This window comes from Musca autumnalis, unplaced genomic scaffold (genome assembly GCF_047663935.1).
Source record: "Musca autumnalis isolate F117 unplaced genomic scaffold, ASM4766393v1 scaffold_3, whole genome shotgun sequence".
Taxonomy (NCBI): domain Eukaryota; kingdom Metazoa; phylum Arthropoda; class Insecta; order Diptera; family Muscidae; genus Musca; species Musca autumnalis.
The window spans coordinates 94783798-94855886 of record NW_027411866.1 but is presented as its reverse complement, the minus strand read 5'-3'; the positions used below and the strand labels follow the sequence as shown (position 1 = coordinate 94855886).

The 72089-nt window shown below is 36.0% G+C and overlaps 1 protein-coding gene across 3 annotated transcripts; it reads left to right on the top strand.

Moving 5' to 3' along the window:
• The first annotated feature begins 17485 nt into the window (after positions 1–17485).
• On the top strand, positions 17486–58066 carry LOC141397017 (regucalcin-like). Of its 3 annotated transcripts, none has more exons than XM_073972803.1 (4): positions 17486–17626; positions 56868–57456; positions 57518–57656; positions 57719–58066. In XM_073972803.1, exons 2-4 carry the CDS (start codon positions 56868–56870, stop codon positions 57909–57911), a joined length of 921 nt encoding a protein of 306 aa, XP_073828904.1. In that variant the 5' UTR covers positions 17486–17626; the 3' UTR covers positions 57912–58066. The 3 variants fall into 3 exon arrangements, with proteins under 3 accessions (XP_073828904.1, XP_073828903.1, XP_073828902.1); XM_073972802.1 differs by lacking the exon at positions 17486–17626 and adding an exon at positions 43017–43243; XM_073972801.1 differs by lacking the exon at positions 17486–17626 and adding an exon at positions 46199–46736.
• The last annotated feature ends 14023 nt before the right edge of the window (positions 58067–72089 follow it).

The window sequence follows — 72089 nt, the reverse complement described above, 5'->3', positions numbered from 1 at the left end:
AAAGAACGAACGGATCCGTATCCAGCCCATTCTTTTATATCGTTCATTTAGATCCCCGATGGACGAGTCACTGCTGCTTACAAAATTAGCAGCATTGGTTTTGCAGTCAAACTCTAAACAAACGCTGCGTTAGCGCAAACAGCACAAATATCCACACAAAACAAACAATGATTCAGAGAGCTACTCTCGCTCAGTAACTCACCTCGTTCAGTAGCACATCTCGGTCATATCTTTCTTTTGCATCATTCGTTCATCTGGTTCTTTCATGTCAAAACCACCACCACTACGTTCAGAAACAAAACCACCCCCATTATCACACAATCCCAGCAAAAATACTCATTACAAATTGGCCTACTTTCTCATTATTTTAACACGGGCATGTCATAGGGTGTAAGTACTTATTTTTTGGCACTTAAAAGTAATTAAATAAGTATTTAAATAAGTAGTTACGACTTGATGTAACCAGGGAGTAACTACTTATTTATCTACTTTTTAGTGGCCAAAAAATAAGTACTTACTCCCTATGACATGCCCGTGTTAAAATAATGAGAAAGTAGGCCAATTTGTAATGAGTATTTTTGCTGGGATGTGTCATTCGTGAACGAACATTTTCAAAAGAACGATTCGGTGAAAAGAGACACAGTCATATGCAGCAGAGAACGAACGACATCAAAAGAAAATATTGTTGAACGAAAAAGAGCCAACGAACGAAGTAAACGACCCGGATCTTTTTGGTGAACGGAATGAAAAAGATCGATCCGCTCAATGAACGAGATTGCCCAACACTAGTCTTCAGGATTCGTACGACGAAACTCATCACGATCATTTGCTAGTCCCGGCGCCTTTTCAGGGAATTTTTTTCTGATTTCGGGTACTAGAACAACAGCAGTGATGATGTCCCGGAAAATTTTCCCAGCTACACGAGTCCCGTCGCCTACAGCAGGTTTGTAGTAAAATTCTCTCAGCTGTCCGAGAATATGAGGAAATTTACAGCTCTCTGAAGCGGTGATTGCATGGCACAATAATACAGGTACAGCGGCAAAAACAGCTGGTTATCACATTAGTTGTCAAAATTCATTTTTGTGAATAAAAACACATACAAAATGCAAACAAGAAATTCAGAATAATACATTATTGTGACCAAATTTGACGTTTGGTATGATTTCATGTAACACCTTCTTATTCCACCATGGGTGATTGGTAAATTCTCCGAACCCTTGCCAAGCATTTCCATTGTTCAGAAAAGTACGGTGGTCTGAGGTTATGAAATCGGATTTGAAATTTTCATAGTCTGGCGTAAGACTGAAAAGCGATTTACATCATTTTTGATAAAAGTTCAACCATGTTCGAATTTGGTTGGGAAGTTATGCTAGGTTTAAATTTACGAAATCCACTTGATTTCAACTGTCTATTAAATTGCTTAAACGTCAAATGGATTCCAATGGATTTCAGATGAGATTTAATTTAACGTATACACAAAGGAATTAACATTTGAAATCCACTCGATTTCAACTGTCAATTTCATTTCTTCAACATCAATAGAAATCCAATGGATTTCAGACGAGTTTTCATTTGACGTATACGCAAAGGAATTGACAGTTGAAATCGAGTGGATTTCGTAAATGTAAACCAAGCATTACTATTACTCAACTTTTTCATTTAAGTTGTCAATTCCATTGAATATCTGTCAAATAAAATGACGTATCTCTGGGATTCTGCATAACTTGATAGATGAAAATATTAAACTGTGTTTTATCGAGGAAAGTTGAAGATTTTAGCAATTAGAACCATCTTAATACATTTAGGGTACTATAATAAAACGGACACTAAAGAACAACAAAAACTTGATTTGATTAAATGGTCACATATAATGTCGACTAAAAGTCCGGTCGACTTCTTCGAGTCCTCTGTTGGGTAATTTAAAAACCGCTGTGATTTAAACCCGCCCATTTCTTCCTTGTACATAAATGTATGAATTGCGGTACATTTTTAAAATGTCCTGGTTCATTTACGTTATAAAACTAATATAATATTGTTGGAGGGTATAAATAATTCGGCTAACCCGAATATGCATAGCACTCTTAATTGTTTTTAGTAAAAATTACTAATAAAAGAAGAATAAATATAGAATCTAATTATATATAAATAAATATATATATTTAATTATAGAGAAATAACAAAAAACAACAACAAAATGTCCTAAAGTAACTGAAAACAAAAATAATGAACAAGAAAACAAAAAGAAAATGTAAAAGTCCTTCTAATCTGTGTTTGTATTCTATGTTAAATAAATTGTAATGATGATTATGAAATGAAAATAGAAATACAGCAGTAGCTGATCTGTAAAAAAACATAAGGCCCCATAGGCGATTTAACTCGGTTTTAATTAACAATCTATGCGGAGAAATAGACATTTTGTCAAACTCCTAGACCGAGTTGTTTGGTTGGCTTGTAAACGTATTGCAGAAAAGGATGCTGATAATAACAAAGAGAACAAACAGAGACATTTCGAATAGAAGTAAAATGGATGCCAAGTTGTGTATGAAATAAATAAATATTAAACATAATATAAAATATTTAACTTATGATTGGTTTACATTTACGAAATCCACTCGATTTCAACTGTCAATTCCTTTGCGCATACGTCAAATGAAAACTCATCTGAAATCCATTGGATTTCGTTTGACGTTTAATCAATGGAATTGACAGTTGAAATCGAGTGGATTTCGTAAATGTAAACTTACTATTATGCTTGGTTTCTGCTATACACTTAAACGCCGATTGCATTGGAGCTTTTTGAAAGATTAAATATCTTTATGAGGATTTATTTGACGTTTGACATTTGCAACCCAGTGGGTTTATTAAATCCGGTTAAGTGCAAACGAGGTATTATGCACTAATTAAGTACATTATCTCGAGGTATTTGACATATGTTGAATAAAAATGAATTTGCTAATAAAGCTTATTTTTTGAATAACCTCTCGTACTCTCCTGTGTTCCCGTTGTTGATGGTTTTCCTACGATTTTTTACTACAAAAATGAATTTGACAGTTTTGGTGAAATCAGCTGACCTTACTGTTCCACCTTCTATATTGCACCATGCTGGTACTCTTATCATGATGCTATAAATAAGGTAAACCAGTAACTACGACAACATGACGATTAGAATTGCAATAACTCCAAGCTGTCTAACTGTTGGTTTACGTTTTCATATGATCAATTTACAATTACAATGAATTTGAGAGTTTGTGCGGAATCAGAGAATCTTTGGCGTTTCATGATCCTTTTTTATGACTTTTGATAGCTTTTATATACAACTTGGTTCCATTTCACTTAGGTAAGACGTCTGTTGTAAAATAAAAAACAAAATAATTATAAAAATAGAATAATAAAAAAAATATAAATAAAAAATAAAAGACACACACAAAAACAAACATCTGTTATAAAACAAAAAGAGAGTAATTGTTTTTATTATTATTATTATTATGATTATTTTTTTCTAAAAAAAGATATAGTTACGTATTTACTTGAAAAATATCCTCTAAATAAACTCAATAAATTCTACTTTAGCCAAATTAGCTAAATACTGTTGATGTAACTTAAAAAACAAAAACAAAGAAAACTAAAAGAAAAAAACTAAAAAAAAACAAATCAAAATATTGTATTTATTTATTTTCATTTTTTTTTTTAATTTATATCTGTGGGGTAATCTAGTATGTTTTATTGTCATTTTGGGAATACCATAAAGGCCTCGGCACATAAGCGGCTGGCTTTCTTGCATAAGTTATTTCTGGTAAAAGAAAAGCCTTACTTACTTGATTTAGGTGCAAGTGTAATTAAGGTTTTAACGCCGTTCATTTATTTATTTTTCGCCATTATTTTTCGTACATGAAGTTTGTCGTTTCGTTTGTAACTACTCGAAATAATAATTTTAGACCCTATAAACTATATATATTCTTGATCAGCGTGCAATTCTATATCGATATAGCCATGTCCGTCGATCTGTGGAAATCACTCTAGAGTCCGAACGGATTGAAGTAGGTGGATAAAATTTTGGTTAAAATCTAGAACTTTTGGTATTGAAGGCGGGCAATTCAAGTTTTCGTATAGCCCCCATACAAAGTGACGCGTCATCGTTTTAAGGAATTTTTAAGATATTTGACCCATTTGACCACCTAATTGGATGTAATTTGGTATTTTGTGTCTCCAGAGGCTAAAGAACATTTCTACCAAAGTTTGTTTATATAAGTCCACGTTTTGGTATATCCCCTATATAACGCCCCATATATAGTACGCGTCACGGTAAGATATTTTGAATGTATTAGTCCCATTTGACCACAGAAACGGTTGTAATTTTGTTTCCAGATGCTAAGAAACATTTCAAAAAATGTTTATATATCGACACCTCCAAATAATAGTATGCTAAGTCTAAAAAGTAAGTTTTGCAGGAGAAGCTCTCAAAGTTTGGATATTTTTTTGAACATCAGTACTATGCTAAGTCAATATTTGTTTATAACTTCTGTTCGGATTGACCGATCATTACCAAAATTAGACAGAGTTTAAGTTAAAGGACGTTCGACACCTCCAACTAATAGTTTGCTAATTCTGAAAAGCGAGTTTTGCAGGACAAGCTCTAAAAGTTTGGAAATTTCTTTAACCTTCAGTACTATGCTAAGTAAATATTTGTTTATAACTTCTGTTCGGATTGTCCGATCATTACCAAAATTTGACAGAATTTAAGTTAAAGGACGTTAAATATAAAAATGCAAAGAACTTGAAAACATGCTAAGTCGACTTAGCATACTATTGTTTGGAGGCGTCGATATGTAGGTCCTCGTTTTGATATAGCCCCCATAGGACGATATCTCCCGATTTTCGGTATTTTGAAGGTTTTAGCTATATTATCGTACCAAAATGGCTGAAATTTGATATTTAGACCTCCTTTGGGAAACAAAACTTTTTCCCAGAAATTTATCGGTATCGGTCCATAGAACGGTGTATCCCAATTTTCGGTATATTGAAGGTTTTAGCCTCATTATAACACCGAAATGGCTGCAAGTTGGTACTTAGTCTTCGTTGAGGGTATAAAACATTCCAACCGAAATTTGCCGGTGTAGGTCGACGTCCTCAGATAGCCCCCATAGGACAGTACCTCCCGATTTTCGATATTTTGAAAGTTGTGGCCTCAATATACCACCGAAACGACTGAAATTTAGTATTTAAACTGCCATGAGTGTATAAAATTATCAGTATAAGTCCATGTCTTCAAACAGCCCCCATATAGGCGTACTCTCCGATTTTCGGTATTTTGAAGGTTATGCCATCAATATCCCACCAAAACGGATGAAATTTAATAATTAGTCTCCGTTGGTGGTACAAAATTTTCCACCTGAAATTTTCTGGTATTGTTCTATGTTTTTATATAGCCCCCCAGAAAGGTACCTTCCAATTTTCGGTATTTTGAAAGTTTTTTTTTGCATTTAGTCTTCGCTGGAGTTACGAAACGTTTCTCCAGAAATTTATCCGTACAGGTCAACGTTTTATACAGCCTCCATAAAACAGTGCTACCGATGTTGCTAACTATCCAAATCCAGTATACCAGGTGTAGGTCTAGTCGGTATTGCCCAATTCCCAAATTGCCCAAATTGTCGAAACATATGAATTGAAGGGAATATTATCAGTTGGGATATATGGGCATATTTGTAGAAATTTAAATTATGTTGAAGCGCATGTTTGGTGTATTGTAGCACTGTTGTACATCAACACAAACTCTGAACGTATATCGGTAAAATGAATTGTTTTAGCACGATTCACCGAGGGATTTTTTAAAATAATTATTTGTGTGGAAGCTGTGACCACATTAACGTAAAACAAGTAAGAACGGCGTTGTACCCTCCACCACAAGTTGTATTGCAGTAAAATGGAATAATCAGTTTCCTTTCGTGTATGAAGAAGACTTAATACTAAATTTTAGCAATATCGGTAAAACAATGTGAGGCACGGTTCTATGGGGGCTATTTCAAAACGTCGATCTATACCGACAAATTTCTGACGGAAAGTTTTTAGACACAAAGAAGACTAAATACCAAATTTCCTATATTTTGGTAAGAGAATGTGGCTAAAACTTAAAAAATACCGAAAATCTAGAAGTACGCTTCTATGGGGATATAGGAAGACGTGGTCCTAAACTTATAATACTCTTCTAGAATATTTTTTATATCTCTTGGAAGACTAAATAATGAATTTCAGCCATTTCGGTGGGATATTGACATCACAATCTTCAGTATTACGAAAATCGGGAGGTACCGCTCTAAGGGGGCTGTATCGAAACGTGGACCCATACCGACGAATTTTAGTCGGAAATTGGGCAATATGAAAGCGTGGACCTGTACAGACAAATTTCTGGCGAACAGTTTTATATCACATTGAAGACTAAATACAAAATTTCAGCCATTTTGGTGGAATATTGAAGTCACAACCTTCAAAATACGGAAAATCGGGAGGTACCTTCCATGGGGGCTATATGAAGGCTTGGACCTATACCGACAAATTTAAAGGGGAAGTTTGAGTACCCCCAACGAAGTCTAAATACCAAATTTCAGCCATTTCGGTGGAATATTGAGGCCACAACGTTCAAAATACCGAAAATCGGGAGGTACCGTTCTATGGGGGCTATATGAAGGCATGGTCCGATACCGACAAAGTTCTTGGGGAGACTTTTATACCACCAACGTAGACTAAGTACCAAATTTCAGCCATTTCGGTGTGATAATGAAGCTAAAACCTTAAAAATACCGAAAATCGGGAGATACCGTTCTATGGGGGCTATATCAAAACGTGGACCGATAAAAACATCTGTACCAAATATTGACTCTCTATCTTTAAAATTGCGAGCTGTGTCTTGATTTCAACAGACGGACATGGTTAAATCGGCATAGAATTTTATGCTGATCAATAATATACCCAGCAAAATGTTCGATGCCAAAGATGACATTCAATCATGGGTGCAAGTGATCTAGCATGTCATCTTTTTAGCATCTTCATCGATGAATTTTATATGAGCGTGGACCCCAAAAGATGACGTTCTTTTCTGGATCCTAAGCATGTCATTTTAACCAATGCGTTGACATGTCATTTCCACCAATGCTTTGGCATGTCATTTCCACCAATGATTTGACATGTCATTTTCACCAATGCTTTGACACGTCATTTTCACCCATGCTTTGACATGTCATTTTAACCAATGCTTTGGCATGTCATTTTCACCAACCCATTGGCATGAAATTTTCATGTCTTGTTTGGAAAATGGAAATGCTGTATTGAAATATGGTTTTCATGAAAAACAAAACTCTTTATTATTTCAAACGAATTCATGAAATAGCTACAATTAATTTATCAGTTTAGTTTTTCAAAAGTTTACATCCAAAATTGCAATGTAATCACCACCGCTGCAACGCAAAAGATTACTTCCTCCGTTCTCCGCAACTGATATTCTTTCATCTTACAAAAGGTTTTTTCAATTATCTTCCCATCACCAGTTCAGATTTCAACATGGACTCCAAATGCACTCCTTTAAGTATTTTTATTTCGTAAATTACTTTTATTTTATAATTTTGTTATTTTATAACAACATTTTGGTAATTTATACTCTTTTGTTTAGTGACGGAAATATGTAGGGATCTACAACCCGGCTTGCTTTAGGGATCTCTAAGAACAAAATGTAACGAACGGGGAGGAGAGACTTTTTATGGAAAATGCCATTTATGCTTAATTAATTTATTTTTAATTGTTTCTTTCCAAAAGTAGTTTCTTCTTTATTTTCAGATTCTTGTTCCTTTTCGTTTCGGACTTTTTTTTCAAATTCCAAGAAGCGAGATTTGATTGATTTCATTCTATGTCAGATTTAGAACAGACAAGGGAACTTTTAAAATAGCAATGTGTGCAGTCCGATTCTATTTTTAGCTCGATGGTTGGGACTTCATATAATACCAATTGTTTAGAAATTTTAGTTGTTTGATATGCAGGAAATGTAAGACAACATCACGACGACAGTTCTAACAACTTTGGTCTGTTCCAGAAACTGCAAGAATCTACTTATTTTTACTACGATAAAAATTTTTCCTTTATGTTATCGGAAAAAATAGTAAAAATTAGTAGATTTTTGCAATACTGGAACATACCAAAATGAAAATAAACAGGTGTGTAAATAAAAACACAAACATCATCTCTATTGGATCGATGGAATGGGTACAAATGCTTTCACGACTTCCTTTGAACCAATGCAAAAGATGACATGAAATCACGTCATCGCAAAGAACCCCTTCCGTCAAATTTTGCTGGGTGCAAGTGATCTGGCATGTCATCTTTTTGTCATTTTCACTCATGAATTTTATATGAGCGTGACCCCCAAAAGATGACGTTATTTTTTGGATCCTAAACATTTCATTTTAACCAATGCATTGACATGTCATTTTCACTAATGCTTTGGCATGTCATTTTAACCAATGCATTGAACGTCATTTTCACCCATTCTTTGACATGTCATTTTAACCAATGCTTTGACATGTCATTTTCACCAACCCCTTGGCATGACATTTTCATGTCTTGTTTGGAAAATAGAAATGCTCTATTGAAATATGGACAAACAAAACCCTTTATTAATTCAAACGAATTCACGAAATAACGACAATTAATTGATCAACAAAAAGTGTACATCCAAAATTGCAATGTAATCACCAAAATTGCAATGTAATCACCACTTAATTAATTTATTTTTAATTGTTTCTTTCCCAAAGTCGTTTCTTTATTTTTTCAGATTCAGATTCCTGTTCCTTTTCGTTTCGGACTTTTTTTAAAATTCCAAGAAGCGAGATTTGATTGATTTCTTCCTATGTATGTCAGATTTAGAACAGACAAGGGAACTTTAAAAAAAGCAATGTGTGCAGTCCGATTATATTTTTAGTTCGATGATTGGGACTTCATTTTTATTGCAGACATTTCGAGCTTCATACAATACCAACTGTTTAGAAGTTTTAGTTGTCTGATATGCAGGAAATGTAAGACAACAGCACGACGACAGTTCTAACAACTTTGGTCTGTTCCAGAATCTGCAAGAATCTACTAATTTTTACTACGATAACCATTTTTCCTTTATGTCATCGGAAAAAAATAGTAGAAATTAGTAGGTTTTTGCAGTACTGGAACATACCAAAATGAAAATAAACAGGTGTGTAAATAAAAACACAAACATCATCTCTATTGGAACGATGGAATGGGTACAAATGCTGCTGAAAAGATCGGATCTTTGACGACTTCCTTTGCATTGGTTCAAATCCTAATGAAAAGATCGGATCTTTCACGACTTCCTTTGAACCAATGCAAAAGATGACATGAAATCACGTCATCCCAAAGAACCCCTTCCTTAAAATTTTGCTGGGTATATACTTTATAGAGTCTCCGACGAATATTTCGTCGTTTCATTTACAAACGGAATGACAAATTTAATTCTACCCTCCATATGGTGGAGGGTATAAAAATAGAGAAAAATGTGTTGAAACAAACACGTTTTTGTTTGTTATTGTCCAATTATTAGCTTTAGAACACAATGCACAGCTTAATGCTCAAAGAGAAAGTTAAAGAATGCACTTCAAACATTAAGCCTACGTATCATTTTTTCGAATTTTCACTTTAACCGCGTCAAAAGGATGCTGACATTTTGAAGCAAAAAACGGGTGGTTTTGGTATTTTTGCTCTAATCCGGACGCGCAGCTTACTTACTACTTAGCTGGCCCATTACAGAACGTTTGTTCTATAGGCCGAACTAAGAAGAGATCTCCATTCCTCTCTATTTGTTGCTTCGCACTCTGGAATACAGCGCCTTTTCATATCATCATCCACTTGTTTGCGCCATCTATTCCTTGGTCTGCCAATTCTGCGTGCACCGCCAAGCGGTCCGTAATTATACGCCTTTTTAGCGGGTTCATCGTCGCTCATTCTTATGATATGGCCTAGCCAACGCAATCGCTGCATCTCGATACGTTTAACAATATTGATGTCGTTGTATAGCAGATACAGCTCGTGGTTCATGCGACGCCGATATTCACCGTCAACGCAGATTGGTCCGTAGATCTTTCGAAGAATTTTTCTCTCAAACACACCAAGCACTGCCATGTCTGTAGCGCAAGTACCCAGGCTTCGGAGCCATACATCAGCACGGGTAGTATCAGTGTTTTGTAGAGCGTTATTTTTGTTTGACGAGACGTGGCTTTGTTTTTAAACTGCTTACTTAAACCAAAGTAGCATCTGTTGGCCAATACTATTCTTCTTTTTATTTCACAACTGATGTCGTTTGTTGTGTTTACGGAGGTGCCGAGGTAGACGAAGTCTACAGTCGGTCCGAGCTCAATGGACGCATTGCGCGTCGACACCATCAACTTGATCTTCTCACCGTTTACCGCCAGACCCACTTTAGCAGATTCTCCTTCGACCTTTATAAAGGTATCAGATACTTCTTTTACTGATCGGCCCATGATGTCTATATCATCAGCATAAGCAAATAACATGTGACTATTGGTTTAGATTGTGCCACTTCTTTTGACGTTTGCCTTTCGTATAACCTTTTCTAGCAGGATGTTGAAGACGTCACACGAAAGGCTGTCTCCTTGTCTGAAACCTCTTTTGGTACAAAACTATTCGGAGAGGTTCATTCCTATTTTAGTCAGTTAAAGTCATTTTACAAAGCCGGATGAGCTTTGCGGGGATACCAAATTCAGACATGGCTTAGAATACCTTTGAACGCAGCGGGCTGTCGAAGGCTGCTTTATAATCGACAAAAAGGTGGTAGGTGTCGATCTGCATCTCTTGGGTCTTCTCCAGGATTTGCCGCAGGGTAAATATCTGGTCAATGGTGGAATTGCCAGGTCTAAAGCCGCATTGGTATGGTCCAATTATCTCGTTGACCATAGGCTTAAGTCGTTCGCACAATATCCCTGACACGATCTTGTAGGCAATAGGGAGTAGACTTATGCCCCTATAGTTAGAGCATACAGTCTTATCTCCCTTCTTGTGGACGGGGCACAGGATACTCAGGATCCAATCGTCGGGTACTCGTTCTTCCTGCCAGATGGTGCTAACTAGCTGATGAATACACCTTATCAGCGTGTCGCCTCCGGTTTTGAACAGCTCGGCTTGTAAGCCATCGGCCCCTGCTGCCTTATTATTCTTCAGCCGATTTATTGCTGTCTTTACCTCATCTTGGCTGGGCGGTATATATTCAATACCATCTTCTGGGATTGGGACTGTGGCATCTTCGTCGTCTTCGCTGCTATTGGATACCAACAGATTTGAAAAATGTTCTTTCCATATCCTGAGTACACTATCTGTATCAGTTACCAAATTACCTTGCTGGTCTCTACAGGAGGATGTGCCTGTACCAAAGCCATCAGCTTGATGTTTGACTCTTTGGTAGAATTTTCGGACTTCATTCTGGCTCCTGTACATCTCGATTTTTTCACACACCCGCTTTTCGATCTCTCTCTTTTTCCTACGGAAAAGACGTTTCTCCTCTCTCCTTTTCTCCCTGTATCTCTCTCGTGCGCTACGCGTTGCTACGGATTGTAAAGTAGCCCTATATGCCGCATTTTTCTCTTCGGTGGCAGCACGACACTCCTGATCATACCATGGATTCCTTGGTGCAGGTCTCTGGTATCCAAGTATGGATTTTGCGGTTGTTTGCATAGAGTGGGCAATGCTTTGCCATTGCGCTGATATGTTATCGGAATAAAGAGTGCTTTGATTAAGCAATTGGGCTAGTTGAGTGGAATATGCTGTGGCTATCTGTTGTGATTGCAGCTTACCGATGTCTAACTTTCGTGCTGTGTCTGTTCGTACTTTGTTTGCTACGTTTAAGCTGGTGCGTACCTTTGCTGCAACAAGGTAGTGGCCCGAATCAATGTTTGCGCCTCGGAACGATCGTACATCCAACACGCTCGATGAATGTCTTCCATCTATCACAACATGATCAATTTGGTTTCTTGTTTTCTGATCTGGAGACAGCCAGGTGCCCTTATGAATATCGAGATGATTAAATCTGGTACTGCTAACTACCATGTTTTTTGCAGCTGCAAAGTCTATCAGCCTCATACCATTGTCAGATGTTTCACTGTGGTGACTGAATTTCCCGACAGTTGGGCCAAAGATATTCTCCTTTCCAATTTTGACATTAAAATCGCCTAGAATGATTTTAATGTCATGGGCAGGGCAACGGTCATATGTTTCTTCTAAGCGCTCGTAAAATATATCTTTGGTCTGTTCGTCCTTTTCTTCAGTCGGAGCATGAGCGCAAATAAAGCTGATGTTGAAGAATTTAGCTTTTATTCGATTTGCTGCAAGTCTTTCATTCACTGGGTTGAAGCTGGATACCAGATGTTTTAGTCTCCGACTAACTACGAATCCACAACCAAACTCATGCTTTACGTCATGGCAGCTATAATACAGTGCGTCACCTTTAGGTGTTGTTGTGACGCCTTTCCCAATCCATCGTATTTTCTGTATGACAGTAATATCGGTCCTGTACTTTTCAAGTACGTCTGCCAATGCGAAGACTGCACCTTCTCTATAAAGAGTGCGAACATTCCAGGTGCAGATTCGCAGATCATGGTCCTTAAAACGTTTGCGGGGTTCGTCAACTTTAGACGGATTTGTTTTTCTTTTCTTTCGTTTTTTCATAGTAGACTGTTTTTTCTAGGGGAGGGTTACTAACCCGACGCCCAAACCCAAGTTTTTAACGTTCTTATGAATAAGCTATGGCGCGTACAAATCCATCCACTAGATCGGCGGATATGATACCTCTAAGATTTCGAAAATTTTCAAAAAATGTTTTTTAAAATATCGCGTATTTAAACGCGTTTTGGATAGGTCATTTTTGCTTAAATAAATAGAACTATGCGCCTGTTTAAAAGTGTGAAAACAGATAATTAAAAACTATCGGGAATACGGAGGTAAAATAGATTTTTTCTAAAAATTGAGTGAGATGTTACATCCACGGTTCTTGATGGATCGCACTACAATGGCATAGAATAATGTATTTTTTTAATGGTGATCATTTAAATCGGATGCGCATAAAATGTAAATGTACTTCGTGGAAATCATAGCCATTTTTCTGTTTTTTACACCCTAATATGCAACATATGCTACATCGTGGTCACAAAATAGAATTTCACAAAGTGTATATCAAATAAAAGGGATTGATTTGCTGTTTTCGAAAATCGGATGCTCATCATATCATTTCCACTACTACGCGGTTTCTATGCGCTTCAAAAGTTGAAATATTTACTTTAACTTTATTTTAATTTTGGTGCCACCGTGGTGCAATGGTATGCACACCCGCCTTGCACTCAGAAGGTCTGCGGTTCGATTCCCAGGCCAGGCAACATCAAATTTCCAACGGTGGCAAAATACCCCTCAGTAATGTTGGCGACATTTCCTGAGTATCAGCCATGTAAAACTTCTCTACAAGTGGTGTCGTAAGACACGCCGTTCGGACTCGGCGATAAACAGTAGGTCCCATATCATTGAGCTAATATGAATCGGGGTGCACTCATTGATATGAGAGAAGTCTTCTTTATCCCGCCTGGGATGTTTGTGGAACATTATTTATTTCTTACAATGTCTGGGTGCTGTTGTATTTTTTTTACATATTTTTTGTAAGCATAAGCGCTTGTATTTCAAAAATATACTTGCAAATAAGTACAATTTTGTAATAAATTTGATTTTTCGCGAATCCATTGAAACATTTTAGGTGTATTTTGACATCATCGTAATGGGTACAAACAGTAATAAGATATATGAGCGAGCTTATTATATCAATCCACGATTATTTTAGAATTTTTTCTAAATATTAGAAACAAAACGGTCATAACTTTTGCGCGCAACGGTCAAGGTTATTAACAAAAATATAAGGTCTGTTTGTTTACTCAATAATTTGTACAAGTCCAGTAACTTCTTGTAATCGACTAATGTCTTTTGTATGGTGCTGTAGAGTAAACGAACAACATCCAGTAACAATTTGTACAAATTGTAAGTAAACGAACACACATATATTTGGAATGACGATTTATTTCTTAATCTATGTACCAAAAATCATTGATGTAGCATCAACATTTTTTTTTTAATTTTTTTAAAAAGGAATACTCAATTTTACAAATTTTTGACCATATGTACTATTCCTGGAATAAAAGCAAGAGTTTAGTACTTTCATAAACAAAATTAATCTAATTCTTCCTATTCACTTCAATACAATTCGTGGTGGAGGGCCGGCCGAACTTATGGCTATATCACACCATTTGCTTTTTCACATGTATGACATCAGCTGGTCTGTATACCCAAACTGACAACATACATGCTAAAAAGCATATGGTGTGATATAGCCATTGACGCCGTTCTTACTTGTTTTAAAAATGTTAGATTTTATTGAATTGGCGGACCAAAAATTCAAAATTCCAATTTTTTGCCTAAAAAACTGACGTTTTCTGGTCAGAAACCGGGCAAAAAAATTTTACAAATAAAATTGATCGCTGAAGGACTAAATGTTGATATCCTTCATAACCCCACAAAATTGTAGAACAAGTGCGTTTTTAATTTCTATGCTACATACAAAACACAATAAATTTATCCCTTTCAACGCTCATATACATATATCTCCGGCAATATTGTTCCGATCGACTTGAAATTTTCACCACATATTCTATGCTATTTATACTTTAAAATAAACCATTAATTTTTTTTTCGATTTTCTGAAATTTACAAGTGAGGTCACCCCTTAAGGCAATTTAGTTCAATTTGTGTCGCAAATTGCTTAAGCCCATTTTACAACAGGTTTTATAAAATACTAGCCGACCAGGTCCGCGTTGCTGGACCTTGAAAATTTCAAGAAAAGCGTTTAAGCAGTTTTGGATATATAACATATTTAAAAAAGTGGGCGTGGTCAGGTCATCAGGCTCCAAATGAATACCTAGGGTCGGAGACACAACCACCATTGCCTCGCAAATAAATTTTCTCACCAATACGTTCGTCAGTTTTGCTAAAATAGGGTTCTTAAAAAATAGGACGTAGGGGAGATACCCGGCCCCCTCCGAAATTCCAAATTATATAACCTTTTTCACCACGGGACCTCCCTGTACATTCTCTGAAATTTTCAGGGAAATCGGTTAAGTAGTTTTGGATATATAACATATTTAAAAAGTGGGCGTGCTATAAAAGCGTTTTTAAAAATGGGAATATGGATGGAGTATAAAACCTTTTTCACCTCGGGACCTCCCTGTACATTCTCTGAAATTTTCAGGGAAATCGGTTAAGTAGTTTTGGAAATAATTATTGAACAAAACAAAAAAACATTATATTTTTGAAAATTATGAGAAATTCAGTTACAGTTTTTTTGAGGGGGGGTTTCAGACTTAAACCACTACAACTTAGCCATTTGTTAACCGATTTAAACAAATAATAACTTGTTCTAAAGATATTTTTCACTAGATCACTAGAAATCCGTTGTGAAAAAAAGAAGATATGTCCGTTTAAATTTGAAAATGTAAGAAACCCAGATTTTCACTACTTTTACCGTTATAAAAAAATAAAACGAAGTGACCCCAACGAATTAAAGGCATTGTCGTTATCCATGGATCCTAACACGATATAATTTTGCATCAGAACACTTGAATATTTTTCTGGTCAACTATTGTAGCACAGTGTCATTTATCGACATTTTTCGAAAAGTTTGCACATTCTCAAGGCCAAAACTGCCTGAAGGAGCATTCCAATGCTTTTGCGATGTATTAGAGAGTTTTTAATTACAGTCTTGGCTACAATTTTTGTCTGTGTGTTGGATCGAAAATCTCAATGGTTTGACTGTTATATGCCAAAATATCCAAAAAACATCAATAAAAAACTTAAAGTCAAAATCGGGAGGCTCGATTTTCGCGGTAGATATATGGTCCAGTGGACTTTTTTGCTCAGTTCAATCCCAGGAATCAGAAACGCGAAGGGCTCATTAAGGTTTTCAAATCGCCCCGGCCTAATATACATATCTCCGGCAACATTGTTCCGATCGACTTGAAAATTTCACCACATATTCTATGCTATTTATACTTTAAAATAAACCACCCCTTGAGGCAATTTAGTTCAATTTGTGTCGCTGATTGCTTAAGCCCATTTTACATCTAACAGGTTTTATAAAATACTAGCCGACCCGGTCCGCTTTGCTGGCCCTTGAAATTTTTATGAAAAGCGGTTAAGAAGTTTTGGATATATAACATATTTAAAAAATTGGTCGGAGACATAACCACAATTGCCTCGCAAATAAATTTTCTCACCAATACGTTCGACAGTTTTGCTAAAATAGCGTTCTTAAAAAATAGGACGTAGGGGAGATACCCCGCCCCCTCCGAAATTCCAAATTAAATAACCTCCCAGCAAAATGTTCGATGTCATTCAATCATGGGTGAAAGTGATCAGGCATGTCATCTTTTTAGCATCTTCATCGATGAATTTTATATGAGCGTGGACCCCAAAAGATGCTATTCATTTTTGGATCCAAAGCATGTCATTTACACCAATGCTTTGACATGTCATTTTTTACCAATATTTTGGCATGCCATTTCCACCAATGCTTTGGTATGTCATTTTCACCAACCCTTTGCAATGATATTATCATTACGACGAGAGTTTTAACAAAGTTGGTTGTGATGCCGAGTCTCCGACAACATCAAACCTATTGTAAATAATTAATCCTATATATTTAGAAAAATGTGTATAAATAAAAACACAAAATTCATCTCTATTGGGTCGATGGAATGGTTCAAATTCTGATGAAAAGATCGGATCTTTCACGACTTCCTTTGCTTGTGTTAAAATGCTGATGAAAAGATCGGATCTTTCACGACTTCCTTTGCATTTGTTCAAATGCTAATGAAAAGATCGGATCTTTCACGACTTCGTTTGAGCCAATGCAAAAGATGACATGAAATCAGGTCATCACATGGAACCCCTTCCTTCAAATTTTGCTGGGCTTTTTCACCACGGGACCTCCCTGTACATTCTCTGAAATTTTCAGGGAAATCTGTTAACTAGTTTTGGATATATAACATATTTAAAAAGTGGGCGTGCTATAATAGCGTTTTTAAAAATGGGAATAGGGATGGATTGTATAACCTTTTTCACCACCGGACCTCCCTGTACATTCTCTGAAATTTTCAGGAAATCGGTTTAGCCGTTTTTGAGTCTATACGAAACATACAAACATACTAAAATACACACATTGTCTTTTATATATAAGATGCTTCATTCAAGCTGTCAATTTCAATGAGTATTTGTCAAATAAATAACGTTTCTGACCCAAATACTTGTTTTAGGTGCAAGTGTAAATTGGGTTTTAGCGGCGTTCATTTATTCATGTTTTCACCAACGCAAGATAATAATTCCTAAATGGCTCTGGACTTTACTTAATTAGTAGGTGAGTGCAAGCAGATAAGATATAGGCGTACATACTGCATAATTATCGATATTTTTTGTTTAAGTTTCTTTCTATATTCCAATAATAAAAATAAAAGTTTCAGTATTTTATTAAGGATTTAAGGTAAGTACTTCATTAATTTTTTAAATAGAAACAAGCACCGTCAAGCATCGTCAATGGAATAAACGCAATAAAGCGCATTGCGGCATATTTCTATAAACATGTGCCACACTATGCGATTTTTCTTTCATTCAAGCGATTTTATACCAATGATTTTAGAGGCAAAATATACGTTACATGGTGCAATAAGCAAGCAGTTTCAACAGATGACATGTCTATTTGGCATTTACTCTTTGTACTGTGAGTAGAGCTGGCAAATAATCAATGGTACTATCGATTATTTTTTAAAAATTCAATATTGATAAATAGTTTTTTCTATCGATATTATCGGATTAAAAGCCCCTAATCTAAAATCTATTGAAATTAATAGAAATTACGCGACTTTTCGGTTTTGCGGATGCGAAAAAGTAAGTCCGTAGTGACACGTACACATTTTTCGGAAAAGTAAATCATATTTTTGTGTATTTTTTAAATAAAAGCCATTGTTTGTCTCCTTTATATTTTCGTTAAGTACTTGTGCAAAATGTCAACAAAAGCATAGACATTTCTGTCATTTTTATTTCCAAATTAGTCCATATTTATATTAGACGATTTTCCTTGCGGCAATTGTCAGTTTGATGGAGAGAGGGGTGAGGCATATGGTAACCCTTCGCCTCTCAGCACCCTCTCTCATCTACAAGGTGAATAAAAATCGCCTAATGTAAATATGGACTTAACGATGATGACAAATTAACGATATTATCGATAGCTATCGATTTTTTAAATGAAATATCGAAAATATCTAATGTTGGGAATATCGATAGTTTGCCAGCTCTAAAGCTGGGTACACATTGTCAGTTTTGAATGACAGCTTTGATGCTGCTTGCTAGTGTGGCCGTTCATTTTTGTCATTCATCATGCAACCACAAAATGTTTTGTGGTTGCTGGACGGTTTGACAGTTATCGATAATTGCGAAATATCGACATTCAAAACTGACAATGTGTACTCAGCTTAACCGTGAGTCAATCATATGGTCGTGCTAGAACCTGTAGTGCGATTCTCTAAAAAATTTTTTGAGTTACCGACAAAAATCGGTAAAATGAAAGTGATTATAATTTCGGTAAATAACAATATTATTCGGTAAGTTAGCGACGAATAAAAAGTAGTAAAGTTCTACTGATAGCAACAGTGTTGTCAACTTTTATTTTAACTTTTCATTCATAATTTTGCGTTTTAATGTTACCGATTTTTGTCGGTAACTCAAAAAATGAGTTAGAGAATCGCACTACTGTTCATTGAACCATCATGGTAACGATATTAGGCGGATAGAACTCCAAATGGGAGTTATGTCTTTTTCTCAATATACAGGATTTTAAATGCTTAAAAACAATACAATTTTATTTAGTAGAAAACTTTTGCTAATTTAAAAATTTGTTCCTTAATAAAAATACTTATTTCTAGTGACCGGTCTTCCGCCGTTTATCAAGACCTTAAACATTGGACAGATATAAAAATGGATACTCGTACATAATCCTACTTTTTACAAAATTTATAACAAAATACAATTTTCTGTGCATCTGCGATCTTTCAACAGATACAGACGGCCCTCCCACTTTTGAACCTATTACAAATACAACGTTTTGGTAGATGTCTGGCCTTCCGCCAGTGTTTAAACTTTTAACCCCTGGACACACCAAACCTGTAGAAATTTTTTGAAATTCCTGTCCGCTGTTTTTGAGGCCCAACTCTAGTTCAATTGAACGATCTAGTTCACTATGTAGTTCTAAAGGTCCACATCATTTGTATGAAAAAACTGCGTATACGTAATATAATGCATTAGTTTGTATAATGTTACCCATACTCTTTGAAACTACCAAAAATTCAGTTAAATCAGCACTGTAAATGATAATGAACTTCTTCTCTTTTTTAAATGCACTCATGTGGTCTGTTCCAGTACTGCAAGAATCTACTAATTTTTACTATTTTTTTCGATAACATAAAGGAACAAATGTTATCGTAGTAAAAAGTTGTAGCTTCTTGCAGGTTCTGGAACACGATGATGATTTCTACAAGTATATGAGTGTTATGTTAGGGTGTAATTCGATACGAGTAAATACATGTATGTAAGTGGGTGAATATTGTGAAGAGACTTGACTTGGTGGTCGAAAACGGCAAAGTGCCAAAATGGGTTTAAATAAATATTTTTCGGCTGATACTATTTTATAAGACAATTTTATGCATAAATTAGCAACGGGCCATGTGTATTTAAGGATTTTTTTCAACCCACGGGAATGACATAGACCCACGAAAATGATATTTAAATAATACATTTTGTAAGATTCATTTGTCCTTTCATTTTTTAATTAACTACAGCCCTAACTTTGAAATCGGTCTATTTGGATATAGCTCCCAAATACAATTTAACATATTCACAGTGGTGTAGGGTATTATATACTCGGGCCCGGTCGACATGTTCCTTTCCTTATTGACTATTTATTTTTCCTCTGCATTTCTACTTTTTCTTTATGGTTCCATGTTGTATTTGATGGAATCTTAAAAATCCTATGATAAATTTGTTTAATAACACTGTCCTACAAAAGGTGACAAAATTTGGTTGCAGGGGTTCTGATGCATATATTCAGTTTTGTGGGAGTCCATGGAAGACGAAAATACCTTCGGTTTCTTTGGGTCACTTCGTTTTTTGATTTTATAACGGTAAATGTAGTGAGAAGCGGGGTTTCTTGGATTTTCAACTTAAAACGGACATAACTTCTTTTTTCCACAACGGACTTTTACAGCTTATTCCTTATTTAAAAGGTGAAAATCATGTCTTTGGAACAAGCCATAATCTTCAAAAATCGGGTAGCAAATGGTTAAGTTATAGTGATTTAAGTGTGACAAAAACGCATTAAAAAACAGGAAAATGCTTTGTCCCAATTTACATTAGGCGAGTTTACTTGCGGCAATTGTCAGTTTGTAGGTGGGAGAGGGGGCTGAGAAGCAAAGGGTTACCATATGCCTCACCTCTCTCTCCATCAAACTGACAATTGCCGCAAGTAAACTCGCCTAATGTAAATTGGGACTTTTTTGTGCTCTAGGCTGCGTAGAAGACACCAAACTGCGTAATTATTTACTTTTGTCAAGAAGGAAATTTAGTTAGCATTACAAAATGGGGAAAACCAATGAAATCGGTTGAAAAATAGATGAGTTATGACAATATTCCGTCAAAATATTCAAAGGCTTTTTGCGATTTATAACAAATGCGAACTAAAATAAGAATTATCTACTACTTGGGGTGACAATAAAAGAATGGCAAAAATTACCAAATCTATGGTTTATTGGAGAATTATCAAAGTAATGTTCCTCAATAAGTTGTTTATCCACCTTGGAAATTCATTGGGGGCTTTAATGAGCTTAGTTAACCCAAAATTAAGGCTCGGCATGTTCCACTCTCCCCAATTTTTAGTAAATCATAATCCTTCGTTGGAGGATCTTTTCGAGTTTTTTTCTTAAAGTGGACCCAAAAATTTTGTAAGGGTTGATATCCGGATTTTGGCCCGAGGTATTTATTAGTTTAGTGTTTTTATATTACATCAGTAATTTACACAAATAAGATTAATATGTCATGATCTGGCCTTTGGAATGGTGGTATTCTGGATCCAATTTACCAACTTTAAGAATGATGACCATTAAATATTTCCTAATTATGTCAGTGGGGAAGTCTTCCCAATCATTATTATGTCCGGGAACCCGATTTTGCATACTTCTTTGCTTTGTATATAGAATATACTACCCAAAAATTCGGTATTACAGCTTTTCCAGAACGGGTTTAATTTCCATATTTGATGGGTCCTATTGTATTTGGCACACTTTTTGCGATTTTTTATGATAGCAGAGGGTAATATCTATATATTTAGTAAAAATGAAGTCATTCCAATACTATTAAGAGAGGAAATAGAGCTTTGTTGTAGGTCGTTTCAACATACTGCTCTGAAGGTCTATTTTCTCCCTATAATTTCCGGAGGTATTTTGATGTTTTCAACGCCAAAATCAGACCGTTTTGCATTGGTCCATCATCCGACAAGACATACTGAGTCAAATATTCTTTCTTTGCATACTTGTCTGTGGCCGATTCGTCATTGTTTATTTTTAATATGGTCTCAAGCTTTTTTACCTGAATGATGACACTATATGACGGGTTTTTTTATCACTGAACTTTGTCACATTCAATACTGATAGTCCATTATTAGCCGCAAAAGTCATAAAAATGCATAATGACTACAAAATTTTGCAAAAATTATTAAGGCCTCGCTACATAAGCTGCTTTGCCTGATTGCCTTGCTTACCTGCTTCATTTCTGACGTAATAAAAATAATAGAATAAAGACGAAATTTCGAACTGGGTTGCCATCAGTTGGAAATTGGGTCGGCCTTCTTTGTTCTTTTATTTTTTATTGAAGCAGCAAAGCAAGGCAATCAGGCAGAGCAGCTTATGTACGCAGGCCTTTAGTTTTATAGTGCTGCTTTTCCCTTTACAATACATTTATTGTCACCTAAAAGTAGTAGGCAAATCTTATTTTAGTTCGTATTTGTTATAAATTGCAAATACATTTTGTATATTTTGATGGAATATTGTTTAAAGGAACAGTAGCAAGAGACTTGCACCAAAAACCGTATAGTTGCTACGTAATTTGTTGCCCTAAACGAACAATTATACAATTTTTTAACAATTTTGGCCTTTGCCATACATTTGTTGTCTGACTGTATCCGTTTTATGAACATAAATGTGACTTCGCTCGACTCAGTTTTTTTTTTGGTGGAATTTCATTGTCGGCGTTTTTGCAACTACTTGTAAGATAATTTGGCGTGTTTTTTTTTTATAAAATGTGGTGTCACTGGCGTTATCAGCTGATTACGGTTTCGTATGTGAAAACAGGGCAATTCACAAAAATATAAGTAAATGTCCGTTGTATTTGAAGTTAACATCGTAAGTTACGATTACAAAATAATTGGCTAAGTTACGCATTTGAATTAAATATAAATGTGGATCTGTGATAGCAATATTTTACAATGAGGTTCTTAAACTGCCATTGTCCATTTAACTTAAACTCATGTTTTAATGGTATAGGGTAAAAGCAACTATTAGCCAAAACTCAAACAAGTAATAATTATATTAAACAAAATGGGAAAATAAAATAACTGACTGTCTATGACACTACATGACACTACTGTCATTTATATTTGTGTAAAATTTCATTGAGATATAATGGGTACCAAATATGCCTTGATGGGTACTTTACACGATAATATTTTTTACATATGGGTTGTCACTTTTTATATACAAAATGTATGTGCAAAGTGACAATACATATGCCCAGCAAAAAGTTTGCATCCGCAGTTTAATCACTATAAGTGTACAGTACAATCGCCGTTGGAGTACATCTTTTCCTATGAATTCACTTATGCATTTTACAAGAGAGCGCGCAGCTAGTATGCACTCCATTTTGCTTCCAAAGCACACAGCTAGAATGCACTCCGTTTTCGATCCAGATCACAGCTTTTGATATAGTGTTTTGGATTGAATTTAAATGCACTCTTCGGATTGCATTTTTAGTCGGTCTAAAGATGCACTAAAAATGCAAGCCATTGCGAAATATACCAGAATAAATAAAATGCGTTTATTATTTGTGTAAAACAATAATATTAGGGACTTTATTATATACCTAAACACAAATAATAAAAAGTTTCTATTAAATTCAATCGCAATTGAGTGGATTTCCTTCGTTCTTCATTTAATCCATGCGCAACTGTTTTGGCTTCATCATCCTAAAGGTTTTTTTATGTTGCATTTTCATCACTTGTTCAGCTTTTGACATGAACTCCACTTCATTAAAAATTTCCGCGCAAGTTATTTCAATCGACAGTTGTCGAGCACCCCGAGAGTGACAGGGCGAAGAGGAGAGTATTATGTCGCATCAGATCTATTCCTGCCGAGGATGAACCACCACAATGCCATCAGGAACTCTAAATCATCCAAAGCATTGGGCCCTGATGGAATCTCCATGGTAATGCTGAAGCAGCTGGATGAGCCGGGAGTGGAGTATCTCACTAAAGTTCTCAACTTGTCTCTAGCCACCTTCATTGTTCCCGAAGTCTGGAAAATGGGCGAGGTGGTCCAAGGCAAGGATGCCGATGACCCTTGAGGCCTTAGTATCAGGAATAGCTATCAAGTTGCCGATCATCAGCATGGATTCCGTAAGCAGCACAGCACAACAACAGCGCTCAACCAGCGACCGCCGTGTGATAGAACAGTGATGGTGGCGCTTGACTTATCAAAAGCCTTTGGTACAGTCGCCAACTTGAAACGTTGGATGTGTGGACGCCAGTTGTACGTGGAATTAGAAGAAGTAGTGAAAACGCCATAGAGTGATACAGGGAGTTCCCAAGGTGGGGTGATATCTCCGGAACTGTTTAACCTCTACCTCTCCTGTATTCCGCCGTCTCCAGACGGCATCGAGATCGTAATGTATGCGGATGATTGCACGATCCTGGCGTCAGGTACCTTCCCGATCTTACCACATTTTTCACGAGAGGAATATGCAGATTTCCGCCACAAAATCTACAGCCACTCTGTTCACATGGACAGCGCAGTTTGGAAGAGAATTAAATGTCGTGGTCGACGGTAGCCGAATTACGACCACAAACTGCCCCAAAATTTTTGGGGTCACATTCGACACTACTTTCATGTCGTGCGCGCACGCCACAGCTTTCTGCAACAAACTGAAAAGTAGGAACAAAGTCCTCAAGTCCCTAGCCGGCAGCACTTGGGACGCAGATAAAGAAACCTTGTTGACCACATACATATAACGCGATAGGTCGGTCTGTGGTAAGCTATGAGGTTCCAGTTTGGTCCCCGGGATTATGTGATACGAATTGGAAAAAGATTCAAACCTGTCAGAATGCCGCCTACTCAAGTCTTCAGTAGACCATCTACAATGAAATGCTTTCGTTGCAGTACTTGCTTGGGTGTTACCGTGAGAGCCATCCCAATCACCATCTGCTGGCTAGGCCCGACACATTCAGGCATATCAGGAAGCATATTCATGCTCTAGAGAGGGAGGTCCAACAATATAGGAGATAAGCCCTAGATCAACAGGCATATCAAGCAGGTTTAAATAGTATTCACACGGATGCAGTTGCTAAGGCCACAAGCAAATATAGTGTGAATAAAGTCCTCGGAGTACAACCCCCATCCATCGCATCTGAGGAGCTTCAGCTGCTACGACAACCAGTGCAGTTTTGGTTCAACTACGCTCGGGATACTGCAGTCACCTAAATTGGACGGAAATCGACCGTGCCGTGCAAGACAGTATGCGGCATGGACCCGCAAGACATAAAACACCTTTTCAACTGTCCCGCCAGACCTACTCATCTAACTTCAGTGGATCTGTGGTTACATCCCATCGAAGCAGCCACTTTCCTGGAACTGATGATAGACCAGGGCCAGATTTTGCAGAAGAACGAACATACAAACATAATAATAAACACTGTTACAACAACAAGAGTTGCAGCTAGATGTTCGAGCTCTCCGGACATTTCCATCGTCACTCTCTCATTCCTCCCTTAGATGATATTCAAGGCGGCAAAGCGCTACATTCCAGCGGGCAGAATTCCTCTAATGATATCAAATTAAAACAGCGCCACCAATGTGTCAACGACCCAACTGATGAAAGAGTTGTGCAATTGAACCTGGAAATGGAGAACCTAGTTCTGGCTTCAACGTCTCGACGCCTAAGCCACTATGGCCCACAATTAAGAGTTTATCTGCGTGCATTTATACTATAAATCTCCCTACTTAGCCTATTGAACTGTTGCCAAAAAGTGTGAAACACAGAATGCAGAATAGGTCCATGCGAGCTGTATTCCGTAGATGCAAGTCACATAAGCGATTTGCAGCCCATCTACTTCACATCCAAAGAAGTTGAGAGAAATATCTTCAAATCCACATCATTTCCACCTTACTTCACAACATCATGGTTTCACAACCACGGCTTTGGAAGATATAACAAAGATTGCGAATGGCCATCGGCGACGGCCATCCGAACGGACCATTGTAGTGCCGTGCACCAGTGTTGCCGAATTTGCTGATTTATCGTCATTTTGACGATTTTTTGGCCCAAAATTGAAAAATGACGATTTGACGATTTTATGGTCCAAAATGACGATTTTTCGCTTAAGACTATGCTTACATTTACGAAATCCACTCGATTTCATCTGTCAATTCCTTTGTGTATACGTCAAATGAAAACTCATCTGAAATCGATTGGATTTCATTTGACGTTTGAGCAATGGAATTGACAGTTGAAATCTAGTGGATTTCGTAAATGTAAACATAGTATTAGCCAGAAATGCATAAAATAAATGACGATAACTAAATTTTGACCAAAGTTTCACGAAAGATTTTAAGGAAAGCAATGTTCCAAACTCGATTTTTGAGCTTTTTAATGTTTTATATATAATTAGGCACATATCTGGCATATCTAGGCACACACACTTACATGAGTTCAAAATTTTTCTTTAGTTTTGGTAATAGATGAAAATCTTCCTTAAAAAGTTTTCGAGATAAAATATTACTTATATATATTTTGTTATAAAGAATATGAGTCCAGCTTTATTAACCTCTTACAAATGCCCTCTTTAAGCTGTCAGCCAGTTTTGAATGAAAATTTTTATCGATTTTCGACTGCCCAACAACCAAAGTGTACATGTACGGACAAATATGGGCAGTCACACTGTCAAGCAAGCGATATTTGAGCTAAGCTACCATTTAAAATGGCAATGTGTACCCAGCTTTACCATACTGCATTGCTTCAAACTCGATAACCATAGGAAAACTATCATCTTCTGAAAGCTGTTCTTATAGCAGTATTTAAGTGATATTCGGTTAGATTTATTGCTGTGAATTGTATTTCTTATGTTGTCAGTCTCATTCACAAAAATAGCAGCGAAAAATCGCATTAAACGGCAACCAAACGGAGTTTTGGACCATGTTGACGATTTTTTTTACGATTTGACGATTTTCTGATCAAAAACTGTCGGCAACACTGAGTGGCAATCGATCTGTCCAATTTAAAGTTATCTCTTGCAAAGTCTATAGTGCCCTTATTCACTTCCTGAACGAGAGAAGTCCATACGCAGCTTGACATCGTCGATGGCAGGCGTATCCTCAAGAGGAGGAGACATTAATAGCGACATATAATTCCATTGATCATTCTGTCTTCAACTATGTCGCCTGGTCTGGACTTCCTTCCTGAGTAAAACGCTATGAACAATATTGCAAACGTCAAATACAATGCTCTTCGAATAGCTACCGGTTGCGTCTAGATGACAAATGTGATGATCCACGATGCTGTCAGTTAGGCAACAAAATTTGTGTCAGCCACATCACGTTGTGATGGAGGATAAACCCAGCCACATCAGTAAGGTGATATCTAGAGGACATCAACCAACTGCCGATAGCGATCTCTTTAAATGCCGTGCATCAACAGCCGATCTCCGAAGCCATAAATTGCTTCAGATGCAACAAAGTCTAAAAAAACATCCCGTACCAATTGCGGATAGTGAGAGTCTTACGAAATTGTCTGATATGGGTTTACAATTTTCATTGTCTCATATGACGCGTTTTGACTCGTACTTTTATTCTGTAACAAAATCGCGGTTTTCCTGAAAAGTGAGCCTACGACCTTTTCGTGCGAGACAGACAATATGGGAAGATGGAATGTTATTATCACTTTTTCGGATGTCAAAAACCAAAATATTGTGCTATGTACATATACGTGGTAAATGTATGTCATATACGTCACAGCTTCTGACGGGCCAGCTCTGGTCCCCACATAAGTTCTGAAATTATTTTGTAATTACTTAAAAGTAATACATACATATGTAATAAATCATAAAGGCAGACAATTTCACATAAATCATAATTTAATTTATACCGTGGGATCAACACAAAAGGTCATCTTTACGAAAAATACTGTCTCATGCTCCTCTAACATGCCCATAGTGATAATTGTTCGCTATAATAATTAAAAAATACAAGCTATTAAATGATAAGCCTTCTGTTTTTTTTTATTTTTTTTTTTTTGGAAATTATGTATTGATATTTCAATATAAATTATGAATTATGTTATTTTGTAAACTAAAAATAAAATTTGACTCTACACGAGTTGAATAAATTGATTATTTTATTCTCTTATCAGTAACTTTTGGAATGAAGGTCAAACTTTCGTTCGTCTGGATATTGATTGGACTGCAAAAAAAGGCATTGCCATATAAGTAAGTATGTATAAATCTACGTACAAGTATACATATATATTTTTTATATCTGGAGGAATAATATTGTATTTATATTGTTCTTTCTTGTATTACTTTAAATGGGCAATTATGATAAAAATAAGCACGAGCATCCTTCCATTTCAAAAAATAAAATAACACAACGTAAATATTAATTGTTATGTTGGAATAATTTCAATCCCCATGAATTGTTGTCTTTTGAACGCTTTTGCCAAGAACGTTACCGGAAAATATGTCGACTTGAGCTCAGAAGTTCTATTATAATATTAGTCACCAAAGCAGGGACATTCGTCATTACAATTAAAATATAAAATAAGTAAGAAAGGCGTTAGGTTCGGCCGGGCCTGTTTTATTTCTTACCTTTTATGCCCTCCAACTCGAGTTGTGTTGAAGTAAAATGGAAAGTATTAAACTCTTCCGTCACGTCATGGCTTATTCCTAGGAGAAGTGGAATATGCTAACCAAAGACTTCGCTTGTATTCTAGAGTTGGGCAATCTCGTTCAATTGAACGATCCGGATCACTAACTCGTTTAATGGACACCCGTACTTTCTTTGACAAAAGTGCGTATACTTAATTTCACACGTTGGTTTTTATGATGTTACTCATTGCTTTTTGAACGAGGACAGTGATCCGGATCGTTCAATTGAACGAGATTGCCCAACTCTATTGAATTCATTTTTTCAATACAAAACTCTTTAGGTCATGTTAGCTCGATTAATTCAATTAATTAACAACTTTCATAAATAATGACCTTCGTCCTAATAAGACAACAATAAATGACAAAAATTCCAATAAAAAAATCCCTGAAGAAGTCGGAAATAAACTGACGAAACGTTGGGAAAAATAATGAATTAACATTAGTTTTATTCATAAAGAAAATCTGAACAAAAACTCCATCTAAAATAAATAAACGAATCGTTACAACCAATTGGTCAAAAACAAAGCAAACTGTGACAATCATTTTATTTAAATAAGTTACCGTCATTTCATTTGGACATGTGTGTACAATAGGTTTATGACTTTTTGACTTTTTTCTCAAAAATGATTTTCTCTAGCGGGATTGAATGAACTTTTGCCTAATAATGACTAAAATAACGATTATTCTATTTAAGTATTAAAAAAATATCACGCAAGAATACAGCGTGATCCATTAAATAAGTATACAGATGTAGTTTTCTACACGAGACTAAAAATGTTTATATTTTTGGCTGTGCCAATGGTTCCTTTCCTGGGGCTGCATTCTTGTTCTATGAAAATTTGAAATGAAAAGTATTTTCTTTATCATTTTTTTCATTTGACAGTTTTTTCCTTTATAAAATGTTTCATTTCACATTTTCATAGAAACAGAATTGAGACCCTGGTCAGTAATTTTTGAAATTGTTTTCGTTGGGCCTATTTCAGAATTTTGCTGTGATTTGCATCTAAAATAAAAGCTCTAAACACTTTTTGAAGGTCGTTGTTTGTATTGTTTTAAACGGTTCCGGAGTGTTTTCTTTAAGAGAGTGCTGATGACTCCTGTGGCTTGCCACCAGAAAGACACTCTTTATGACATTAGAGATGTTCCGAGTTTTTATTATTGTGCAAAATGTTGAATAACTAATAATTAACTAATTTTCGAACAAATATTTGATAACTTCCATTTTTCCATTTTGAACGCATGGCCCCATTTTCCCCGAACCTTGGTAAAATTAATAAATGCTTTTATTTTCCTCTTAGTATGTCCAAAAAATACATTTTTTTTTCCAAAAATACTTATAATTTTTACTAAATATAAAAAATTTAAGTTATCAAATGCTCATGAAAGATGTTTGTTGCCTTTGTTTTGCGCACCCCACTTCCAAGGATCAATTAGAATTGTTGTTAATGTTATCCTTTTCTACATTAAACCGTAAAAGTAACATATTGGAGGCTTTCTCTATATAAAATACTATCGCTACACACAAAATATTGTCTTGTTAAAAGTATTTAACAGCTTCGAGCATTTAAATTACTTTATGGTACTGGATTTGTTGCTTTTGTATTGCACAACACTGTAGATTTAAATAACTACAAAAATTTGTATATTGGGTAACTTGAAAACATTTTTATATTTTGAAGCAAACACCAAAGATATAGAAGAAATAAGCAAGGACATAAATCAAAGACTAGACAAAATCATGGAACAAACAAATGTTTATGAAACAGTGTATAGAAACATTGCCCTTAACAGAAACAATGCGGCTTGCAGATAATTTAAAATCGCAAACTAGGATGAACATTTCATGTAATAGTATCAGAAACGAAATTTATGAATTCAAGGATCTATTCCAGAAGAATTCCATGTCAATTGAGTCGTTAAATTTGGTTAAATACGTACAAAACGTATAAAAGAAAACAATTTATTTTACCATATCGTAAAATTGCATTATGTTAAATTCAACAAAGACATAGAACAAATAAGACTAGTCAAAATGCATGCAACAAAAAATGTTTACGAAACTATGTATAGAAACATTACCCTTAACAGGTTGCAGTTAATTCAAAATCGCTACCTAGGAGGAACATTTCATGTAATGGTATCAGAAACGAAATCTATGAATTCAAGGATCTATTCAAGAATAACTCCATGTCAATTGGATCGGTAAATTCGGTTAAATACGTAAAAATGTCTTTGAATTCAACAAAGACGTAAATACAACAGGATAAGACATTTTTTTGCTATCATTCTTCAGTGAATGGTGATATAACATTTTTTTCTTTTATACATTTTTACGTATTTAACCGAATTTACCGATCCAATTGACATGGAGTTATTCTTGAATAGATCCTTGAATTCATAGATTTCGTTTCTGATACCATTACATGAAATGTTCCTCCTTGGTTGCGATTTTGAATTAACTGCAACCTGTTAAGGGTAATGTTTCTATACAAAGTTTCGTAAACATTTTTTTGTTGCATGCATTTTGTCTAGTTTTAGTTGTATTTGTGTCTTTGTTGAGTTCAAAGACATAAATACAACTAATAGCCCATTAAGATATGACACCATTAGCCGGATTTAGCCCATTATCAGGTTTTATTTGCTAAATCCAGCCAAAATCTACCAAATTTCCCATACAAAAATAAATCCTCCTATGGAGTGGATTTGTTTTAAATCTGGCATAAATCCTCTTATAGAACCCTGTTTTTTGCAACATGTTGCTAGAAAATACAAAAAGTTGCAAGCTGGCACAAGAAACAAGGTAGATGCATCCGTGAATTGCTACACTAAAAATAATTTAAAATGTAAAAATTTGTAAAGAAGACGAAAAAATTAAATTTGCGTTGATATACAACGTTGATTTTAATCAACCAGACTAATATTTACGATGACTAAACGATAAAATAATTCTTTATTTGCTCATTAGTTAGCATTAGTAGCATAATTTGCTGACATTTTCAGTATTAAACAATAAATTTGTAATTTAAAGTATGTTTTTTGAAACGTATTCAATTTACAAAAAATTCTATTGACGTTTAAAATTCGATCAGATGGGCTGATGCATCTACCTTGGTAATTTAGCTATGAACCAAAAACAGCTGACTGCCATTTAAATCCTCCAAAATGTATATCTAAATGCAATGAGATTTGTACTGGATTTATTAAATCCAGTCGAGGTTTTATGGCTAGTCTAAATGAGCTATAAGACTAGACAAAATGCATCCAACAAAAAAATGTTTACGAAACTTTGTATTTATGTCTTTGTTGAGTTTAACATAATGTAATTTTACGATATGGTATAATAACGTTTTAACGATTCAATCTAATTTAACGATTCAATCTGGAAAAGTTACCAAGAACTTTCAGATAAAATCAAGAAATATTTCAACAAAAACGTTTTATAAACCTGCTTCAAATGACTTTTTGATTTCGTTCGATCTCTTCTGTTTAACAGCATTCTTTGAAAGCGAAAATATCATTCTCAAAACTCAATCTGAGAAACAAAAAACAATACACAAGAACAAACTAAATGCTTTAAAAACACAACAACAGTGCGATCTCAATATACAACATAACAAAGAGTGGTTTGTGAACACAACCGATACAGACATACCAACGAACATACAATGGTTACTGTCTCTCGGACCAAAATTCTCTTTGCCTACAACAACTAAAACGTTCCCCTTATTTAATGTTGCATCGGAAGGAGAAGATTGTATCCAAACCTTGGATAGCAAAGAGAAACAAGAGAACGCTAGAGTAGATATGGTTACACTTATAAACAGGGCTGCCAAGTTGGTGGTTTTCCCGCTACTTGTGGTGATTTTTGACGTACAAAAAACACTGTTTTAGCAGGAATGTCAACTGTTTTAAGGTAAAAATCGCTACAGACCTGTGGTGCGTATGTGGCTGTAGCGATTTTTGCCTCGGAACAGTTGGCATCCCTGCTTATAAATGATTATTTGAAGAAACCCAAACTTGGAAAAAGAGATAGATTCACATTAAACACAGTGGGACAAACAACAAAACATTTTAAAGAAAATAAGGACATTTTAATTCTTAACGCTGATAAAGGTGCTAAAACAGTAGCAATGACAAAAACAGACTATGACTCAAAAATGAGTAAAATACTTATGGATTTATGCACACATCGACGTATAAGAAAAGATCCAACGTTTAGCTTGCAAGAAAAGAATAACAAATTAGTGAATCGATTATTCGAACTACAATTAATTAACGAATTTGATAAAAATAAACTCATCAATAAAACGTCTGTTGCCCCCAGAATATATGGGCTCCCCAAAATCCACAAAAATGACGTACCTTTACGACCAATATGCTCATGCATAAATTCTCCGACATACGAATTGTCTAAATATATGGCAACAATTTTGAAAACATTAACAAAAGATTCTAGGTACAATGTTAAAGATGCCGTGGATTTTAAATTAAGAATTAACAATCAACATATTGACGACGACGAATTATTAATATCCTTCGATATAATTTCTCTGTTTCCCAGTGTTCCAGTCAACCTGGCACTAACTACAATTAAAAACAAATGGACGACAATCAAAGAACATACAAATATTCCCATGGATCTATTTATTGAAATTTTGACCATATGTATTAAAGACTCCAGATATTTCTTATACAAGGATAAGATATTTGAACAACAAAAAGGGATGCCAATGGGGTCGCCATTATCTCCCATTATTGCAGATATCGTAATGGAAGAACTACTAGACGAAATGATGGAAAAGCTAAACATAAAGCCGAGAATACTCACAAAATATGTGGATGACATATTTTGTATTGTCAAGAAAAATGAAGTAGACAACACACTGGCAGCACTAAATTCATTTAACAAACAATTAAAATTCACAATGGAGTGTGAATCTAACAAAACACTACCATATCTTGACAGCATAATTTACAGAAAAGGGAACATAATATTGCTAGATTGGTACCAAAAGCCAACTGCTTCGGGAAGAATCATTAATTTTTATTCCAAACATCCGAGACAAATGAAAATTAACACGGCAAGAAATTTCAGTATAAGCGATAAAACCTTCCACACCAAAAATGAAAAGGAAATTCGAAAAATCTTAAGAATGAATGACTTCCCGAACAGAACGATCTGTGAATTAATAAAGCAAGTAAAAGCACCAAAACCAAACCACACAGATAGGGAACCAAAAGTGTATAAGATATCTACGTACATTCAAGGATTTTCAGAAAGAGTTTACAAATCCAATTTGTATAATAATGACCAATACCAATTGGCATTTAAAAGCAATAACACCAACAATAAGTTTTTCAGTCGAACGAAGGCTAAACTTGCAAATGACGACAAATCCAATGTTGTGTATGAAATAGGGTGCAATGGAGATAAGTCCAAATCATGTAAAAAAGTATACGTTGGTACTACCAAAACAAATCTCAAAACCAGGCTTAGTGGTCACAAGTCGGACCAAAAAGCTAAAAACAAACCCATAGAACAAAAAACAGCTCTCGCCGCACACTGTGCCCAAACCGGTCATACTCCTAACTTCAAAGACGTAAAGATTCTTGCCCAAGAAAACAATTACAAACGTCGGTATATGCTCGAAATGCTGCACATAATCAATGTTCCTACAGAAGAAAGGATGAATTTCAAAACGGACACGGAACACTGTGCGCAAATTTACAGGAATGTTATACAAAAACATCAAAAGAGAAAAGAAAATTTAGTTGGAAATCACCTGTGATGAAGAACAGAATATAAAGTTGCAATCCACGTAACACTTGAAAGTAATTATAAATTGTAAATTTTGTTTATATTTATGTAAAATATTTTGTTTTTGTTTTACTTAAAGACAAAAAATCCCTGATGATGATCGTGACGATCGAAATATCGGAAAACTAATAAAGATATAAAACAAAATCACCATTTGTTTTCTTGAAATGACCTAGAGCCAAACAAAAACTTAAGAAGAAAGTTAATTTTTAATTATAATTGGGATATTGTCCGAAAATATGGCAACACCGTTATGTTTTTTTCTTGTGAATGTTGGCATAGTATAGGACTCTTAAAAACTAAATACCTTAACATATTAAAGAAAACATTTCCAACCTATTCAGATGATCGGGAGTGTAAGTCCAACCTAAATTTAACGGATTTTTTTATTTCGCTCTGATATGTGAATAAAAAGCTTTAATTCGGAACATTTTTTATACTAAAGGAAACTAATTATTCAATTTTGCATCACTACCAAACTTAAAGCTTTTTTCACCTACATAAAGGATTGTATGTAAAAATTATACATATGTTAACGATAGCTAAGCAAACTATCGTTACTTCAAATACGTGAATACGCCTAATCTAACCAGATTGGCTGATTCAAGAAAAATTTTTGCAGGTAGCGAAATTCACGAAGTGCAAATTTCCCTGCACAGAGTGCTCTAGCTCTTTGCTTTAAATACTTAAATAAACCTGAAGACCCATAATATAAATGTGTAATAAATGATGGGTCAGCATATTAGGTTAAGATAGATTTAAGTTTTTAGGATAGAAAACTAAATAATAAATTGGCACCAATTACTTTTCAAAAACTTCTGAACTAAAAAGAACATACGTCTCTTTTTGTACACATTACACATATTACGAAAAAAATAATTTAAATCCTCCACCCCCCCCCCAAATTAGATCCTGGCTACGCCCTTGACTCCGTTGTATGACCACCTAGGCCTACAATTTATATTTTCAGTGTCACGCTTTTCTTTTGGAATATCTTTTATAGATGCGAAGATATTCGCAAATGAATAAAATGTTCACTATTTCCCCACAGTAGTTTTTTCCAATCCCTGAATGTTATCTATCACCAAAATCTTCCTCTTTTTGAGACCGATTAGCAGATCCAACCAGCTTGTCGAACAAAATAAGTTGCCCTATCTAACATATCACATAAAATAGACTACAGTAATTACTTCCTTTGCGAACTTTAAAGGCTCCCACTCATTAGTCAGTCTGACTGCCAGCATTTATGGTAGTATGTGTAAATTTTTGAAATTTTGAGAATGTATGTGTGAGTTTTCCAAGACTGATGAAAATCAAAATAGTTTTGATTTCAAAATGAACCCCCATCAGTCTGGGTGAATTGTGTTTATTTTCAAATTGTCAATAAATAATTTTGAAAAACAGAAAATAATGTTGGTGTTGGAACACAAAAAACGTAGAATTCATTCATTTTTGGAAGAGAAATTCAAGATTTTTAGACTTGACTGATGGTACGTGCTACACACTTGTCAGTCACACATACATAAAGGGTTCATCGGACTGACGGCACAGACTGATAAATGAGTGGGGGCCTTTAAATGTTTCAATATATTGATATTTTCAAAATAATATTTTCATATTAATAGCTTGAGCTTGAAGTTGCCAATTGTTGTTGCCGCCAATAAATACATTTTATTATATTAGTGTAAAAAATAATGCATTTCGATTTTATCAAAACATTTTGCACCAACATTGAGGAATTGCATTATCGTTGTATACTTACACAATATTTATGTACACATTTCTCCAACTGTTTCTTATCAATATTTAAATGCCGTATAACAGTAAATAATCTTGAATTGGTTTACTTTGCTTTCTTTCAATGTACTTTATAATTTTTTTATATTTGTCAAGTGTATTATTCAGTATAAAATAGAAACAAATATGCAAAAACTATAGCTTCTAAACGAATTGATTTTGGGGACGATATAAACAAACGATTTCATTAGAATGGTTTGAAGAAATCGGCCATCCCCACTTGCAACGTCATTTTACGTCATGAAGGCTAAATTTGCATTCCAATTTTGCTGCTACAACAACAAATATATGTTTGGGTGCAAACAAATATTTGTTTGTATGCAAACTCTACTCTCTGCTCTCTCCGCTCCATTCATAGAGCATCCAGAGAGTGATAGGGCGAAGAGGAGTGTGCTACGCCGTATATGAATCCAAATGTTTGTTGTTGGGTATGCAAACCCTTGAGCTCCGACGTAAAATACAGTCAGCTCTTTTTATTTTTGATTTGTTGAATAATCGAATTACTTCGCCAGACTTATTATCATTGGTGCCGCTGTATGTACCTCCAAGGCAAATAAGATACATTAACGTTTTTAATGTTCCGCTGCATCGAACAAACTATGCTTCCCACAGCCCGTTAACACGAGCTTTTTCTTATATTAATGAAACCAACATAAATTACCAAAAACGATTCAATAAACATATAGAGTTTTGCAACTCGAAAGATGTTTTCAAATTGTATTTTTTAACTAAATTTAATTAAATTTTACAATATTTGTACTTTTAAATCATAGTCTGTAAGAAATGTATGTTCTATAGACTGAAATAAATAAGAACAGCCCTCCCAGCCGAGGATGTACCACTACAGTTTAAGTTGGACGATGATCAATATGGATTTAGTAAAATGCATATTACTACAACAGCATTACTCGTCATGTCCACACATATTAGTGGAGGAGCTGTTAGAGGATATAGAGAAGGCTACTCTCCAGCCGTGTTTGAAACTCCAGTCGTTTGTGGAATTCAGAGACAAAAATCCATAACCCGTAGAATGAAACACGGAGGGTTGACATCTCCGGAACTGTTTAACCTCTCCGTCTGTCTGGCTGGAGCGCATGATAACTCTTAAACGGATTTGGCCTTCGTTTTTTTGTTCCAAGATGAGCCATATCGGTCCTATCCTTCAGGTTCCTCACCAAAAAAGTTCAAACTTGTTCGGAAAAGTTTTGCTCACGTTAACTCTTGAAGGGAGTAACTGATTTGGTCCTTACTTTGCACATCATGAATTTTTTTTTTTTTATCGGTTCACTTCTTCGGGTTCCTCCCATACAACATTTCCGAAAGTTTAGTTTAAAACCTGCTCTCGAATCGTTTTGAATTTTCTTGTAACAACTTGTATTCGTTGCCTCCATTACGACGGTACAAGTTCATACTTCCTTAGAAAATGCCCCGATAGCTGTAATAAACTTCTATGGCACCATGTGAAGTGGCTGGAGCGCACAACAACCTTTGCACTGGATACTGGCTTGTTCCAAACTTTGCATATCGTAATATTTCTGCAAATCTTAGACAAAAATCGACGATCCACACCTGTCCATACCTTCCGATACCTCCCCTACTAAAGTTTAAAATACTCACTAACATGGTACGCGCGATATCTCATAAACGGAATAGCAGATTTGGTCTAAACTTTGGATCTCGTAATATTAGTTTATGTTAGGTACACGCCTCACAAAAGTTCAAAATGTTTATTTAAGGTCTGTTCTAGGATCCTGGGTCCTGTTTACAGCGGTATGGCCCAAAAAGCCCTAAATTATAGGTGACCAAATGAAATGACTGGTAAATATGTATCGAAAGGAATAACTACCATTCCATTTATACATCCAAAGTTCTGAAAACCCCTTTAATACATTATTTTTTTGTGAAAACGATTTTTGTTGTGTAGCAGTTATTCGTGCTATATATAGATGGCATTTTGGGTTCCCAAAAAACTTCTTTACCAAAAATTGTGGAGATATGTCCATGTTTTGGTATGGCCACCCGATTTCATGTACTTTGAAGTTTTTATCTACTTTTTCGGCCTAAAATTGTGGGTACATGTTTTTGTACAGACTCCATATAACGATACACACCAATTTCAAGTAATTTTCAGTTTTGAGGTACATTTTAGACTTGATTAGGTATCTATATGGTAAATTTCAAATTTCCTTTACAATTCCATCGAAAAAAAATTAAAAAATTTTTTTACAAGCACATTCACGATTTTTGGTACATGGGTTAAGAAAAAAATCGTGGTTTCAAATCTGTTCGCGTTCACAAAATTGGATGCTGCGCCCAAAAGTTATGGAGGGTTTTATTCCCTTATAAAGAAAAAATATTTAAAAATTCCCTTTGTGTTGTAATACCAAAATGTATATATAAATCGGTAACAACATTTATTATCTATCCGTAGACGCCTTAATATTTGCTAAATTTAATTTCATTTTCGCGGAAAATCAAAAAATAATGAAGGAATCTTGGAGTAAATTTTATTTATTCTAACTCAGAGTCCATAACAATGTCTAAAAAAATAAATTAAAAATACGTACAGAATCTAGACAATGTCCAGAAAAATGTGAGACCAAAAATTTATAGATTGGGATTTTAAATTGCATATTGCAGCTACAACAAATGACAAAACTTTATTGTTGGAACATAATTTCAAGAATATATTTTTTGTTTAATACGAAAAATTTGAGAACATTTTTTGGGAGTTATTCTATTATTTCGCTAAATTTCCTGAATTATTTTGCTAAAACCTCTTCAAGGAAAATAGTTTATCATCGTGAAAGTATAATTGCTTAGTGTGATAAGCACTAGAATTAGGAAATAATAAGTGATATTGGCATTACAATCAAAGAAAAAACGTAAAAGTTAAAAACCGTATAACGCGCGAAATAGTTAAAATCAGTTGAGGCGCATGTGCTTTTCGCATAGAGCGAGTGCATCTCTGTCAATATGTTTGCATTTTTCCATGTTTCATTCAGCGACCAAAGTGTGCTATCAGTTGCATCTTACTACACCAAAATGCTTCATGTGGGTAAAAATAACGCGATGTTTATATGATTATAAGGCGCATCCGATTTCAGTGACCCCCTGTTAAAAATACGTCAATAAGACAAATTTTATACAGATTCGTCAAGAACCGCGGATGTGCTACCTGATTCTATTTTTGGTTAAATACGAATACTACTCCCGAATCTCTGTAACTTATGACACACCTTTTTGACAAATATTATAATCGCGTATAAAGGATTCCATTTATGTAAAAAAATTTAAGGGAAATCGCGGTTTAGTATGCGGATTAGTCAAAATAAAATTGCGCTTATTTCCTATTTTCAGGGTATCTATATCAGCGGTTTTAGTGGATGGATTCGATTGCGGTAGGGCTCATTAAATCCGGCGCGGAAAAAAACTAAAATCACGCGGGGTTCAAGGGTACCTGAATCACAGTTGTAAATTTTGAAGCCAAAAAATAGGTTTTTAAAGAAAAATTACACACCAAAAATTCGACTTTGGACTCCTATTACTAGGGAGCTGTACGGAGCACACCCATGAGATATACATCAAACGACGTGGAATCACGAGTTCTACAATCCAATAAATAGTTTAGTTCATTATCTGGTTGCGCCCTCTAATTATAAGAAAAATTCCAAAAACCCCGATTTCAAAACTTCAAAATGTCAGCATCGATTTAAGGGGGATGCACTGTATATATCGAGAAGTCATACATTAGAACCATGTTGCCCAAGGGGTATTCTTCAATTCTTTCTTTGAGCTCAGGTCTGAATTTTTTTTGGTTTTACCAGAAATCAAGAAAAAACACAAAAAAAACTTGCTAACTTCAACACATTTTTACCAAGTTTTTTATATTACCACAAACGCAGCTTCCACGAAAATTATTTGTTATGGTCCATATTAAGAGATCGTGACTAAAACGCTTCAATTAAAATAAATATATTCATATTTTATAAAATATATTAACAGTTCGCGATTTATTAAATGGTGAACCTCAACTTCAACGATTGTAAAACATTTTTGAATATTACCATATAAAAGAGTTGAGTGATGATGACTGACAGATCTACAACGCCCAGACAAAACGAGTGGAGCTAGAATCGTGAAATTTTGGGTGAGGGTCGATATGGCTGGTTTTGGGAAATTCGAAATAGAACGGTACGAAAAAGAACTAAAAGGTACCAAATATGGTACCATTTGTAAGTGTACGAAAAGTACTAACATGTACTTAATTTGACACCATTTGGTATTATGAGCTAATAGCTTGAAATTTGAAATGAGAATCAAGGTTGAGAAGTAGGGTTGATATAAAGAGGTTGTTTTGGAAATGTGCAATTTGGATTTGGATGAATGGATAGAGCTGGAATCCTTAAATTTAAAATTATGGTTACGAAAAATAGGATGTAGGGTACTTCACCCAGACTGTGGGGTTCAAATATGGAGGTAGTTTTGGAAATTCGTACTTCTGAGTACGAAAAGTACTATCTGGGATCGGTCGGATAGAGCTCGAATCCTGAAATTTAGAATGGCGATTACTTATGGAGTGTAGGAATGAGGTAGTTTTGGAAATTCGTACTTATGGGTAAGTAAAAAATAGTTCTATGTTTGGTACAATTTGTATATGGATGATCAGATAGAGCTGGAATTCTGCAATTTGGAATTACGATTATTGTTGGAATATAGGATAACGTACGAAAAGTACTAAATTTGGTACAATTTGAATTTGGTTGGTCGGATAGAGCTGCAATCTTGAAATTTGGAATTAATATTATTGTTGCAGTTTATGATTGAGGTATTTTTCGAAATTCGTACTTATAGGTACGAAGAGTACTGAATGGTACTAATTTTTTTACAATTTATTTCGATCGGATAGAGCTGTTATCTTGAAGTTTGAATATGAGATTACTGTTGGAGTGTAAGATTGAGATAGTTTTGGAAATTAGTACTTATGGGTACGAAAAGTACTAATTGGTACCAAATTTGGTACAATTTGGATTTGGACGGTCAGATAGAGCTGGAATTCTGAAATTTGGAATTAAGTTTTGGAAATTCACACTTATGAGTACGAAAAGTACTAAATGGTACTAAATTTGGTACAAATTGTATTTGGGTGAAAGGATAGAGCTGGGATCATGAGATTTGGAAGTAAGATTACTGTTGGGGTGTAGGATTGAGGTTGTTTTAGAAATTCGTTTTTATGGGTACGAAAAGTCCTAATGGTACGAAATTTGGTACAATTTGTATTTGGGTGATCGTATAGAGCTGGAATCCTGAAATTTGGAAAGATGATTATTGATCGTTTTAGAAATTCGTACTTATGGGTACGAAAAGTACTAAATGGTACCAAATTTCATACAATTCGGATAAGGGTGGTCGGATAGAGCTGGAATCCTGATTTTTGGAATTGAGATTTGGAAATTCGTACTTATGTGTACGAAAAATACTAAATGATAAATTTGTATGCGGTTAAACGCATAGAGCTGGAATCCTGAAATTTGGAATAAGGATTACTGTTGGAGTGTAAGATTGATGTATGGAGGTAGTTTTGGAAATTATTGCTTATGTGTATGAAAAGCACTAAATGGTACTAAATTCGGCACAATTTGTAATTGGTTGATAATATATAGCTGGATTCCCGAAATTTGGAAATAAGATTATCTAATAAGATTGTGATAGAGAGGTAGTTTTGGAAATACGTACTTATGTGTACTAAATTGTACGAAATAAATGGAAATAAATTTGAAACTTTTTGGTATTTTCTAAAATATAGACTGGAATTCTGAATTTTGGAATTATAGTCAGTGTTAGTGTGTAGGGTTGAGATATGGAGGATTTGCAAATGTGTTTATAGAAATACGATCCATTACTATACGACAAGTAGTAAATGGTACTAAATTCCATGTAGGGATAGAGATGTAGAAATTTGTGTATAGGGTTGAGAAATTGATGTTATTTTGGAAACCCGTACTATGAAAACTACTAAATGGTTGAATTAGAGTTGTACCAAATTTGAGTAAAGTGGTTGAGCTGGAATTTTGAAATTCAGTGGGGGTATATAGCGAACGGATAAAGCAATAATTTTAAAATGTGTTTGAGTGAGATACAGCCGATTTTGTGGAAATTCGTACTAAGAGGTACGAAATGCACTTAAATGAAATTAAGAATAAATTAAAATAAGCATCAGTACAAACAATTTTCAGTGTTCGCCATTTCCATTTTAAATATTGTTCATTTGTATTTATCCCCTTTTCGTATACGAAGTTGCGGGCACTTTGCTAGTAATTTGATATTTGAGGTTCCCAGTGTCCGTAAAACATATCCTTTCAAAAATTGTGGACAAGAAAGGATACTAAATATTCGATTTTAGTTTAGAATATTTCATGGAGGAGGGTATAAAAAAGCTCAGTACTGTCAATCTTAACGCTCTTTACTTGTTTCGTAGTAGGATGCTTATCTATAAACGGGTGTAAAATGCATTCCCCTTATGATGAAAGAGATAAGTTCTGGGATGTGCCATGTTAAATTCGACAGGGCCGTTATAAAAATCTTCCGTCGGTTTAGGGTCTTGTGTATGTTGCTATACCTTCCAGTCTATATATCCCTTTAGCTAAAGACGCATTTACACCAAACGTGTTTTAATATAATGAGTGCCTCATTTAAATTGTCAATTCCATTGAATATCTGTCAAATAAATACTTGTTTTAGATGCCAGTGTAAATTAGGTTTAGGAACTGATATTATAGATTGTATGTATGTATTTATGTTGATTAATGGCTGAACCCTAATTTATGGTAAGTATTAAATTTTTGTTAATTTTCATAAGATGATAATATTATTTGTAACTCATCTTTAAAAAAAAATACTTCAAAACTTAATTTAATTGCATAAAAATGATTTATTTATTTTATAGGCTTATCAACACTTTTTTTTGAAATTCTACAAGTTCCGAATGAAATTGTTGTTACTGTCCATGAAATGAAATTATTATCTGTGTGTAAATAAGTATGTAGTGGGGAGGAACACAACTCTTGAAATGCTTGTGATGAATGAACGAACTGATATCAGAATACTGGACACAATTTGTTATTTTTTGCCTATAAAAGATCTTTCATTGTATTTTACTCTCATCAGTGGACATTCTCCTCTCGAAGTGATCGTGCAGTGAACATTTTGCTAATTTAATTACCCAATTGAAAATTATTTTTTAATAGAAAAAGGTATGGAATAATTAATGTGAAATATAAAGTGTGGAAAGGATTTTTCAAAGGACAATGTTTTTAATGAATACTTTGAAGATTAAAGAATGAAATTGTGTGCCTTGAAGTGAAAAATAGAGTGACTTTTTTTCTAACAAAATGTTATTTTTAAAGCCTAATTTAATAAGAAGTGTTTCATTTAATAATCTCTGATCCTACTGGATTTATTCCAAAGGGTTTGTAGGGGTTGAGTGTTAATATGCTATATATAACCTTTGTTAAGTGGATACCTTTAACAATAGTTCTGTTCTGTTCCCGTAGTTTTGCTACTTTTGCAACTGTTTCCAAAAAATTCCCGAAAGTGTGACTTTAATTATTTTATTTTACTATAAACTACACTGGAGACGGAAATCAAATTTTCGTGATCCTTGGGAATTCCATTCAAGCGCCATCCTGGTTATGCTATGAACATTTTTCTCCTCATTATGCCATAGAAATGGCTTTTCAGGTAGCCACCAAAAAGGGTACCTCCCGATTTTCCGTATTTTAAAAGTTTCAGTGTCATTATCAATCTGAAATGGATGAAAGTTGGTATTTAGTCTTCCATGGGGATATGAAATATTCCAGAAGAGAATTATAAGTATAGGTCCACGTTTTAGAATAGCCCCCATAGAACGGTACCTACCGGTTTTCGGTATTTTAAAGGTTTTAGCCTCATTATCCAATCGAAATGGCTGATATTTGGTATTTAGTCTTCGTTGGCGCTGCAATTTTTTTCGGAAATTTGTCGGTGCCGGTCCACGTGTTGATATTGCCCCCAGAGAACAGTACATCCCGATTTTCGGTATTTTAAGGGTTTTAACATCATTACTCCATCGAAATTGCCCAAATTTTGTAATTATTCTTCTTTGGGCTACAAATTTCTCCAGAAATTTATCGGATTAGGTCAATGTTTTGATATAGCCCCCATAGAACGGTAAGATTTTAGCCTCATTATCGCACCGAAATGGCTGAAATTTGGTATTTGGTCTTCTTTAGGCCAACAAAAAATTTCCCCATAAATTCGTCAGTACAGGTCCACGTTTTGATATAGCCCCCATACGACGGTAAGAGGGTTTAGGCTCATTATACCATCGGAATGGCTGTAATTGGTATTTGTTTTCGAGATGGAAATACAACATTCATACAGACAATTGTAAGTATAAATTCATGTTTTGAATATAGCCACTATACAGGAGGTACACCCGATTTTCGTCATTTTTTGAGGATTTTTGCTATTTTGATGATTTTAGCTTATTTTTCATACAAAATAGTAGTAATTCGTAATTTAAGGTTCGAAAAAGTCAGAAAATTTGTCTACGAAAAATTGGCCTCATATGTCTACATTTTGGTATTACCTCCATATCACGGTGCCTCACGAATTTAAGCTTAATTTTCCGACCAAAATAGCACTTATTTGCAATCTAAAGTTTTGTAGAGGTTAAAACCCGTATCCACAAAAACTGCAGGCATATATGTAGGTCCACATATAACGGTTCCTCCCGACGGATGTTTCTGTAATTTCGAACAGCGGGTTCTCAGATTGGAAGGTAAACGATACCGCCCGATGTGAAGTTTTTTTTCAAGGATTTTTCTACTAAATTGGCAGTAACTTGGTATTTCGGATTCTAAATGAATAGAAAATCGTCACGCATCAATAAACGTTCATATCTTGGAATATAGCCCACATGAATGTACCTCCCGATTTTTCGTATTTTAAATGTTGGACCCAAATTTTTTTGTTTGAATTCCTACCCTCTAAAATTTTTCCATTTGATCCAAAAACCTTATAAATAAAATTTAATGGTGATCGGTAAACGTTAACCCGTGCCGATCATTGTTTCCATAGTAATTTGTATGGGACCAAATGTGTACACGTTGCTCTTGAACAAACTTTAAATGAAAGGAGCTTACACCTGGGAAGTTTTAGCGGATTCTGAAACTACAGAAAAAAACGCCGTAGCGCTTTTTAAATAACCATATCAAAATGAAACTAAAGAAAATGTTGTAGCAGTGACAATTCTCTACAAGGTTGTCCTTTATGATATTTTCGTAGGGGGATATAGGAAGTCGTAGACCTTTACTGATAATTCTTTTCTTTTCCAAATAACAATTTTCATTCATTTCGGTGGGATATTTACGTCACATATTTCACAATTACGAAAATCAGAAGGTATCGTTCTATGGGGGCTATATCGAAACGTGGGCCTTTACCGACGAAATTCAGTCGGAAAGGGTTTTACTTCCAACGTAAACTAAATACCAAATCTCAGCCATTTCGATGGGTTGTTGTGGCCACAACCTTCAGAATACCTAAAATTGGGAGGTACCGTTCTATGGGGGCTATGTGAAGGCGTGGACATATACCGACAGATTTCATTTAGAAAGTTTTATAACTCAAATGAGGTCTAAATACCAAATTTCAGCAATTTCGGAGGAATATTGCGGCCACATCCTTCAAAATACCGGAAATCGGGAGGTACCGTTCTTTGGGGGCTATACTTGTTTATAAAATATTTCATTTGAAAGGGATCTGAATAGTAGGGGTGTAGGGTAATTACATATATGGTCGACACGTTCGACTATAGCCCTTTTATACCTATTACATATATTTTCTTTTCTGCGTATCTAATTGTTTGGAATACCAAAAAGCTGGACCCACTTCTTGTTTCACAAAACAATGTCATTGTGGTAGTGGTACCATATATGGGAATCTCGATAGAACACTTTTGATTTCTATAACAATAACTCTCACTCTCTTTAGGTGAGATGCACTCTCAAACCAATACTTATTGATATGCCCATTTCAATCGATTGTTTTTTATGTTTGTCTTTCAATAATCTCTTGATGAGCTACGCTTCTTTTTCGTCTCGTTCAACCTCTTAAAAGAGTGCAACTCTTTACAAAACAAAAGCTTCTTCAATCTACCCACTGTCGATCACTAAGCGCATAAAGCTCATTAACATCTGATATTAAAAGTTAGTTGCTTGTTTTGGACGCTGTGATCAGGTTGACTTTCTTTGCGACCGGTTTATTTAAAAACAAAAACGTCACACTTGCGCATAATCTGTGCACGAATCGCGTTAAATTCAAACATAAAAGTGAATTAAATTAAGATTTTATTTATGTGACGTTGGGATTTCTCATTGTCTAATTAAATCCAAATATAGTTTTGCATTCATTCAATTGTTTAATTGTAATTGTGATTTTATTGGGCCTTGACTTTTTTTGCTGTGGAAGTTATTCAACCTGCCAGACAAAAAATAAAAATAAAACAAAACAACGAAAATAAAAGAAAAACCAAAAATGTTAAGGCTTCCAAGTGGTAAACCAATCTTCTTGGCCTTTTGTTTTGTCTGGTGTTTGATGGCAGTTGGCACTCATGTTGCTGCTGCCGACGAAAACCATGATGAGATGGTAGTGGAAAAAGTTGTTGTGTCCCTGGAAGTTCATGTCAATGCAGATAATTTTTCGGTAAATAAACAACATAAAAAGTGGTTCTATATATGAACTTTTAATTAAAAAAGTGGCTGTGAAATAAGGTTTCGGTTTTGAAAATTTCTTCATCATAATTTTGCATGGGCGCGTCTTCGTTTTCAATGACACTCGCAGTGTTTTATTTCTCACATACTCTTATATGGAAATAAACTTGTTAAGCCCATTGCACAATATGTGACAACAACACCAGAAATGACTCCAACAAAAAATAGCAACAAATTATTAACATCCCAAATGCCAAAGCGATACACTACAGTTTTTGGTGTGTTTTAAATTAAAGATTATTTTAAATAAAAAAGGAAATGACAAGTTATTTTTTTTTTGTGAAATAAAATCATATTTTATCCCCGTTATTAGCGGTGAGATCTCGTGGGATCCACATAAGCTGTTATGAAAAATATTGAATGAAATGTGATGAAACCTTTCAAATCATTATTCTATCATTTTTTACAAAATTCTTTCTAAAATCGTGGGCATATTTATGACGGAGGTTTCTATTTCAGTAGGTTTTGGTAGAAACTTTTGCTAAACCCCGAAAATACCTATAATGCGATATAACATTGTATGGGATATATTCCAAAACGTGACAATTAGAGACAATTTTCTTTAATTACTTATCCGACCCTCAATGAAAAAAGTTCAAAATATCAGCTAATTTTAATGAAAAATACCTTTTGGAAGATTATTCGTCCTGAGATAATCCTGTGATTAAACACTAAAAGACGGTTTCGCGTTGTGATATTGATTAACTGTATTTATGTCAAAAAATGAGGCCGGGCCGAAATTTTTATACCCTCCACCACCAGTCGTAATGAAGTAAAATGGAAAATACTAAGCCAATCCGACACGTAAAGGCCCATTTCCTAGGAGAAGTGGAATATGTTCATTGAAGAATATGACTTTCTTTTAAACAAGGTTTAATGCGAATGAGACATGGATGTTTTCTACGCGGTCAAAATCCGAAATACTAAGTTACAGTCATTCAATTTGGACGATGAGTGTACAATAGGGCGACTCCTGTCCTTTAAATTTTGTCCATTTGATCCAAAAGGCGTATATATGCACTTTTATGGCGATCGGTTAACATTAACCCGTGCCAACCGAGCCATCTTTGTTTCCATAGTAATTTGTATGGGCCAAAGGTGCATTTTCACGAAAATTATGGTCCAATCGATGAAAAAAAAAAACAATATCAGTTCATTAATGTGGGTAAAAGACCGATTTCTACAAAACTATATGATGATCGGTTAACGATAACCCGTGCTCCCTGACCGATATTTTTATTAACGCATCGAAATATTCATCGGAGACCCTATAAAGTATATATTTTCTTGATTAGGGTAAAATTCTAAATCGATACAACCATGTCCGTCCGTCTGTTGAAATCAGGATACAGCTCGTAATTTTAAAGATAGAGCTTCGTAATTTGGTATGGATGTTTCTATTGCTCTTAGGATGTATGATATTTGCAAATGGGTCATATCGGTCCACGTTTTGATATAGCCCCCATAGAACGGTACCACCCGATTTTCGGTTTTTTGAAGGTTTTAGCCTCATTATCACACCGAAATGGCTGAAAATTGATACTTCGTTGGGGGTATAAAACTTTCTCCCAGAAATTTGTCGGTATAGGTCCACGCCTAAGTATAGCCCCTATAGAACGGTACCTCCCTATTTCCCGTATTTTGAAGGTTGTGGCCACAATAACCCACTGAAATATCTGAAATTTGGTATTTAGTTTTCTTGTGACGTCAATATCCCACCGAAATGACTGGCATTTTTTATTCAGTTTTCCATATATATATATGTCCTTTTTTATTTGATAAAGAAATGTGATACAAAATGATATGAAAACATCTCAAAACAAAGTTCATGTTGAACATAGGGCGGTAACAAATTCTTTCCATCTTCTTCTGTCGTTAGCTAAACATTTGACCTGGTTCCATGTTTTGTTGAGGGCTTCGTGTTCTCTTTTAACACATCTAATCCATGTCGTTCGGGGCCGCCCTGGTCTTCGGTAACCCTGTGGATTCCACTGCAGTGCCGTTTTCGTAATATCATCATTGGGGCGTCTTAGAATGTGCCCAATCCAAGTCCATTTTCTTTTCTTTATTTCTATATCGACTGGGATATTATTCGTCATTGTGAGCAGCTCATTTGTTGTTATTACATTGGGCCAATGTATATGAAGAATACGTCTGAGGCAGCGATTTATAAAAGTTTGAAGCTTTTTCAGATTCGCTTGTATGGTGCCCCATGTTGATGAGCCATAAAGCAGCACTGATTTCACGCTGCTGTCGAAGATACGTAATTTCGTTTTGCGACTAATGTTGTTAGTACGCCATGTTTTGTGTAGGGCTTGAAATGCTGCCCGAGCCTTGTTTATACGGGCCAAGATGTCGTCATCAGAACCACCATGTGCTGATATTACGCTACCGAGGTAACAGAAAGTATCAACGTTTTCGATGGTAATGCCGTTCACTGTTAAAGGTGTTGTAACATTAGTGCCAATTCGCATTAGTTTTGTCTTTTTGATGTTTATTTTTAGACCTATACTTGATGCGTTGATTATAAGCCTGTTCAGTATTGTTTGGATGTCTTCAAAGCGATGGGCCATGAGACAGATATCATCTGCATAGTCAATGTCATTGAGGCGATTGTTAAGGTTCCACTGTATACCACATGGGGCTTCGCTGTTTGTCTTGTTCATGACATAATCTAGCATTAGCAGGAATAAGGTTGGTGAGAGAATGCACCCTTGTTTCACTCCGGCTGTAGTCATGAAGGGTGGACTTTCTGCTGTATTGAAACGCACACGGCACGACGAATTCCTGTAGAGTTCCCAGATGAGGTGTATTATTTTTTCCGGTATACCATTTAACGAGAGGATGTCCCACAGTGCATCTCGTGATATGGTGTCGAAAGCTCTTTCAAAGTCGACAAATAGTAGGTAGAGATTGGAGTTGTATTCCTTCGATTGCTCGATGATAATGCGAAGAGTATTGATGTGGTCGGCGCAAGACCTGCCCGCACGAAACCCTGCTTGTTCGCATCGCAGTATTGACTCTACAGCTGGGCGTATTCTGTTTAGCAGAAGGGAAGCCATAAGTTTCGCAACAGAGTTAAGTTAGTTAGTTTTCCATGGGGTTATAAAATATTCCAGTAGAGAATTATCAGTATAGGTCACGTCTTCCTATATCCCCCATAGAAGCGTACCTCCGGATTTCCGGTATTTTGTAATTTGTGGCATCAATATTCTACCGAAATTGTTTAAATTTGGTATTTAGTTTTAATTTGGGGTATAAAACTTTCCACATTAAATTGGTCGATATAGGTCCACGCCTTCACATTGACCGCATAGAACAATACCTCCCGATTTTCGGCATTTTGAAGGTTGTGCCCTCAATATTCCTCCGAAATGGCTGAAATTTGGTACTTAGTCTTCGTCGGTGGTATAAAACTTTCCTCAGAATTTTGTCGGTATAGGTCCACGCCTCCATAAAGCCCCCATGGAACGGTACCTTCCGATTTTCCTAATTCTGAGGGTTGAGACGTCAATTTATTTAGTTTTCCATGGGGTTATAAAATATTTCAGTAGAGAATTATCAGTCACGTCTTCCTATATCCCCCATAGAAGTGTACCTCTTGATTTACGGTATTTTGAAGGTTTTAGCCACATTATCTTCTATCGGAAGTTTGGTATTTAATCTTCTTTGAGTCTAAAAACTATCCGCTAAAAACTTGTCGGTATAGATCGAAGTTTTGATATAGCCTCCATAGAACGGTACCTCCCGAATTTCTGTATTCTCAAATTGCTGAAATTTGGTATTTAGTCTTTTTCATAAACGAAAAGAAAATAAATTGTTCCATTTTACTTCAATACAACTCGTGGTGGAGGGTATAACAAATTCGGCCCTGCCGAACTTAACGCCGTTCTTACTTGTTAACAGATCTTTTTATACCTTCAGTCTTTAGGCTAACAAGGGTATATACACTTCGAAACGCTAAAATGTGTCTCATCGAAATAATGGTTTTAGACCCCATAATACGTTTCTGACAATTTGGAGTAGATATAGCCATGTCAATACGTCCATCCGTTTGTCTGGTGCACACGATAACTCTTGAACGAAGCAACCGATTGGGTCCAACAGTTTGCATTCGTCATATTTTTCCAAATTTAGTTTAAGTTCGAAGATGGTCCAGACCGGTCCACTCCTTTGGGTACTTTCAACAAAGAAGTGGCTAAAATGGTGAGCACGATAACTTTGTACATCGTAATATTTCTACCAGACATATGTAGGTAGATCAGGTTCTAATATGGACTATATCGGTCAAGTCCTTAGGGTATCTACAACACAAAACATCAATTTAGTATAGTATAACAATCTGGTGTAGATTGAACATTAAAACACAAGCGAGGATTGATGTAGACTGCCGGATGAGCAAGTTATCTCATTGTGATCTTATCTGATAGTTACATAACGTGTTAGAATGGAGATAACCCTTTGTGATCTTATCTGGTAATTATGTAGATCAACAACTGAGCGACTTTATTTAATTTTCTTCTGTTTAAGTACTGGTTATGAGAAGCGACTAATACGTCTAGTACAGAGTTATCTATTTTAGTAGTAATGGGCAATAATGGGTTGTTACACAATAGTAGTAGAAAAAAATATTTACATGGTTGTATTTTGTCAGTTAAGTTTAAAATTCAATGAATTAATCACAATGGGAAATTGGAATATTTACAAAATCACAATAACAAAGGAACACAACTATTAAAACTATTACTATTGAAATGTAGAGGGCTTAAAACTGTATTTATTAAAATATGGATTGCTTCTATAGCTTAATACCTCCCCTCGAGTCGTTTTAATTTTTTACAACAGGTTGTGCTCGAGGCCTTTATTATGAAGGCACAATTTTTTTCAGGGCAAGTGCACACTTCCTGAGGAAATGACCTGTAGTGGGATTCTCTAGGGCATTTTTTGGTTATCGACAAAAATTGGTCAAATTAAAACGCAAAATTATGAATGAAAAGTTCAAACAAAAGTTGACATCACTGTTGCTATCAGTAGAACTTTGCGACTACTTTTTATTGGTCGCTAACTTACCATATAATATCGTTAACTACCGAAATTATAAGCATTTTAATTTTAACGATTTTTGTCGATAACCAAAAAATGCTTTAGAGAATCCCACTACTGAAAGCTGTAAAAAATGCCTACGACCACCACGTGTAATGGTAAGAGCGCACGGTAACTTTCGAACGGGATATCATTATATTTCTGCGAATCTTAGAAAAAATTCGAAGGTGGTGCTTATCAGTCCGCTACTTTGGGTACCACCCCCCACACACACAAATTAAAAGAAGGCGCGATATCTCTTGAAAGGATCAACCGATTTGGTCCACACTTTGGATCCCGTAATATTTTTTTCACATTTGGCGATCGGTAAACGCAAAACCGTGCCAACCTAGCGATCGGTTAACGATAACCCGTGCCTCCTGGCAGATCTGTATTTCCATAGTACATTGTATAGAGGCCAAAGGCGAATTTTCAGAAAATCGCTGTACAGGCCGTAATTATTTTCTAATCGATGAAAAAAATACCAGTTCATTATTATGGCTAAAAACGAATCCTACAAAATGGTATGTATCGTTCGTTCATTTTTAACGACGAACTCTTCTTACTACAACTTGTTGAAATTTCATGTTCGATCAGTGGCGCTTGTACATCTACCTTGATCATTGTGCCATTTTTGAAATTAACTACAAAAAAGTGTAAACATCTGGGTGTTTTTCAGGATTTCGTGGATTTCGAAGCTTAAGTGTAAACATGCCATAAATCCCAATATACACTTGCTAATTGTACTTGCGGCAATTACTTTTGTTGCAAGGAGTGAGATGAGGCTAATGGAAACCTTTCTTGCCGACAAATTAACTTAATTAATAAATATAAATTAGGACTTAAACTTCCGAATGAAAAATGGAATATGATCTAAATCCCCCCATTTACCATGCCTAAACATTTATAATATTCATTTGTTTTATAAATATTTATTACAGTTATGCAAGACACTTCAAATAACGGAAACTGTTTACAAAGATTCTGAAAAAAAAATTATCACAAAGCACCAATTTAAAATTCCTGTTCTTTTTTATATTACATATGTATCTGCTTTTCATTTTAAACCGAGTCACTGGGTCTGGGTTGCAGTTGATTTACGAAGAATTGTAACAAAAAATCACACTGACAGGTGTTCACTGATTTGGCTGTAGCAACAGCAACTGAATTGTAGAAGAAATTAAAAGTTCACATAAATAAAAATAACTTACATTTACATTGACATATAGAAATATGCGGTACTTGCAAATACATTTTTAAATGTCATTACCGGCATTCTGCATATAATTAACTTTGAATTGGAATTGCGTTACATGGAGAGGGGAAAAAGATTTTCTATATGTCTGTGATTTTATTAAAAATAAACTATTTTATTGAAGTGACAAAGAGCTATCATTCTCATATAAATGAGTGCAGACCAATTCTATTTGAAGCTAAATGATGCCGACTTCAATATCACTTTAAGAGAACCATTACTTTTTTTTGATCACGGCAGTAATTTTAGTTACATGAAATCAGTTCGCAGAACTATAAAACAAAAATAAAATACAAATACGAATGAATGGCTATAGAAACGTTTAGGGTTTAAAAGTTATTTTGAAATTATTGTTTTCATTTTAATTTTTTAAAAAAATATATACATACATTATAAAGATCACTAAAGGTTATCTGTTTTAAACAAAAGAAAAAAAAAATAATAATTTATTAAAAAATAGCTTTTAATCAGCCTAGTTGACACCTGGTTTGATAAGTATAAACAACAATTACACAATCCCTTAGTTTCCTTTTCAATTTTTATACTTAACAAACATCTGACACCCTTTGCCCGTCTTAGGAATATAATGAAGATATTAGAAAATAACATTAGGGAAGACTATTAAAGGCTAGAGGTATTCTCTACAATTTACAAACTCCGCTCCGAAATCCACTCGATTTCACGTAATCCTGAAATACAGCTAGGTTGTACACAAGTAAATGAACAAAAATTGTCTGACAATGTGAATGCTATAGCATTCACGTCATTTTGCATCGGAATGCTATAGCATTCACGTCCGCGAACGTGTTAAATGCCAAGTTTCTTTTAGTTGGTTAGATAATGTGAATAAAACCTTCTAGTATACATCAAAACGTGGACCTACGTATATCCACTATTCTCTGTAGGAATGTTTATTAACGGTGGCACCCTACACCGTGGTGCAATGGTAAGCACGTCCGCCTTGCAACCTGTATGGCCGGTTTCGATTCCCAGGCCGGGCAAAAACAACATATTTTCAAACGGTGGAAAAATACCCCTCAGCGTTTCCAGCCATGTAAAACTTCTCTATAAGACATGCCGTAGGTCCCTAATGATGGTAATAATTAATTTCGATAATGTGATAAAACTTTCAAAATACCGAATATCGACCGGTACTTTTCTATGGGCCAGTATCAAAACGTAGACCTTCATCGATAATTCGCTGTTGGGATATTTCATACCCCTAGCGAAGACTATGTATCATCATTAAGCCATTTAAGTTGGATTAAACGAATGAAACCTTGAAAATACCGCCTTTTCGGTGGGATATTGAAGTCACAACATTCAAAATACCGAAAAATATCGGGAGGTTCCTTTCTATGGGGGCTATATAAAGGCGTGGGCCTATACCGACATATTTAGAGGGGAAAGTTGTACCCCCCATGAAGGCAAAATACCAAATTTCAGCCATTTCGATGGATTATTGTGGCCATAACCTTCAAAATACCGAAAATGGGGAGGTACCGTTCTATGGGGGATATATTAAGGCGTGGACCTGTATCGACACATTTCAGGTGGAACGAAGACTAAATACCAAATTTTAGTAATTTCGGTGGAATATTGAGTCTGAAACCTTCAAAATACCGAATATCCAGAGGTTCCGTTCTATGGAGGCTATATGAAGCCGTGCACCTATACCGACCAATTTTAGGTGCAAAGTTTTATACCCCCAACGAAAACTATATACTAAATTTTGGCCATTTTGGTGCGATAATGAGGCTAAATCCTTCTAAATACCGAAAATCGGCGGTACCGTTCTATGGGGGCTACATTTAAACAATTTCTGTACAATAATGTGACTAAAACATTCAAAATACCGAAATCGGAAGGTACCATTCTATGGGGGCTATATCAAAACGTAGGCAGTCCTATGCCGAAAATGATCTGAAGAAATATTTGATACCCCTACTAAAGACTATATATCAAGTACCAACCAATTCTGTAAAATACCGGTACCGTTCTGTGGGGGCTACATCAAAACATGGGCCTATACTGAAGATTCTCCGAATATGTATTTGATACCCTTACACTTAAAAGTAAATATAAAATTTCCGCCATTTATGTTGAATAATGTGGCTAAATCTTTCAAAATACCGAAATTCGGGCGGTACCTTTCTATGGGGGCTGAAACAAAACGTCGACCTTTGCCGACAATTCGCCTTAGGAATATTTTATGCCCCTAGCAAAGACAAAATATGAAATTTCAGCCATTTATGTTGAATAATGTGGCTAAAATCTTCAAAATGCCGAAAATTGGGCGATACCTTTCTGTGGTACCAATGAAAGGTACCAAACTCGACTGTGGTACTAAAGGAAAAAACGCAAAATTCCTACATATGTAAAATTGATATACAATTAAGGAAGGTGTTTCTTCGACAAAGTCCCGATTTACATTAGGCGAATTTACTTGCGGTAATTTTTCTCGTTCCTTTTTAAACTTGCCTCTTGCGTTTATAAAAGGCAATTCTGTTTCGACAAGTTTTGTTTTCAAATACGAAAAATATAAAAATAATTGTTTGAAAATTGCCGGTACGATAAATTTTTTTCTATTTCCATTCCCCTTAAGTGTCTCTCCTACAGAGACAATGCACAGTGCAGTGTACAGTACTGTATACACTGTATAGTACTTTGAGATTAATCCAACCTTAGCCTAAAAGAATGCAATGTTTTTATTAAATAACAGTATACAATTTCCCAGCAAAAAGTTTGCATTCGCGGATGCAGTTGAATCACTACAAGTGTACAGTACATTTGCCGTTGGAGTACATCTTATCCTATGAATTCACTTATGAATTTTACAAGAGAGCGCGCAGCTAGGATGCACTCTATTATTTTGCTTCCACAGCTTTGGATGTAGTCGTTTGGATTGAATTTAAAGGCAATTTTCGGATTGTGTTTTATATAACTGGATTTAACAAACCCATTGGCTTTCAAATGCCAATTCCTTGGCGTATACGTCAAATAAATCCTCATTTAGAAAAATTTGTGAACAAGGCGAAAAAATTAAATTTGCATTGATATACAAAGTTGATTCTAATCAACAAAGACTAATATTTACGGTGGCTAAACGATAAAATAATTCATTAATTGCTCATTAGTTAGACTTAGTAGCATAATGTGCTAACATTTTCAATATTAAACAATAAATTTGTAATTTGTCGTATGTTTTTGAGACGAATTCAATTTACAACAACTTATTTTTGCGTTTCAAATTCAATCAGATGGGCTAATGCGTCTACCTTGGTAATTGTGCTGTGAACAAAAATCAACTGACTGCCATTTAAATCCTCCAAAGGTATATCTAATGCAATGAGGATTTATGGCTTGTCTAAATGAGCTATAACACAGCAAAAAGCTATAATATGAACAGACTATAACTAGACATACAGGCAACGGAATTGACTGTTGGAGTTCATTGGATTTCGTAAATATAAACGTGCCCCAATTTGTCAAAACCATGAAATAAAAAAGTGTGTGTTTTGGGGTTTATAGTACGTTTATATATAATCGGATTTAACAAACCCGCTGCGTTTTAAATGTCAATTCCATTGGGTATACGTCAAATAAATCCTCATAAATAAGGTTAACCGACGAAACCCCTTTAATATAAAAAGGCTATAATGTAGAATACGTTTAATCCTCATTCTTATATTCATTGTTTGTTTCTTTTTTTTTGTTCTTTTCCAGATGTCTTACAAAGTTGAACCATTGCCAAACTCTCACGCTGAATTGGGTGAAGGTCCCCATTGGGATGTTGACAGGCAAAGTTTGTACTATGTCGATATTCATGTTGGCAAAATCTATCGTTACGATTACAACGAAAACAAGGTGTACAAGGCACAAATTGAAAATGAAACATTGGCCGGTTTTATAATTCCCATTGAAGGCACGACTGATGAATTTGCCGTGGGTGCTGGACGTCGTGTTATTGTTGTCAGCTGGGATGGTGTTTCTCCCGTGGCTAAGGTGAAGAAAACCTTGTTCGAAGTCCAACAGGGTGATGACCGCTTCAACGACAATCGTTTCAATGATGGCAAGTGTGATCCTCAAGGACGTTTGTTTGCCGGTACCATGAAATATGTTGGCGATGAATTTGAACATCGTTATGGTGAATTGTATAAATATGAGAAGGGTGGCAAAGTGGAGGTGGTCAAGAGTGATGTTGGTATCTCCAATGGTTTGGCTTGGAATGAAAAAACCAAGAAATTCTATTACATTGATACCACCGATTATGAGGTTAAGGAATACGATTATGATTTTGCTACCGGAAAAGCCAGTGAGTGTGAATTCAATCCACATTTAATTCGTTTTAAAACTTTTGTGTTTTCTTCTTTTAGCCAATCCCAAGGTTGTTTTCAATTTACGCAAAAATAGCCCCAAGGACCATCTTTTGCCTGATGGCATGACAATTGACACTGATGGCAACATCTATGTTGCCACCTTCAATGGCCACACCATTTACAAGGTGGATCCTAAGTAAGTTGGTGGAAAATTTCGAATGTAAAATTTGTCTAATATTTTCTTATATCTAATTTCAGAACCGGCAACGTTTTGTTGGAAATTAAATTCCCATGCAAGCAAATTACCTCTGCCGCATTTGGTGGACCCAATTTGGATATCCTGTACGTGACCACTTCATCTCGTTTCGGTGAACCAGATCCTGCTGGCACCACCTATAAGGTTACCGGATTGGGCGCCAAGGGTTTGCCCATGGCCAAAATGCAAGTTTAATGAAAGCGTTGTTCCAAAAATATATACATTTTAAGTAATATTTTACATACACACACATACAAATATTATAACAATTTAATATTCTTAAAAATAAGGCGTAAATAATTGTTTTTCATATTGGCAATAAATTACAAGTGTTACGAATTAGAAGAAAATAATAACATGGCCTTTTTATGGGACATGAGATTTATAATCGTTGAATTTCACATCGTTTCTTTATTCACCTGTTACCTAAAACTAACATTGTTTTATACCCTCCATCATTGTTTGGAGGGTATATTGAGTTTGTTTTTCCGTTTGTAACGCACTGAAATACTCATTAAAGTGTACATATCAGGGTAGAATTCTGAGTCGATCTACGCATGTCCGTCCGTCTGTTGTAATCACTCTAGCATCCACAAAAGGAGATAGGACGCTGAAATTTTGGGAAAATGCGACTTGTGTTTGTTGGCAGGTCAAGTTCGATGATGTGCTATATCGGCCCACGTTTTGGTATAGCCCCCATATAACGGTACCACCCTATTTCAGGTATTTTGACGTTTATAGTTACATTTTTAGGCCGAATTAGCTATAATTTGACATTTATGGACACAGGTCCATGTTTTAGTATAAACCCAATATTTTATTTATTTATTTATTTAGTGAATGCCTACACAACAAGACATACATCTTATAATTACAGTGCAGGTTTATAAATATAAATATAAAAAAATATCCATTTTAAAACAATTTGTTTGATTAAAAAATATATAATCGTACCTCCCAATTTTCGGTATTTTGAGAATTTTAGCTACAATTCTTAACCGAACTAGCTGTAATTTGACATTTAAAGTTCTCTGTGGTCACGAAAGTTCTCCACCAAAAAATCGTCAACATAGGACCATGTATTGATATAGCTTCCATATAATGGTACCTCCCAATTTTCGGTATTTTGAGAATTTTAGTTACAATTCTTAACCGAATTAGCTGTAATTTGACATTTAAAGTTCTCTGTGGTCACGAAAGTTCTCCACCAAAAATTGTCAACAGGTCTATGTTTTGGTATAGCCACCATATAACCGTATATCCCGCTTTTCGGTATTTTGAGGACTTTAGCTACAATTTTAAAAGGAACTAGCTGTAATTTGACATTTGAGGTTCTCTGTGGTCACGAAACTTCTCCACCAAAAAATCGCCAACATAGGTATTGATATAGCTCCCATATAACGGTATCTCCCGATTTTCTGTATTTTTACTTTGACATTTGAAGTTCTCAGTGGCCACGAAAGTTCTCCACCAAAAATCGTCAACATAGGACCATGTTTTGGCATAGCCCCTATATAACGGTACTTACCGAATTTCAGTATTTTGAGGATTTTAGCTAAAATTTTAAACCGAACTAGCTGTAATTTGACATTTCAGGTTCTCAGTAGTCACGAAGGTTTTCCACCAAAAATCTTCAACATAGGTCCATGTTTTGTTTTAGTCCATGTTTGTTTATGTAACGGTACCTCCCGATTTTCAGTATTTTGACGATTTTAGCTACACTTTTTAACCGAACTAGCTGTAATTTGACATTTGAGGATCTCTCTAGTCGCGAAACATCTCCACCAAAAATCGTCATGATATAACTCCCATATAACAGTACCTCCCAATTTTCGGTATTTTGTGGATTTTTGCTAAAATTTTAAACCGAACTATCTGTAATTTAACATTTGAGGTTCTCAGTGGTCACGAAACTTTTTCACTAAAAATCGTCAACATAGGTCCATGTTTTAGTATAGCCCCCATATACCGGTACCTTTCACCTGGTTGAAAACTTTCATAGATTAGATATTTTCGGCATGTGTGGTATCCATGGTAAAACAATTTTTGCACCTAAAATTGCGGACAAGAAGCGAAACTAATTATTCCATTTTACTTGTTTTATGTTTGGATTTTTAGGGCGAATGTTATTATTTTCGATATTTATAGCCTCAGCCTTTAGGCTATCGAGGGTATATCCACTCCCTCTGCCTGGTGAACACGACAGCGAAATCGGCCTGTAATATTCACTTTTGCTGGCATCCTTGCCTCGCTTTAGTAACGGGACCACCCCGCCCATTTTCCAGACTTCGGGAACAATGAGGGTGGCTAGCAAGAGGTTGAGAACTTTAGTGAGATACTCCATCCCGGCTCATCCAGCTGTTTCATCATTACCATGGAAATTCTATCAGAGCCCAACGCTTTGAATGATTTAGCGTTCCTGATGACATTCGAAAAATTATCCATTGTAAATTGTGGTGGTTCATCCTTGACAGAAAGAAAACTGATGCGACGTAGTAGTCTTCTTTTCGACATGTAGTAGTAGTCTTCTTTTCGACATGTTCGACGACAAACTGTCTATTAAAATAACTTGCGCACCGACCAACCTGTTAACTTCCCTGACTCTGAGATCACCGAGGTTGGCACGGCGGATATCATCGCGCTCATTTGCTAATCTCATAGCCTCTGATGGTAAGTTTGGTCTCACTTCGGGTATTCGACCAGCAGGTATATGGCGTGCTGTTGCCACAGTGATTTCGTGTCGGAACGTCCTTTCTGCTACCAGAACATTAGAAGGGTTGGGCATATCTCTGAAGCGGTGGTTGTTGCAATCTCTGAAGCTAGGTCAACAAGCTTTCTCATGATTGATGAAAGTGCGGCGTTCAGAGGTGATGAAATCGGGTGGTCTGCTGATGGACACAATTATGGGGGGATTGGCAGGGATTGAAACAGCAACGGCTGATGTTAAGTGCTGCATGTGCGGGTGTTTTTATGGGGACTGCGGGGGCGTCATGTATTCAGATGACGACGACGCACTGGGGACTGTGTTCACGCATCAACATAGTCCCTCGCATAGACGAGTGCAAAACATGCCCTGAGATGCAGCCACTCCCGGCGTATATTGCATCCCATAGAAGGTTGAGTATGGTGGATGTGGATGAGACAAACTGAGCAAATCCTGGGGTTTCCTCCGTCCCGGCACGAACCAAGAGAATCAACAAAGTTTATTTTTTAGTTTCCTAATTACTGCTTGTCAGTTCTTCTAAAGAACGCGGCGGGGTGAAGGTCGTGCTATTCTTCCCTTAACGAGGGAAATCAGTTTGTGATATGACCAGTCTGTTGTAGAGTGATACGATCACCCACCTACGAAACCTTGGACAAAAAAACTGACTAAGCCGATGTTCACCTAAAAAACAACAAATGAGAAAAGGAACAAATGAAATAAAAGTGTACGGTGGAGGGCCTAAAAAACCCGGTACCGGCGGAGACCAGTGACTTGCCTTCGAGATACACCTCGTCGTCATCTGTGTGCTACTGCCACAAGCAAACAGCCTAAAGGAAAAAGGGAGGAGGAGAAGGTAAAGAGATAAAGATATTTTACTTGAGACTGGGGGAAATCCTGACTCCGACAATAATAGCGAAACGAACACCACCGCTGTGAAAACCCCAATAAAGAGAATGTCCTCAAGATGATAGACCAAGTGAACGCAAAACTAACAACGAAAAGATGCAGTAGTCAGGGGCGCAAAATGATCCAAAGAATGTCAACAATACTCCCTTCACTTCCTCGGAAACGGCGAAGAGGATAAGATCTCCGATGAACAGCAAACCGCTAAACTCTGTGCGAAAAAAGCAGAGACACTGTCCCAAGTATCCATTGGAAGAGGGCGGCGACAAGGTGAGCTGGAACATGAACGGGGTGAGCACGACCGTAGAATCTTTAGGAAAGAAGTCTAGGACCTTCCAGAAGAGAAAGATGGCCGTGGTGACCGGATAGTAGCTACCATCTACTTATGCCAAGGTAGCAAAAGGCACTACAAGGGCAAGCGGTGCGATGCCTGTGATCGACAGTAGTAGAGTGTCCGACAGGCTACACAAAAATCAACAGGAGACTGCCGCAAAAATGGTCAACAACAAAATATTGGAACACATCCTTCAAGGACATGGGCCAATAAATATAGCCGGAAGTGAGCTTAAGGGGACCCCTTAATGTGCCATTTGGGCTCGTATGCGAATCCGGCCGCTATCGGGGAGATAGTCAGCAGTATAGCAACTCCTTGGAAATATGGCAAATAGAAGCTGGTGCGAAAGGACGAAATGACTCACCTGACCAACGCGGCGGTTACGTCAACGGATTTGACTGCAAACTCGAGACGGAGCTCATGCTCGAGGTCTTTGGTAAACAACCCGAGACCTTGCTAGTGAATAGATGGGAATCTTTCACAGGAAGAAGAAAGAGGATGGGACTCTATCCGGTTGATCCAAGAAAAAGGGCAGGGCGTACTAGATTTCCAACGCGGTCAGCTTCAAAAATGGAAGGGTAAGGATCGCAGAGGAGGAGGATGTCTGACAAAACAGCCAGGATGTTAAACCACCAAGCAACACACAAAAAGGAGTCGAGACCATCAACGACTATCAAATTACTCGCTTACTGGAGGACTTCGATGTGATAATGAAGCTAAAACCTTCATAATACCGAAAATCGGGTGGTACCGTTCTATGGGGGCTATATCAAAACGTGGACCGATATAGTCCATTTGCAATACCAAACATTCTAGGAGTAATAGAAACTTTTATACCCAATTACAAAGCTCTATCTTAAAAATTGCGAGTTGTATCTTGATTTCAATAGACGGACCGACGTACACGGTTATATAGAATAGAATATTACCCTGATCAAGAATATACATAAATACTTTATTGGGTCTCCGATGAATATTTTGGAATGACAAATTTAATTATACCCTCCGTATTATTGTGGAAGGTATAAAAATTAGCTAGACCACCTGAAGCAATGCAAAAGTATTAAGTAAATTGTGGGCAACTCTTAAATCACTCTCGAATACGGGAAAGAAGGATGCTGGAACGGCTGTTACTTTCAACAACGTGGCAGTAACTGATCCGAGGAGATGAGCGTGTTATTTTAACTGGCAGTTTTTAAAGCACAATGTGAGGTGTGTGCTACGCCGTATAAGAAGAGCCGAGGAGGTACCGCCGAGGAGGTACAACCACAATTTACGACGGGCGATATTGCAGACTTCATCCCAAACGCGAAATCATCCAAAGCTCTGGGCCCACATGGAATATCGAAGGTAATCCGCTACAGATGCCAGGCAAGGATGCCAGCAGAGGAGAATCCTACAGGCCGATCTTTCAGTCTTGTCGCCAGTAGCAAAGATTCCAGTTGCCCAACATCAACATGGAATCTGGAAAATGTATAGTACAACAACTGCATTACACATTACATATAAGTAGATGACTCAACCAGAACATACCAAGCTGTTCGAGGATATAGAGAAGACCACTCTCGAGACGTGTATGAAAAGTTGGATAGTCTGCTATATGTGGGCACACCAGTCGTTTGCAGATATCGTGGATCCTATCGTCGATGACAAAACAAAACAACTCGCCAAATTTGTTTTTTTTTCAATCTCTCTCAGAAGAAACCATAATTTTTGGAATTATGAATAGCATTCATAACATGGAGGAATTTGAATCTTGACAAGACTTTATGAACACTATTCCTAAAATGCAGTAACTTTTTTTCTGTACATAATACCCTAGACAGACGGCAGCGGTAATTTGCATTAAAATCGGCATTTAATTTTAACCCGACAGACTACAGTTTCTGCATTTACGAAACAGCTGATTGCTTGTAAACAGCTGTTTTTGTTGTTGTTTGCAATGCAAATTGTGTCTCAGAGCATGAATATGCTCTCTATCTCTCTCTTACAGGAATATGGGCGCTCTTTTACAGTATTGCCATATTGAAATAATTAAATTCAGTTGGATTTTGTGCATTAAGAATGTTTCATAAATGCAGAAGCTATCGTCTGTCAGGGTGAAATATTAATTCAAATTATGAAATTTTTAATGCAAATTAACTCTGCCGTCTGTCTAGGGTATAATACACGAATTAATTAAATTTTATTCAGCGCCATACAAAATAAAATTTAACAATTCGTGCGAAAATAATAAAAAATGTTTAAAAAAATTTAACTCATTTCGGTGCGATAATGTGGCTGAAACCTTCAAAATACCGAAAATCTAGAGGTTCCGCTCTACGGAGACTATATAAAAAAGTGGATATATAGCAAAATTTCGGGGGGAAAGTTCAGCACTCCCAACGAAGAATAAATTCGAAATTTTAGCCATTTCGGTGTGATAATAGGGCTAATACCTTGAAAATGCCTAAAATTGGGTTTTACCCTTCTATGGGTGTTATGTCAAAATGTGGGCCTATAGCGACAAATTTCTGGGGGAAAGTATAGCGCTCCCAACGTAGACTAACTACGAAATGTAAGCCAATTCCATGTGATAATTAAGCTAAAACCTTGAAAATACAGGGAGTGAAAATCGGGAGTTACTGACAAATTTGTGGGAGGAAGTTTTTTACCTCCAAATAAGATTAAACTCCAAATTTCAGTCATATCTGTGTTATAATGAGCCTAAACCCTTGCAAATACCGAAAATTGGTAGATACCCTTCTTTGGGGCTAATCAAAAGGCGGACCTGTACTGACAAATTTGTGGGAAAAAGGTTTTGTAGCTCCAACGAAGATTAAATACCAAATTTCAGCCATGTCAGTGTGATAATGATGCTAAACCATTACCCTAAATCGGAACCTTTAGCTTAGCGTTCCCAACGAAGACGATATACGGAATTTTAGCCATTTCGGTGTGATAATAGGCTAAACCATTGCTTATACCAAACATATGTTAGGTTTGGGACTGTTTTAAACACATATTTGTTTGCTTGAGAACTCATCTCTTGGAAAACGATATGAAGTTATCTAAGGCTATCGGTTGGGCAAGAGTGACTACGAAATTTTGGTCGCATTATTTATTTTGTGATTAATTATTTTGTGAATGTAAAGGTAGTTCTGTACATTTTTAGCACTGCATGCTGATATTGGAGAAATAGGCAATGTCTCAAGAGACTTCACAACTGGCATCCTTACATATCATTCGCTTCGGAAGCCGGGCATTCGGAACAAATAGGATCACTGGACAACACGATAAAAACTTTAACCCCAAAAAGGAACGATTATTTTTACAACTAGGATCTGTGAAACTCTACATGCGAAGTCACCGGGCCTTTACCGAGAAGGTGGAATTTACAAGTGGACTTAAGGAATGGTTCTTATAATGATCATAATGCGACAAATACAACATATTTGTAAATATTTTATTGACTTTCAATAGAATAGAAGAATTAATCATTGGAGTTGCATACCTAAAGGTATCGGACTTCAGAATCCTGGTCATTCGATTCCAAGCAGGGTGTCACCGTGGTGCAATGGTAAGCACTTCCTCCTTGCAATCTGTATACACGGGTTCGATTAGAGGGCCGGGCAAAAACATCATAATTTCCAACGCTGACAAAATACCCCTCAGCGTAAATGTAGGCGACATTTCCTGAATATTCCAGCCATGTAAAACTTCTCTAAATGTGGTGTCGTAAGATGCAGCGTTCGCACCCGGGGATAAAAAGTAGTTCCTATATCTTACTTAGTTAGTTGGCCCATTACAGAACATTTGTTCCATAGACCGAACTAAGAAAAGATCTCCATTCCTCTCTGTTTTTCGCTTGACTTTTTGGAATACCGCGCCTTTCCATTTCTTCATCCACTTGTGTGCTCCATCGAAGCTTAGGCCTGCCGATTCTGCGTGCACCGCCTTTTTAGCGGGTTCATCATCGCTCATTCTCATGATATGGCCTAGCCAACGCAATCGTTGCATCTCGATACGTTTAACTATATGCATGTCTTTGTATAGCTTATATAGCTCGTGGTTCATACGACGTCGATATTCACCGTCAACGCAAATCGGCCCGTAGATCTTTCGAAGAATTTTCCTCTCAAACACACCAAGCACTGCCTTATCTGCTTGCGCAAGTACCCATGCTTCGGAGCCATACATTAGCACGGGTAGTATCAGCGTTTTGTATAGTGTTATTTTTGTTTGACGAGATGTGGCTTTGTTTTTAAATTGCTTACTTAATCCATAGTAGCATCTGTTGGCCAATACAATTCTTCTTCTTATTTCACAACTGATGTTGTTTGTTGTGTTTATGGCAGTGCCGAGGTAGTCTTTAACTACCTCAAAATTATAGGTACCAACTTCTACGGTTGGTCCGAGCTCTATGGACGCTTTGCGCGTCGACACCATCAATTTGGTCTTTTCGCCGTTTACCGCCAGACCCACTTTCGCAGATTCTGCTTCGACCTTCCTAAAGGTATCAGTTACTTCCTTTACTGATCGTCCCATGATGTATATGTCATCAGCATAGGCAAGTAACATGTGGCTATTGGTGTAAATTGTGCCATTTCTTTTGACATTTGCATCTCGTATTACCTTTTCCAGCAAAATGTTGAATAGGTCACACGAAAGGCTGTCTCCTTGTCTGAAACCTCTTTTGGTACAAAATTCTTCGGAGAGGTTCTTTCCAATTTTAACTGAGGACCTAGTATCAGTTAGAGTCATCTTACAAAGCCGGATGAGCTTTGCGGGAATACCAAATTCAGACATTGCATGGAATACCTTTGATCGGAGGGGACTGTCGAATGCTGCTTTATAATCGACAAAAAGGTGAAATGTGTCGATCTGCATCTCTTGGGTCTTCTCTAGGATTTGCCGCAGGGTAAATATCTGGTCAATGGTGGACTTGCCAGGTCTAAAGCCACATTGGTATGGTCCAATTATCTCGTTGACCATAGGCTTTATTCGTTCGCACAGTATCCCTGACACTATCTTATAGGCAATAGGGAGTAGACTTATGCCCCTATAGTTGGAGCATACAGTCTTATCTCCTTTCTTGTGGACGGGACATAGGATGCTCAGGTTCCAATCGTCGGGTACGCGTTCTTCCTTTCAGATGGTGCTAACTAGCTGATGCATACACCTTATCAGCGCGTCGGCTCCGGTTTTAAACAGCTCGGCTGGTAAGCCATCGGCTCCTGCTGCTTTATTATTCTTCAGCCGGTTGATTGCTGTTTTTACCTCATCTTGGCCGGGTGGTATACATTCTATACCATCTTCTGGGATTGGATCTGCGGTATCATCGTCTTCGCCACTATTGGATACCAACAGATTGGAGAAGTGTTCCTTCCATATCCTGAGCACGCTATCTGTATCTGTTACCAGATTACCTTGCTGGTCTCTACAGGAGGATGTGCCTGTACCAAAGCCATCTGTTTGATGTTTCACTCTTTGGTAGAATTTTCGGACTTCATTCTGGCTCCTGTACATCTCGATTTTTTCACACTCCCGCTTTTCCATTTCTCTCTTTTTTTTGCGGAAAAGACGTTTCTCTTCTCTCCTTTTCTCCCGATATCTCTCTCGTGCGCTACGCGTTGCTACTGATTGTAAAGTAGCTCTATATGCCGCATTTTTATCATCGGTAGCAGCACGACACTCCTGGTCATACCATGAATTCCTTTGTGGAGGTCTCTGGAATCCAAGTATGGATTTTGCGGCTGTTTGCATGGAGTGGGCAATATTTTGCCATTGTGTTGTTATGTTATCGGGACAAGGAGTGCTCGCGTTAAGCAATTGGGCTAGTTGAGTGGAATATGCTGTGGCTATCTGTTGTGTTTGCAGCCTATCGATGTCCAACTTCCGCGTTGTGTCTGTTCGTGCTTTATTTGCAACGTTTAGACGGGTACGTACCTTTGCTGCAACAAGATAGTGGTCCGAATCAATGTTTGCGCCTCGGAACGATCGTACATCCAACACGCTGGATGAATGTCTTCCATCTATCACAACATGATCAATTTGATTACTTGTTCTTTGATCTGGGACAGCCAGGTGCCCTTATGAATATCGAGATGATTAAATCTGGTACTGCTAACTACCATGTTTTTTTTGCAGCTGCAAAGTCTATCAGCCTCATACCATTGTCAGATGTTTCACTGTGGAGACTGAATTTCCCGACTGTTGGGCCAAAGATATTCTCCTTTCCAATTTTGGCATTAAAATCGCCTAGAATGATTTTAATGTCATGGGCAGGGCAACGGTCATATGTTTCTTCTAAGCGCTCGTAAAATATATCTTTGGTCTGTTCGTCCTTTTCTTCAGTGGGAGCATGAGCACAAATAAAGCTAATATTAATCGACATGCACTCATTGATATGAGAGTAAGTCTCCCTTGTTCCTTCGGGGATGTGTATGTAAATGTATAAGTAGTCTGACTTATAAATACATATCAACAAATATAAATTTGCATGCAAGAATGAACATATTCTTCCGATGCATGTTGCAACATATTAGTTTCCGCATACCGCATCCGCAGATTTGCCATCTGCAGTTACATTATTTTGATTTACATTTCAACAAAGTTTTGATATACAGCTGCGGGAAAAATAATAGCACCGTGGCCTATATTCGTATTTCTAGTCTATTTTCTCTACTATTACCTTATTGAATGAAGCGGTTCAGTGCATTTAGGAAAAGTGCACTCTGCGTAATTTTAAATTAAAGAAATGTCGAATAAATTAACTTAAATTTTATAAAAGTTATAAGCAAAATGCCTAAAATACTAAATTTTTTGCCGGTAAAAATAATAGCACTATTTCTTAAATCAGGGTCTTTGATTAATGTATTGGTGTAAATATTGATTGATTTCATATAAAACGTTAATAAATGGATACTAGACATTCCAATATTAAATGTAATATAATTTATTAACAATAACAATATTAAATCGAGAACAAACCGAGACTCCATGTCCTAACATAGTTTTTTTGAAGATATTTTCCAAAAATGTTGTGAAAAATACTAGACCATTTGTTTTGTTTATCGTATTTTAATCGGATCTATAATTCCAGATCATTTTCTGTTGCCCTATGTCATAAAAACTGAATAGGACACACCATTACCTTAACTTAATAGTCCTTGAATCATTTCGCAGCTCACAATGTCTCGCATTTATCGACATTATCCTGCGTCTCATTGTCCTGAAATTTAATAAAAAGCACGCTTTCTATTCCCTGTTGAATTATAATTTCTATTTTGTGTGAATTTTACAACAATAGTTACATTCAAAGACGTTTTATACTTCAGTTTTACATGCATACCAAAATGGGTATGTGTAATCTGACTGATACCCCAAATCCTCCAAGCCTGGATTTTTTTAAAAGTGAGAAATAAGTTATAACCAGAATTTATGGGTCTTCCGCCGTCGTTATGAGAACCTACTCTGAACTATAAAATAATTTTTACGCCCCATTCCCGAAGATATTATTTAGTTAATTCGTAGGCAGGATTACTTGACATTTTATAAAAGTTATTATTTTCGTTGTACGATGCAGTAAAGATAAGATTGGACGCTTTCATGGAACGTATGGGTGCAAATACGTTCTATGGACTGTTCCCTAAAATTGTCCATGCAAAACTTTATTTCCATGTCCTTATTGGAGCAAGATAGCTGATCTTAAACATATCTCCCCTCGCCTTTCCAAATAATAGTTTCAATTATTTTATTTTTTTTAGGGTTTTCGACATGTGCTTAAAGCTTTTTTGTTGAATTTGGGGATAAGGGTATCCCTCATCGGATTAAAAAAGGATATGCTCATATTTAGTGTATTATTTGACTTCATAAACCATCCTTTTTTAAACATGCCTTACTTAAAAGGTGCCGTGGTTTGTTAGGCAAATCTTAACATTTTTTGTCAATTTTTTCCCTGTTTAAAATTAATTTTTTATAATGTTTTATCAATACAAGCTTGTAAAGAAAAAAGTTTTACTGATAAACCCTTCAAAGCGCTAGTTAACTAATGGAAACTAAGATCGGTGCTATTATTTTTACCGCAGAAATTTCGAGTTACCTGAACTAATTATCTTATAAAATTACATCAGGTAGTAATATACAGGAAATATTATTTTCCTCAAAGAGTATACCCTCACTACGAAGTTTCAACGACGTGTCAACAAAATAATTTTAATAATATGAGAAATATAACAATATTATTGGAAATATGCATAGCGGTGCTATTATTTTTACCGGCACTGTAGTTATGACAATTATCCGCTCCCCTAAAGAATGCAAGTAAATCAAAGAGGAAGTTTTATATTATTTAATTTCACGCATAATCGTAAACGACAGACTTCCCCTCTCACCAAAATACCATTCATTAACAATCATTCATAAATATTTGCGAGGGGAAAACAATATGCACGCACACATAAACTGAGGTTACATCGTTACTTGCATTGCATTTCAGAATTCAGTTGGAGCGTTTTTGTTCACGTGAACAGACATCTAATTTTAATTTTCGGGAGTGATTTTTTCTTTGCAAATTAGTGAAATGACAAATCCTGAATCAGACATACCTTTACAGCCCATCGGGCAAAATCCTTCGGAGGTAGTAAATGTACCACCTACTGAAGAAGCACCCATATCGGCACGAGACGTAAGTATATCGGTCCACAATGTGGACTAAACTGGAAGGATATCCAGTTTTTAGTTTTTTTTTCGTCGATAACATCCATTTTTTAATAATTATGCAAGTTCAGAAAATGAAGGCCAGAGCCTATCGTGGCTGCCCGCCGGTTTTGGAAAAGCGGCAATTAATGGTTTTGTAGGCCTACGTTGGGATGCCAAACCATGTAAAATATAAATGGCAACGCACAGTGTGTAGTACCTCAGGGGTTGTGTGGAAATCTACACGGGGTGGGGAAAACTTGTATTTTTGAGGCATTCACGTGACCAGCACAAAAACCTGAAGATTCTGAGCTCCACTTACATCATTGTAATTTACATTGGGAATTTCTATATCCTGATTGCGTAAAATTCTCTATTATGATAGTTCTTTATCACGAAAACGACATTTTATAACTTGCAAGGAAATGAAAGGAAAAATTTACCCACAAACCAAAGAAATAGAAGGTGGAAACAGATGGAAATACTTGAGACCGGACGAATTTATGACTTAATCAACTTAACCAATTTTAATCTCATTGGGCGGTCGAATATTGTATATGGGACGGGTACGAAACATACCTACATACATCGAATTCTGAGTGTAGATCGACATTTTAATATAGCCTTTATAAAAGAGATTCCACCCGATCTTCGGCTTCAGCTTTTTGCTACATTACGCATTTCTGATTCAATTAATGCCCAAGGATTGTATCGGACCATATCACAAGGCAATTCAATGCCTTTTGTATGCAATTTGCGCCAGGAATTCCGCGGAATATATTAACTTCCTGAGACATTTGAAGAAAAACGTGTATTAATCGACGTCCAGGAAGGAATGTTTTGCTCAATAACAACTCCAAAGGTTTCTAGGATCTCAAGATTTGCAATCTGAAACTAATTTTGTGCTTTTTATAAAGTACAATACCTAAAAACGCAAAGAATTAAGCAAGGGTCAGATTTAATGAGCTATACAAGAAGTCCGACCTTAAATAACGGCATTAAACCCCCAAAAATTATTTTTTTTTTCTCTAAAATATATCTCAGGCACCCAGAGACATTCGCCAAAGCTAAAAAATGTATAAATTTTGCTACTAATTCCATAAATTTTGCGATAATACTCGTATTTCCTTGGGGTGTATGTATACTTTTCTGTGTTGTGAAAATTTAATTTCTTTAATAGTATTAATATACGTATTAGATTCAAATAAATTTGTGTAATTATGGTTATTTTGTCACCAGGGAGCCACACAGTGCAATTGTTGCTGTAAAAAAACCCAACGATTTAACCGAAACTGCATTTTTTATGTATTCTTTTATGTGTCACTGTATATTATTGATCAGTCGATATAACCATGTCCGTCTGTCCCTCCGTCCGTCTGTTGAAATCAAGATACAGTTGGCAACTTTTAAGATAGAGCTTGGTAATTTGGTGCAGAAGTTTCTATTACTCCTAGGATATTTGGTATTGCAAATGGACTATATCGGTCCACGTTTTGCTATAGCCCCCATAGAACGTTACCTCCCGGTTTTCAGTATTTTGAAGGTTTAAGCCTCATTATCACACCGAAATGGCTGAAATTTGCTACTTAGTCGTCGTTGGGCGTATACAACTTTCACCCAGAAATTTGTCGGTATAGGTCTTCGCCTTCGTATAGCCACCGTACACCGTACCTCCCCATTTTCGGTGTTTTGAAGGTTGTGGCCTCAATATTCCTCAGAAATGGCTTAAATTTGATATTTGCTCTTCATGAGG

Excerpts from the sequence above, each read along its gene's own strand:
- LOC141397017 (XM_073972801.1), top strand. The coding sequence starts at position 46,569 with ATGTTAAGGCTTCCAAGTGGTAAACCAATCTTCTTGGCCTTTTGTTTT. Across the intron at positions 57,457-57,517 it reads TTTTGCTACCGGAAAAGCCA|CCAATCCCAAGGTTGTTTTC; the intron begins GTGAGTGTGAAT and ends TTCTTCTTTTAG. Across the intron at positions 57,657-57,718 it reads ATTTACAAGGTGGATCCTAA|AACCGGCAACGTTTTGTTGG; the intron begins GTAAGTTGGTGG and ends ATCTAATTTCAG.